General features: G+C 33.5%; 7 protein-coding genes and 1 long non-coding RNA gene across 8 annotated transcripts in view; 3 read left to right on the forward strand and 5 right to left on the reverse strand.

The window, feature by feature from the left end:
* Window positions 1–2,505: 2,505 nt before the first annotated feature.
* LOC123659255 (follicle cell protein 3C-1) lies at window positions 2,506–6,062 on the reverse strand. The gene is made up of 3 exons (XM_045594507.1): window positions 5,919–6,062; window positions 4,570–4,749; window positions 2,506–2,764 (listed from the first exon to the last, which is right to left on the reverse strand). Exons 1-3 carry the CDS (start codon window positions 6,060–6,062, stop codon window positions 2,591–2,593), a joined length of 498 nt encoding a protein of 165 aa, XP_045450463.1. The 3' UTR covers window positions 2,506–2,590.
* A 4,966-nt stretch (window positions 6,063–11,028) lies between these two features.
* On the reverse strand, window positions 11,029–11,496 carry LOC123659263 (hydroxyacyl-thioester dehydratase type 2, mitochondrial-like). The gene has a single exon (XM_045594515.1). It carries the CDS (start codon window positions 11,494–11,496, stop codon window positions 11,029–11,031), a length of 468 nt encoding a protein of 155 aa, XP_045450471.1.
* LOC123660225 (armadillo repeat-containing protein 7-like) lies at window positions 11,433–12,390 on the reverse strand. Its single transcript, XM_045595328.1, has 3 exons — window positions 12,170–12,390; window positions 11,881–12,051; window positions 11,433–11,797 (listed from the first exon to the last, which is right to left on the reverse strand). Exons 1-3 carry the CDS (start codon window positions 12,276–12,278, stop codon window positions 11,541–11,543), a joined length of 537 nt encoding a protein of 178 aa, XP_045451284.1. The 5' UTR covers window positions 12,279–12,390; the 3' UTR covers window positions 11,433–11,540.
* A 1,328-nt stretch (window positions 12,391–13,718) lies between these two features.
* On the forward strand, window positions 13,719–30,009 carry LOC123659273 (eukaryotic translation initiation factor 2A). The gene is made up of 13 exons (XM_045594523.1): window positions 13,719–13,743; window positions 13,821–13,962; window positions 15,039–15,174; window positions 16,245–16,324; window positions 16,591–16,769; window positions 18,436–18,584; window positions 18,849–18,933; window positions 19,205–19,378; window positions 20,003–20,180; window positions 27,008–27,254; window positions 27,331–27,337; window positions 28,355–28,542; window positions 29,732–30,009. The coding sequence occupies exons 1-13, from the start codon at window positions 13,719–13,721 to the stop codon at window positions 29,855–29,857; spliced, it is 1,716 nt and encodes a 571-aa protein (XP_045450479.1). The 3' UTR covers window positions 29,858–30,009.
* An 8,725-nt stretch (window positions 30,010–38,734) lies between these two features.
* LOC123663946 (MFS-type transporter SLC18B1-like) lies at window positions 38,735–53,674 on the forward strand. The gene is made up of 12 exons (XM_045598586.1): window positions 38,735–38,925; window positions 39,888–40,071; window positions 46,007–46,080; window positions 47,029–47,245; window positions 48,397–48,487; window positions 48,846–49,080; window positions 50,729–50,827; window positions 50,918–51,013; window positions 51,091–51,262; window positions 52,298–52,496; window positions 52,574–53,121; window positions 53,572–53,674. The coding sequence occupies exons 1-12, from the start codon at window positions 38,735–38,737 to the stop codon at window positions 53,650–53,652; spliced, it is 2,187 nt and encodes a 728-aa protein (XP_045454542.1). The 3' UTR covers window positions 53,653–53,674.
* On the reverse strand, window positions 42,752–44,119 carry LOC123663954. Its single transcript, XR_006744727.1, has 3 exons — window positions 43,882–44,119; window positions 43,300–43,353; window positions 42,752–43,215 (listed from the first exon to the last, which is right to left on the reverse strand). It is a non-coding gene; the product is annotated as an uncharacterized LOC123663954 (long non-coding RNA).
* A 1,559-nt stretch (window positions 53,675–55,233) lies between the features above and the next one.
* LOC123659282 (ommochrome-binding protein-like) lies at window positions 55,234–56,182 on the forward strand. Its single transcript, XM_045594530.1, has one exon. It carries the CDS (start codon window positions 55,234–55,236, stop codon window positions 56,080–56,082), a length of 849 nt encoding a protein of 282 aa, XP_045450486.1. The 3' UTR covers window positions 56,083–56,182.
* Window positions 56,183–61,453: 5,271 nt separating this feature from the next.
* The window catches only part of LOC123660236, an 11,918-nt gene continuing 1,282 nt past the window's right edge, over window positions 61,454–72,089 (reverse strand). Inside the window, exons 2-3 of the mRNA XM_045595336.1 lie at window positions 62,091–62,259; window positions 61,454–61,846 (exon numbers count right to left, since the gene is read on the reverse strand). Of these exons, the coding sequence (XP_045451292.1) occupies window positions 61,524–61,846; window positions 62,091–62,259 (492 nt within the window). The 3' untranslated portion in view covers window positions 61,454–61,523. The remainder of the gene's footprint in view (window positions 61,847–62,090; window positions 62,260–72,089) is intronic.

Here is a 72,089-nt window from a genome sequence, read left to right on the forward strand (position 1 = left end):
AACAGATACAATCAACAGATTAAGATCAAGCAACGACGTTCATGTAAACTCCACGTGTTGAGGTCAAAAACTTCGAACATACTAAATGAACTTGTTACACAATCCTGTAGTCATTGACTTATTATAAGACGCAGCAAATGCGATTTTAAAAGAGGCGTTGAATTTTATAGTGTAGTTTTAGAGAATCAAAAAGGAAGTAAAAACGATTGTAGCATCCATCGGCTACTGATTACAATGCTGATCTTGATACCATTTTATAGTGATTGCAATGAATGACTTGGTCATACCAGACCTAAGGATTGACTGTTAGTCCTGCCAGGACAATGATGAGATATTAGATTGTAGATGATGAAGTACATGCATAAATAAGCAATTTCAGTACTCATTAATTGAGTAGGTTCGTAAATTTGAGTACAAGCTGTTTAGTCGCACCATGAATAATTGGGAAAAATATATTTTCTACATTGGACCTCTGAAACGACTGAAGGTTATAAAAGGGTTTTTGAGATGTGTTAATTCTAAATGTCACAGATAGTAGAACTAGAGATCCAGCCGTCCACGCAAGGATGCGCAGGCGACGCGTTTCTTTTTAGAAAGTGGCACGTGTCGGGGTTGTTCACCCTACTCGATCCGGGTCAAACCGCGTCCCGCGCGCCTCTCTCTTACGCCGTAAGTACTATACGTACTAGTCCTTGATAAGGAAGCTCCATTGACACCATAATCGAACCGGGTCGACGGATAAGGCACTCCTTGTGAGATATATGGGACGCCTGATATGATAACGTCGAGTCACATGCTATGTTGAGATTTCAATTTGAATCTAATGTCCTACACCTTGTATTCATGTTAATCGTGACTTATAATGGAGACGCAATGTCATTCAGAGATGTCGAGATGTTTGGAGTCTATGTATTGTCATATGCTTAAGTAAGAATAGTGTACGAATTTACGAAAAAGTAGCTCAACCACTTTAAGTAAAATATTTTAGACACGGTCAAATTTAATTCGCAGTTATAATATAAAATAAAAGTGGAACAGTTGTTACCTTAGTTTTTCTAGTTCTATTTTCTCGCAATAACTTACATAGAACCTTTGCATCAAATATCCAAGTAATTAAAATTAAATACTTGTCTAAAATTAATACGAACGTTCAAATAGTAATTATTTTCTATTAGAAGTACGACATAAAATATATACAGCTTCTTAAATATTTTAAATTGGACTAAAATACTTTTCTATTTGCAACCTGATACTCCCTGCATAATGAGTTGTCATGACGAGCGTGTAGCAATTTAAGTAGGTACTTCCAGACCACAACAATGGAGTTTATTTGTAAAATAGGCTTCCCTTTGTTCATAAAGGATCATTGTCTGAAATTCGTCATATAGTTTTACGTGTTGAAACTTGTCATTAAAAAAAAATTTGAAAGTAGAACATTATTTTAGTTCTTTAACCTAACTTTTGTGTTAAAATACGCTGTATTTATCTTAACTACCTTTAAAATTTGCATTAGTTCTTATAACTTATCGTTGGCCATAATTAGTCAGTTGTGCAACTTTACTTTTTATAGAAAAATAAAAAAAAAATCTGAGATCGGCGCTTGTATTTTTGCCAAATAAGTCATATAATTTTGAAACAATAAGTGTAGCTACTACAAATAATTCCTGATTCCGATGTCAGGGATGACACCCGCATAACCACGTTGTCCTAAACTAAAATATACCACTTAAAGACTCAGCTGCTCCCGCAGACAGCGAAACTAGGTCAAAATGATTGACTTATTTCTCTATTTACGACGTTACAGCCCTAAGCGTCTGAGCTTTAGTCCCCTTTACTATTAAATGAGTTTTAAATCACCTTTTTCATGACTATTTTTAGGAGAACTATGTTCTTCCTAAAGACATATTTTACTTACAATATTTATTCACACTTAAAATATCTACGGAATAATCATTATATTTTTGATTACCACGTAGTATTTTGTATGGTTTGGAATTATTATATTCAAAATTCAAATACAGTTGTAAAAATTTATTTAAAATTTATTGAGACAAATAGACATTGCAAATGAATAAAATAATCATATCGTATAATAATTTACACAAAATTGTAATAAATATTTTCTAAAATAAAATATAGCCGTAGATAAATAATATCAATAGAATAAACCCTTTTCAAATTATAAGTACCTATGTGATGTCTGACTTTTTAATTTATTTAGTCTATGTTATGATAGTTCTACAGTACCTAAATTTGTCCATATAAATATATTGCCAAGTGTCTTTATTCTTAATAGGAGTTTCATACAAAAAGTTGCACCTTTAACCCTATTATATAATAATAATATAATATAACTAAGGTTATCCATCCGTCTGTTTCATGACTATAGGTTTTAAACAGTGAAAGTTGTAGAATAAAGATAAAAATAAAGTGGGATTATTCTACACCAAGAAATATTTCAGACCTAATCTTATGGTGGCATGGATTTTTTTGCACAAGAAACAGACCCTTACTTGCTCGGCTTTTTGAGATAAAAACCGTTAAAGTATGAATCTAAGTAATTATAAAAATTATAAATTAATGATTACATCTAGCACTTATGATGTTGTCCATCGGTGCAGCAGAATTCTTTTCCAGCGGAAAAGTTAGTGGGCGTCCACTCTCCTCCACAGTTCTTGATAAAAAGGAACGCCTTCTCTCTGCGTACATCTCGCTCCACTGCGCCGCAGATTACTGGACCGGCGCGCGGCAGGTACTTTAATATCTTAATAAACAGAGAATACTTAAATAAGTTATTTATAACACACGAAATAAAGTAAGAAATTTTAAATAGCATATAAGATTTCAGATTTAAAGTTCTTTATTTACTAAGTCTGATGCTTATTTTTATTGAAGCTATCATTTTAATAAAAACAATTGCATATTAATCTATATATTCATTTTTTACTTAAACGAATAAAACAAATTTTAAATTCAAATTTACTATCTACTTAATATAAGTAAATATCCCTAATACATTGAAATTAAAGATAAGTACACATTTCATTAACGAAACTTATTTTATCAATAAACACGCAACCAATAATCACGTTGTTTATAAATACGTGTTATGTAGTAAATTCTGCAGTTATTGTTAGTAAAGCTGATTAGTGTATTCGTAAATTTTAGGAAAGCCATAATTTCCACCAAAATTGAATTGCCTTAAAACTATACACACGCATTTAGAGAAAAAAATAAATAACCATGTATCTTTACGTTCATTTATACTTCGAAGAAAGTACAGCAATTATTATCTTCTCTCGGTAATGAAAAGCGATGACTAATTAAAATGAAAATCTACGAGGGAAATGATTGCCAACATGTGGCAGATGAACAGTTCGTTTTATTGTCCGTCCGCATATTACTTTCTAAGCACCATGTCATGTTGTAAACTCAGTTGTAAAGGAACAAATGATGAAGATATCAACAAAGAAACGATGTATGAACTTTAAAAATACGACTAGACAAAACCAAGTAAAAAAATTAAGTGAATACATATAAACATAAAGTTTATTCATAATTAGTTGTAGAATTTTCCAGTTCGAATAAACTAATACGAAGATTTATTTCCTTTTGTAGTATTTTGTTTTAGGAAGAGTATTAGAGACATTTTAAATTTTTTAAATAATCACTCATATGCTTGAAGGTGTTTCTACTTATTGTATAAAAGTAGGTAGAGTTCGTATAACCAAAAATATGAGTAATAACTTTTTAGTTTTTGAAAAAAATTAACCCTTAAAAACAAAAAACCCGCCTCTCCTAAAAATTACTGGTCCAATTAGGAAAAATTTTTGATAGATGACGTATGTATAAACATATTTAGCTAAATACCTAACTTTGGTTAAAAGCTATAAAAACGAGGGTTCATAGCAGTCAGAAACTATTCAAAGCGTTAAAAATATCACAAATAACGAAGCGGCACAGTTTTTTGCGTCTACCTTAAAACCTTTGTTAATTATTCCCACTGTCGAAAAATTCTAATTTACAAGCTCGTGAACAGGACATGGATTCAACTCTGTCGAAACGTCGAGCCAAAATAAAAGAAACGTACCTAATACTACCTCGATGAGATCTTAAATACTAACTAATAATAAAACTCGTATTTTAACATTTTTTTTTAATGTAAGCATTGCTTACATGTTTCATGAAGTAGTGTATTTCTTTTGTACAGCGTGTATTTATTCCTCGAGGTTACGAGGAATCGATGAGGTGAGGACGAAACCATCGTTAATCGTATTTTTTTCTCCTAACTGCCAGTTTAATTACTCTATCTCTTCCTTACTAGAGATAGAATTTTAACGTCAATTCCATACAAATTGTCTCAAAAATCTATAGCTAGTAGGCAAAACCAAAGAAAAATAGTTTATTGAAAACGGCCGTTAGTTTCCTTTAGACAAGACAGTAAATAGGCCTATAATTAAAGTCTGAAAATTTTTACCCTACTCTGTGCCACAAATTACCTATCCAACATGGCCAATCTCTTTTAAGATAGGTAATATACATATAAATTAGCACCATAATTCTACAAACCACATCGAGGCATTTGCTGATGCAGTGCTTGAATCCCCCCGAGCCACATGGCAAACTTGGGCTGTCAGTGTCGTACGTGACTACAGGCTCGCCTTGCGGCGGCCCTCGGGGTCGGCTCCGACGACCCTCCTTGATGCCCACTTGCTGCGACATGAACACGCCACATTGACATGGCTCTAGCTGCAAAACAAAACATTTCTCACCTGCACTCAATAAGTATTATTACTAAAGTCATATTTTATATTAGCTGTGCCCACGACTTCATCTGCGTGGAATTAAAAAAGAATATTTTTTAGTTCGGAGAGTTACACAAAATATACAAATGTGAATCTGTTTTCTAGTTAGAACTACACACATCACTCAAGTAATATAAATACAATTGTACATAAAAACTACAGTAATACAGAAAATGTACAAGTAAGTATTTACTCATATAAATCGTATAATATTAGGCATATTAATCATACATTTTTAATATTTTTTATTTCGACGATGCGTTGGCGCAGCGGTCATAGCACTGGCTGTTACGCTAGCGGTCGCGAGTTCGATTCCCGCTCACGACTGACATTTTTATCGATGTGTATTGTGTGTGTTTCCGGACCCCCCAACACAGGAGAAAATCCTACTAGGCGATTCGTTGAGTGTGAAGCATTTATTATTATTATTATTAATATTTATAAAAGTTTGGTCACAATAACTAGATAAATTATATTATAAACTAGCCGTGCCCGCGTGGAATTTAACAAATAATTTATTGTTCAGTTCGCAGACTTATAAAACAAATAAATTTGTAAAATAAAAGTAGCCTAAGTTATTCCTTATTACATCACTTATCCGCCAGCGAAAGTTCCTTCAAAATCGGTCCAACCGTTTCAAAGATTAACCGGAACAAACAGACAGACAAGCAGACAAAAATTGAAAATAATGTTATTTCGGCATATGTACCGTGTATACATCCAAATGCATTTAGTACAAAGCGTTTATTTTAATATTACAAACAGACAATTCAATTTTATTTATTATTATAGATCGATAAGTTGTCAACCAAAAATATACCCGTAAAAACAGGTATAAAGACTAAGAACTCATTTGTTTAATCCACGATATCCGTTCTGCGTTTCCTTCGAGAACATTTTTTTTTTAAATACAAATATTAATGTACGGAGAAACTATGTGTGCTTACTTATACATGTTGACGCGTTTTAATATTTAATCACTACCAATACGATATTTATTTTCTTTATTTTGTTATTAGATACATGTGTTTGTAGTTACATGTGCAAGGTTTATATGTAAAAAAGGGAAATTCGGATAGTGTTTTGTATAAAAATCTATTTTTAAATATTTACCTCGTTAAACTCTTCATCATAATCGCCAGTCTCCATTGATTTTAAGCCTTCCATTTCGTCTCGCTTGAGTTTGCGCCTAGCCTCGGTCGTTATTGCTAACCACAAAAATGCAACCAAGAGCGTCCATCGTCGAATACCAATCATTGTGGAGTCGATAAAATTACCTATTAGAAAAACATCGTTCAGAAACAAACTACAGTTTATGAAGAATTTATATAATGACTGTTTGTGAATTTCTAATGTTGCTAAAGTTTATATTTGAGTACTTTTGGAATGCAAGATATGTTATTTCCTTTTAAAGATTTCACTTCAGCCTATCGCAGTCCACTGCTTGACATAGGCTATCCTTTTTTTCCATCTTTTGTATAATTTACCGAACGGTATGGATATGGTCTACGGTGCTGTAGTCATTTCGAAACCCAGCCTGCTCCAGTGGTTGGAATCCGTCGAGAATTCTGGCGAGACGAATCGTAACGAGCTTCGAAAACAGCCTATAGACGTGGCTCAAAAGTGAGATGTGATCTGTAATTAACAGAGACTTATGGCTTTTTTAAAGAACAGCACCGCCACACACCTGAACCACGCCTCCAGCGGTACCTCGGTGGATGACGGCGCTAAAGAGTCTCGCCAAGACTTTTAGGAAAAGTCGTCTTGCGGCCTTAAGAAGAGCAGTTATAGCTCCGTCATCCCCCGGGGCAATCTCGTTTTTAAGTTACCCGAGTGCCGCACTAATCTCATCTACTCTGTGATAGATGAGATTTAAATATTTAAGGACTGAAAATGTGCTTGACTAACCTACGCGAATAAACGAAATCACAAAAAATACATATTCTTAGATAAATAACGCCACTGATTTTCACAAGAAATTTGTAGTTTGTTTATATTTTTGAGACATACCTATTCTAGTAAGTTCTAGGTATATTTAAGAATTATCTTTATGTAATTTCGTTATAACTTATAAGCCAACAACGCTAACCAAAATTTAAGCCCGAGAGTATCAGCTTAGACCCACATATATATTCTGTTTAGAGTGATTTTAATCTCGCGTTTATGATTTAACCTAAACATTAAAATTTAATGCAGAGCGAGTTTCGCATGAATGGTTATTTCTAAATTATTATATTTGAAAAGTTATTTAAAAGTTGTAATGCGTAATCAGCGGTATAAATTAGAATTTTAGATGGTGATCTTTTTAATTTTATTAATCGTTATTCTTATTGCGTCAAATCTTATAAATATTATTGCCGTTGTAAGCACTACGAACAAATTTATAAATAAAAAACAACTTAACTAACCTAAATCTATAACAAGTATATATCCCGATTACTTTCAAGAGATAACTTATGTTGCACTTTTTTCACTAATTAACAAGAGTAAAATAACCACCTTGACATAGCTGTATAACAAAAACAGTTTAAATGGCCTTATAATACAAAAAATCTCTATTTAAATCCATATCTAAATGAATTTTAGATCATAACGTCATTAAGGAATGCTTACTCAGCTTACTGTTACGTGCAAAATACGTGCATTCAATCTCGGCGGTATCGATGTACGTGTCGCAATTGATCAGAGATGCAACGATGAAAATACCTTCGCATCATAAGATGATAAACGATTTATTGGAATTTTTATATTATAAGATAGGATTATATAAAACATTGATTTATAGATATGAAAAAAGTGATAAATTTTACTTTTCAGTGTTTTAAGTCGAAAACGTGATTACAAACCGACATCAGAGTTTCTCACGATTTTTTCTTAGTTAGGTTTGATTTAAATAAGTCCTCTTATTACTACGTTGCTCATTATCTATATAAATAAATAAAATTGGAGTGTCTGTTTGTAACATTAAAATAACCGCTTTTTACTAAATGTATACACGGTAGATATACCAAAACAACATTTTTTTACAATTTTTGTCTTTCTGATTGTTCCGGCCATTTTTGGAAACGGCTGGACCGATTTTGACGGGACTTTCACTGACCGATAGCTGATGTAACAAGGAGTAACTTAGGTTACTTTTATTTCAGGAATTTATTTATTTTATTACTCTGCGAACTGAACATTAACTTTTTTGTTACATCCCACGCGGACGAGGTCGAGAGCACAGCTAGTTAATAATAAAGCTAAAATTATATGTGTTTGAATCAATTTATTTTTGCTAAATGTGCAGTAATAACAAAGTAGTAAGTAGGTACATAGATTAATGTCTTAAAGATAATTTCTAAGTAATAATTACTATTAAGATATTTATTATAAAAAATATCATCAAATCTTCTAGGTATGAAAAATTATCATCAAATTTTCCAAGTATGAGTTTACTAATTTACAATTATTTAACAGTTAATTATCTACTTAAATTAATTATTACCACCAAGCATTCCTACATTAAATATAAGATTACCTACTAAATGTTACATTTAGATTATATTTTGCAATACTGAATCAGACTTCATGGGAAAGTCTAATTGAGACTACGTAAAGCATACAATATTACTTGAACTTAGATACAGCAATATTCACAAGAGGTCGTAAGTTCAAATTCGGATACGCAATCCTGCGTTTTATGCAGTAGGTATTTGCTATCACCACCGTAATTTGAGCACCTAAGATAAACATTAGGGAAAAAAAATTATATTAAGTAAGGCGTTGTTAACTCGTCTTTATAAGTGTCCATTTGTAAATAAATATTATTTACCTATAACGAAAATAAAAATAATATTGTGCCACGGGATTAAGATGCGTATTTTCTATTTAAAAATACGCAATTGGATAAGCAGTAAATTTCCTGCTCAAAATATGGAGTAGCCCGACGGGGGTTAGTATCTCAACCTTACAGAAAATCAGAGCTAAATAATACTGCTTTCAAGCAGTCTTGTCTTCCTGTTGGCCGTAACTCCTAGGGAGGGTCGAGGATAGGGTCGGCGACGCGCTTGCGATGCTTCTGATGTTGCAGGCGTCTATAAGCTACGGTAATCGCTTACCATCAAGTGAGACGTACACCTGTTTCCCAACGTAGTTATACTTATAATATATATTTTAATACGCTAAGGTTAAGATGTTTGCCTCCCTTTTTAGAAAAAAAAAACTCAAAATTCCTCCACATAAACTATATTTCATTTTATAGATAATTGTTTGATCTACCGGCATCAAAAACTAAAAAAAATTAAACTATTTAAAAAGGAAGGTTAGCTTTAAGAAGGCTATTTTTTTCCTCAAATGAACGCGGGTGAAACCGCGGGGCCCAGCTAGTTGTTTTTATCTGTCCTATCTGGATCTACATAGATCTATCTAGAATAACAATATATAAATGTAGGTATAAAAAACAGATAAAATTGTATGAAAATTTTTGAATCCCTGTTTCAAACATACAATAGTTTACAATAACTTCCCGTTCATCGTTTTTTATTTGGAATTTTCAGCAGGGAGGGGCGGCAAAATTTTTATAGCCTACGTACTGACGTCCAATTTATAAATCCGCTACTGCTCACTACTATTATCAAACTGCGGCTACTGTTCACAAGACTATATTTTTAAAGCACATATGCCCAGACTACACGCGTGATAATAAATATCATCACAAGGTTTAACTGAAGTAGGGCACAGCAGGTAATTTTCTATATTGTAGGTAAATTCCCGACTGGGGTAGGGTACCTCGACCTTATAAAAGGCCATAGCTAAAAGGTTTTCAAGCAGTATTGTGTTCCCGTTGGTGAGTAAGGTGACCAGAGCTCCTGATGAAGTGATTGGGTAGCTTGTCGACTCTGGTGTTGCAAGCGTCTATAAGCTACAGTAATCGCTTACCATCCGTCAGGCGAGCCGTACGCTTGTTTGCCGACCAGTTATATATAAAAAAAAAAACAAGAAAACAACAAATAAGATTTTATTATTTTTATTATTAACAAAACAAGAATAATTAAACACTGCCATAATTCAAACACTTATATTAGTACTTAATTGATATTTTGCGTAATACTACTCAATTATACTTAATTATAGTTAACTTCTACATTTAAAAATGCATTATTATTCAAAATGCGATATTTCATTATCCATGCCACAACAAAACAATTCTTATAGACAACAATTATCAGACCCATATTCTAACAATTTGAAGTAAGAATTTTGTAATATATAGAGAATTCACTATTTAGTGAATTATCGATGTCGCTTAGCTTAGCTACACCTTTTGATCAAATTAATCATAGACATGATGAATGGCTATGCAGACGCATTTACTATTTTCTTAATGCAAACAGACTATAGACTGAAGTAGGTCTATTTTACAAAAGATAATAAGTAAACATAGATATTTCAAAAACTATTTAGCCTACCCTACTTTGTCTTTCAGTATTATTAGAAAAACTTTTAAAAATATTTACGAATTTTTGAATCATAATCCAAAGTTTAGTAATTGCAAGTGTTATTACAGATGATTGCAGAAGATGACAATAAAATATAAAACAAGAGATTTCATTAAAAACTGCTTATAAAAGACAAAATTAAATTACTAAGGTAAATCTTTTTTATTCATAATCACTTGAAGATAGGCAAATACAGTAGTAACTGTAAGCAATATCTTGCATTTTTATTTGAATATAGGGAACATAGTTTATATGTTTTGGAAATACTGACATTCTTGGTATAAATTTATACACGTGCTTGTAAATAGTTAACTCAATTTTTAATTAATAAGTAAAATATATTCTCAAATTTTATACATCCATTAATAATGATGATTACTTAAAATGCAAGCAACATGGACAACATGCAAATACAATTTCATTCATTGCATATAAATATTGATTTTTATAATTTGTGATGGGATAATTTTAAAGATTTCATTTTAAAATATTTGTTTTAATTAATGTTAGCTATTATTTATCAGTCTCAATGAGTTATTGACTAAAATATTGTATATGTTGGACAGTATATTTAGAATTATTTTCAGTTTAGTAGATTCATTTGTGTAGTTTATTATTAAATATACATTTTTCTTTTTAAATTAATTGGCACTTATAAAAACAGGATTTTAGTGAATATACAATTAATTCTTTTAGAATCAAATTTCTTAACATCCAATTATAAATAATTAGGAAACCTAATTCTAAGAATCTTTAGCAAGCATCAGTTTAGCTTCACCTTCAAACACAACCTTTTTCTCCTCCTCTACTATACAGAAAAACTTTACTTTGAGGATTTTCCTCACATCCACTAATTCTACACTTATAGTCAATTTTTCACCGACAAAACATTTATTCGGAAATTTCATTGTTTGTGATACAAGGACTGTACCCGGTCCAGGTAAGTGAGTACCGATCAGACCAGCCACAAGACCATTTAAGAAAGCCCCATGAACAATGGGCCTCTTGTTCCCATTATTTTTATGGAGATAATTGTGATCACTTGTAAGGTTCGAAAAAGTATCCAAGTCCTTTTGGGTTAGTGTCTTTTGTATTCTTATTTTATCGCCAGCTTTAAAAGATGCTCGGCTAAATGAGGATGTATGTATTTTACATATTTTCTGATAATTTTTATTGTTAACAGCAATGTATGGAAATCGATTTGATAGCATCTTATTCATTATATAATTACGACAACCTTATTATTAAGAATGAGCTAATTACTCTTGTTTACATCATCTAAAAATATAGTAGCCAAATTTGAAACTACTTTGTTATTGTTAGTTGAATTCTTCAAGTTTTGCATATCCTGAATGATTTCTGGTGTATTTATGGCTGTTTTTGCATGACTATTAAATAAATATATACAAATAGTCACAGCATCAGCTACAGTTTCATTATGTGTTGATTTGAGTAACTTTGTTATTGGTTTTATAGCAGCATGGTTCAAGAAATACTCAACATTATCTGGATCTGAAATTAAAACATTTTTATATGTATAAAACTTACACAATAAATGATACAAAACAATTTTCTGTTTTATTAAATTAAATTACCTATACATAAATTGCATATTCCAGATGCAGCAAAATTTATTAATTTATCATTTTGTTCATTCTTTAGGACATGAATAAATATATCTAACACCCCAACATCTCGTATGTAGACGTAGTTAAGTGGATCATACGCAAAATTGGCTAAATTTGCCAGTACCTGACATTTAGCATCTGAAAATTATGTAATAAAATAAAATACCTTTTAGTACTGGATATCAAATACACATACTACAGAAAATAGTTAGCTAATGACTATTGAGCCGAAATAAAAACAATGAAAGAAGCATACCAAAGGAATTAGTGTTGATATACTCATCGACTAATAACGATAAATAATTTTCGCGGTCGTTGCCATTTTCAGGAGTTCGTTTCTTTAGTTGAGCTTGACTGCTAAACATGAATGAGTCTGTTTATATCATCGAAATTATAATATACTATAAAAATAATTTTATAAACTATTATGTAGGTACATCGGATTAAAATATAATCACTAACATTTGACACCAATAAATTGACAACCTGTCAGAGCTTTATTCTGAATTCTTTCGCTCTTTGTGATGCAGTCGCGTTCACATTAGTAAATTTTTAACCCTTAATGACTTTTTTATCGCGGAGTTGAATTCTACCCCAGATTATTTTTCTACGCATATGCCACAATCTCATAAAATTTGTACTCTGTAATTTCCCACGGGTTTGAATTAACACCACAAATTTTGTCTCCGTAGTTTACCGAGGGTTTAAATTTAAATCCAGTTGACCAACTCGTTTCGAAACCATATACGACAAAAATAGAGCTTCAAATAGTATACAGTCGTATTTTAATACGTTCAGTACGAAATTAGACACCAATAGAACAAACATTAATTCACTCTCCATAAAAATCTAGCAAGATTCAACCAGACTAATTTTAAGTCTCTCCGTACCCGCCAATTTCTGCGCCGTTATACTTTATGTTTGGATCGAGTTTTACGAGTACCTACGCTAATTGCTTTACAACGTGCTATTGAAATGTCCACCTTTTATATAGACCATCTATTTTCAAATATAAAAAAGAAACTTTTCTGTATCAGAATATATAACTTTTGCTGTTAGAGCTGGGTAAATACTGTTAGGAAACAGAATAAATAGAATCAACGACAAATGTATCACAATAATATATTTTTTCGACATGTTTTTGCACCAAGACTACTTTTTCTCCCTCCCTCTAAAACAAGCGCGATTTTATAATTGATATACGCACATGTACAATACTTTTTATATAGAAAATTAAAGCTTAGTTCATACTCTTCAAAATAATAGCGAATAATAAAAAAATTAAATAATACCCGTTTTTGTTCTAAGTGTAGAAACATGTGAGTTATGAGCAAAAAACTACGTCTCAAGCAGTGCGCGCTTATCGAATCATACTATCAGTGTGGTAGACTGAGTGGTGGGGTTGAATTCAACCCCGCGGAAGACTACAGGAGCTCGCGCTCGATGGAGTCCGGTCTACCAGAGGTTAAAAGAAAATTAGACAAAAATGAAATATTGTTTTATTTTAAAATCACATTATGATATAAAGTTTTTTATATAATTTTTAAACATGTTCTAGCTATTTTATTAGATAAAATATTCCTTGATACAATATATTGCTGAAAATTTTATATTGCTTAAAACTTAAATTCTGTAGTTTATTTACACATTATTGTCAAAATCAGTTGGCTGTCAAAGTAGACATTTTATAAAATTTACTTCAACATATTGCAACGCGTGTTTTTAACGTGTAACTTGTACATTGTGAATAATAAAGACATGTATAAAGTACGATAAATAAAACATAGAAACGTCTTATTTAAATAATGGCTGCAACTCCATCAATCGCCGGTAACCTAAAAGTTTTTATTAATTTTTAATCATATAATGCAGTGTGAGGTTAAACGAAAGTAAATATTTTTTTTCAGGCCTCACTAACCGGAACTTATTCCGCATTAAATTTAAAGACCCGTACGAAGAAGTTCATCTCAGGGATGAAACTACTCAAAATATACGAAGTGTAGTATTTAGCCCAAAGGGCACATACCTGGCTTTCAGAACAGATAAAAAGTATGATTTATTTATTTCACTCACTTCAGCCTATCGCAGTCCACTGCTGGACATAGGCCTCCCCAAGTTCGCGCCACACATCCCGGTCTTCCGCAATCCTCATCCAGCCTACACCGGCAATCTTACGTAGATCGTCGGTCCAACGGGCCGGAGGACGTCCCACACTGCGTTTGCCAAGACGCGGTCTCCACTCTAGGACCCGTCTACTCCAACGGCCATCGGTCCTGCGACACAGATGACCAGCCCACTGCCACTTCAACTTGCTAATTCTGTGGGCTATGTCGGTTACTTTCGTTCTCCCGCGGATAGTCTCATTTCTAATCCTGTCTTTGAGAGAGACCCCAAGCATGGCCCGTTCCATTGCACGTTGAGCGACTTTAAACTTGTGGACCAGTCCCTTGGTCAGTGTCCACGTCTCGGCTCCGTATGTTAACACAGGCAGGACGCATTGCTCGAAAACTTTTGTCTTCAAGCATTGCGGAATCTTCGAAGTGAAGACTCGACGGAGCCTGCCAAACGCCGCCCAGCCCAACCGAATCCTCCTATCGGCCTCCTTCTCGAAGTTGTTGCGGCCTAGTTGGATAGTATGGCCTAGGTAAATATAATCCTGAACAACTTCGAGAAGGGTACCATCGACCGATACCGGTATCGGTATGACTTGGTTGTTAAACATAACTTTCGTCTTATCCAAGTTCATACAGAGACCGACACGTCGGGAGGACTCGTTAAGGCCGGCCAGCATTTGGCCTAACTCATCCAGCGTCTCCGCAAAGATGACAATATCGTCGGCGAAACGAAGGTGAGAGATGAATTCACCGTTGACGTTGATGCCCCGTTCCCCCCAATCCAAGGTCTTAAAAACATCCTCTAGCGCAGTGGTAAACAGTTTCGGTGATATTACATCCCCCTGTCTTACCCCGCGCCGAAAAATACGATTTATTTATTTATACAAACATTATTATATTCATTAAAATTTTGTCTTTTAATCACTATAAAAATATGATTAAAATAGAAAATTATTTATATATATATATAATAATTAGGTTTTGCTAAATTAATAAATAATTTGTTTATAGAGCCGAAATAATAAAATGTGCAGACTGGAGTGTAGCTGCTACAATAGATGGAAATTACAAGGACATGTTTTTTTCACCATTAGATAATTATTTTCTAGTTTGGGAAATGTTTGCTATGACAAAAGACAATCCTCAGGTACATTTTTTATTATTTATTTTTTACTTAAACAAAGAAAAAATCATATAATGTATAAATATGATTCTGATCTGTACTCCATATTCATGCGTTTAACAAACAATGTTGATTAATTTTGTAAAGCTTCTTTCAATAAATGATTTCTATGAAATTATATTATCCAACCACTACATTAAACTGATTCAATCATTTGTTTGAATAGTGATGTTTTATATGTTCCATGTATTTGCTGCTCCATTAAAAAATGTCATATTCACTACATTAAACTTTACTGTACCAATCTTTACAGAAATTGGTAAATATGTACAATCCCGGCGAGAAATTTAAGGGGTTGGGGGAAAAGGGGTGGGAGGGAGTGTGGGTTTTTCCCCCCCCCCCCCCGGACAACTATTTTCGTGTAAACCCCGTTGTTACAGAGATATTGTGGTTGAAGTTTTGAGGTTCCATTTTTAAATCGGAAAAAATTAACCTACCACTTTTAAACTTAGAGTAACGCTTGGCTCCGGCGCTGCGGGAAGTGCAGCCCTTCCGCCCTTACGTGTGAAAGCACGCTTACTCATGGTCCGTTCCACAGCGGAGGCGGGCAAGGGCGGCCTCCCTCCGCGCCTCCAGCTTAAAAAAAACCACTCTAGGGGTAGGGCCAAGTGGACAGTGCGGTGCTCCGATTCGGTTTTGGGTATTTTTCGAATTTCTATACCTATATTCTAGCACGCAATGTTACTAATTTTATTAGAATATTATGTCTGACGCGTTATTTTGTTTAAAAGTGTCTATTTGTCAGTCGTTAAAGGTCAGTTCGTATCGTAATTTTATCTTGCAGTAAAGATCGTTTTTACGTAAATTTGTTCAAAAATAACGCGTGATAGTCGCAGTACAGAGCATGAGTAAACTTACCGCAGCACTGGAATTAAGGTAGAGTTAGAAATAACAAAAATTTAACCTCCAAAAAAAAAATCTACCTGTAATGTACATCATAGCACAGAAATTGACAAACTGAATTAGTTCAATTCAAATTAGTACCATACTCGTTTTGTAAATGTCTCTAACTGAAAATTTATTCCTTTGTCTAGGGCAAACCTAATCTACACATCTTTCAATCATCTAATGGGGAGAAAGTTGGGTCATTTGTGCAAAAGAATCAGGATGGATGGTGAGTATTTATTAATTTTATAAAACAAAGACCTTCACGTTTTATCATTTTTTTAAAAATTTGCATACAATTAATTTCACTGACTAATAAAAAGTAGAAAAGAATAACGCTTCACATATTCACTTTTAAGTTTAAAGTGTGTAAGATGATGTTACTGTTCTAGTTTTTTTTGTAATATCACAAAGAAATGCTAGAAAATGATTTATAAAAGACAACATAATTTTTTTTATTTATGAATAAAAAAGAAACTAAAAATATGTTTTCAGGGAGCCAAAGTGGTCATCAGATGAAAAATTACTAGCAATACTCAGTAATCACAGGGTTTTGATATATGAAGATGTAAAACTTGATCATTATACCCATTATATTCAAGCAGAAAAATTACAATCTTTTAGCATATCACCAAGTCCAGCGCCCGCATATTACTTTTCAATATTTACATTAGGTACGTTTAAACAGTATAAGTATTTAATATTTAAACAATTTTTAATATCTTATCATAAATCGACCGTTCCAGCAGGGATCAAACCTCCATCTCCGACTTACCGTGTCGGTGCTTTAGCCAATTAAGCTATGGAACGATGTAACCGCTAGATCGAAATTTTTGATATGATAATTTTATATTTTGTCTAAGTGACCATGGCACCGTCTATAGTAGTAGTGTTTAATATTTACTTATACAATAAAAATCAATTACTTTTTTCAAATATATATTCTGTTTTTAACCAGAGAGCTCTTAAAAATAGAATTGGTGTTCATTAACAAATTTTAATTATTTTAATTAAAAAATAAATAAATGTTATAAAAATAGAGAAATTATTATGTGCTGATACACCTGACATATATTCTGACAATACCATTTTGCCGTACCCTTAGATGCCTTTAAATGATTGTTTCACCAATAAGGCTTCCCATTGTACCTTATAGTTCTTTGCTGCTCCTTGTTCTTTTTTAGTAAATGATATTTCTGGTTTTTGGTTTTGGTGTAGTTAAAAGTAGAAGTAAAATTTAAAATTGAAGTTTATGAAATTGAAAATCTTTATTTGTATATAAGACTAGCTAACCCCGCAAACGTTGTTTTGCCATAACACAAAATTTCAAATATTTTTCTCAATTTGATCGCAGCACCAACTGTCGGGACAAACTGAAATTAAAATAGAATAATGTTTAATATTTGATCCTGCGATGGTAGCGCAGTCTACCGGATCCAATGTAAAACATTCCAAAATTAACATTTTAACTACTTATAAATGAAAAATTAGTTAAATAAACATTTTCCAGTGGACCAAATCGTGAATCTAAACCATCCTCGAATCCCCTTGAACTCACAGAAAAATTTCATCAAAATCGGTCCAGCTGTCTCTAGGAGTTCAGTGACATACACACGCACACAAATATATATATATAAAGATTTTAAATTAACATTGTTATTTTTATTACTAAAATTATTTAAAACGCAATATTTCCCATGTTTTTATTTTTATTTTGCGGAACTCGATATTTCGACATTATCTACAAATGTCTTGTTCACGAGACTGAAGTTTGTGGTTGACGACGTTAGAAGTGTCCAAACCAGACTACCTCCTTTCTCGTACGTTTTCTGTGTACACACTGGTCACCACTATCATCATCACTTTCACTATTATTGTTTAAAATGTTGTTGGCGCGACAGTTACAGCCATGGATTGTACCTGTTGCGCTGGCGGTTGAGGGTTCGATCCCCACACATGACAAACATTTGTATTGGCCATACAGGTGTTTTCCGTGGTCTGGGTGTTTTTGCAGTCCATGTGGGTCTCCCCACCATGCCTCGGAGAGCACGTTAAGCCGTCGGTCTCGATTGTTATCATGTACACCTGATAGCGATCGTTACTCATAGGAGGGAATATATATGCCAATCCGCATTGGAGCAGCGTGGTAAATTAAGCTCTGATCCTTCTCCTACACGGGGAAAGATGCCTATGCCCAGTTGTGGGATATTACAAGCTGAAGCAAACATGTTTAAAAAACTATTTCTACACATTTTAATGTTGCACTTATTAATCAATGTAGTCAAGTTTATTTCCTTTTTATAATCCTAAGTTAGATATAAGAATGTTTTAAATACACAGGTAAATCTGGCCAGCCATCTTTCTGGCGCGTTTTTAAGTATCCTCAATTTGACCAAGCCGTTGTCAGCCGATCATCGTTCCAAGCCGACAAAGCGACATTTCATTGGAATAGGCGAGGCACTAATGTTTTCGCACTGACTCAGACAGATGTAAGTAAAAATAACTTTATTTTGTTTTTTTTTTGTATTTTTTTTTTTTTTTTTTTTTGAACAATTGAATATAAATATTTGTTACTTGCTGAATGTTGAAAAAGAGTTGACGTGCATACGTGCGTGCGTGTTTACGTACTTTCGTACGTTTGTGCATTTGTGTACCAGAAATACAAACAAATCTTATATTCGAACATATTCAGTAACATGAAATAATATTAATTAACATAATGTTAATAACTTTAATTAAAAATTGACTTCCAGGTAGATAAAACAGGCAGTTCTTACTATGGAAAACAGTCTCTATCATACGGAGACGTAAAAGGCAATGCTGGAAATATGTCATTCAGTAAGTATAGAGAACTATAATTTATCAATACTCATTAATTAAAATGTTTGATTTACAGCCTCTAAATCCAGTAATTCAGAAATCAATTCTTGTTCAATTTCCAGTTGAATTTTTCTAAGAATTTGTTTATTGTAATTTGCTTTACCTTTGTTTGGTTGTTAACTATATTTTTTTTTTAATATTCTTAATATTAAAAACTTTTTAATTTTAGCTATGACAACTGTGCTAATGCATGTTAATTTTGATTTCTAAATTTAAATTACTCTAATAGGTAAGGAAGGTCCGATTCACGCCATAGCTTGGAATCCAGGCAATTGGAACGAATGGGTTGCTGTGTATGGGCATGCTCCAGCTAAAGCTACTCTGTTTAACGCAAAGTGTGACCCTCTCTTTGAATTCGGAACAGGAGCTTGGAACGCTATTTACTTTGCACCCGAGGGAAATTATATCCTTTTATAATATTTCTTTGTTATTCCTTAGTTATTTCAGTGACCTGGTTAGAAGGTCATATTCATACTATCTATAATAATCTGAGAAGGAAGTAAATTTGTTCCAATACTCAACTATAGAAGCATCTAAAAGTTAAAAGCCTTTTGATTTACACTAGGCTCCCTGTAACTGTGTATTATTTCACTTTAAATCATCCCTAAATAATTAAATCTAAGAGTAAGAATAATAACTAAAAATACTTAATTCTTAATGTGGCTTTTCTATACTGATTGATTCAGCCCTGCTGGGCATAGGCCTCTTCCTCCGTGTAGGAGAACAATCGAAGCTTAATCCACAGTGCTGCTCCACTGAGTTTGGCAGATGCATATTTCCTACTAGTAACGATTGCTATCAGGTGTTTATGATTACAACCAAGACCGATAGCTTAACATGCTCAACGAGGCACGGTAGGGAGATCCATAAGAACAAACATCTAGACCAGAGCGGGAATTGAATCCGGAATCGGTGTTTAAGCATACACGGCACATGGACCAACACACCAGACCGATATCCGATGATATAAAATCCTAAATATGGCCTCATCATAATCATAACAATAGTAACCTTAACCGCAATATACGGGTGTTGTTGGGTGGGTTTGGCAATATAGCAACCGGTCACATATCAGTGTGGGATGTGCGAGGGTACAAGCGTGTGGGCGAGTGTACAGCCCCCGACACCACGACCTTGCAGTGGGATCCCAGGGGGGAAGCCTTCATCACCGCTACCACATACCCTAGGCTCACCGTCGGTAATGGGTAATTACTTTGATGATAATTCAGCCTGTAACATCCCACTGCTTATCATAGCAATAAAGAAATATTGACTCCGAGCGGGAACATGCAATCCGCATGGTGTTCAGGCGGCTACACGGGTCACGCACCACCACATTAGCCTAGTCTTCATACTGGAGCCGTCGTAACTATTACTTTACGATTAGTTATTACTATTCTTCTCAGCAGAATATTTCGAATCGGTGGTAGCTTCACGTAAATATAAAAAATTAATTTGTAAAAGATTACATAATGTAAATAGTTTACTTTTAACCGACTTCCAAAAAGGAGGTGGTTCTCAATTCGATTGTTTTTTTATCTATGTTACCTCAGAACTTTTGACCGGGTGGACCGATTTCGATTACTTTTTTAAAACGAAAGGTGTTGCTTATCATGTAGTCCCATTTAAATTTAATAGATATATAACAAGTACTTTACGAGTAGTGTTGCCCAAATTCAGTCTTGGTCTTGCAGTCTTGGTCTTGTTCTTGCGTTTTTGCAAGACCAAGACCAAGAACAAGACCGCGTATTTTTAGCAAGACCAAGACCAAGACTGACCGTGCAAGACTTGAGCAAGAACAAGACATAGCCTGCAAGACTCTTGCGTCTTGCAGCTAGGACTTAGCGCTATTTCACTGAGTAGTTAGGTGTAACAGTTCGGTGTATAGGTAGGTACGCTTAGGAATTCTATGAGACGCAAAAAACTGTATCAAAGAATATGAAAAACTGGACCTATGCCCATTACGACTAATACCATAAACATAGCGAATAAAAAAATATCTATTAAAATCAAACTGAGTGCATGCATAGTTATGTTTTAACCATCGGCACTTTGATAATGCGGCATCAAAGGTTTTGTACTTACTTCTCAAAGAAATTTGCCGCTTTTCGGAAGTAGGTACATGGTTATGATACACGCGCCGGCGGCCTCTTTTGAAATCTAAAACAATCGTTGCCGCCACGCCGAAATCATAACATTTGACACTATTTGATTGCCGCCATAGGGCGTAGGTATACTCATGCAAAATAATTTCGAATTTTAAGAGTACCTACAGGTGTTCCAAAGAATAAATAAGTTTCAGAGTGCTTAGAATGAAAATGAATACATTATACTGATCACGCAAGTAGTATTATGATTAGGATAAAATGGTAAGGATAGGTAGTAGATGTCATATTAATTCATTCTAGTAAGTATATATTATAATATTGATTACTTATATGGTTTTAAACTAATTACTTAGGTACTATTATTGTACATTTAGTCATTATATTTCTTAAGTTTTTACAAGAAAAAATAGCAAAAAGTGTTCAAATATCACCCGTTTAATAAATATTGTAGCCACTTTTAAATATACTTGAAACGTATAAAAAAATTCTACAAAACTAATAAAATAATATAAAAAGCGTAGGTACTTACCTACTAATAAAATAAAAAGCCTGCGATAAGATTTTTGTATTACTTACCAGCCCGAATATCTCTGAGAGAGATGATGAATACTTACTGTATTTACTAGCTGTGCCCGCGACTTCGTCCACGAGGAATAGTAACTTTGGAGGTATAGTGACGTTCAGGACTTATTTATTTATTTTAAAACTTCTGTCATCAAACATACAAACGAATTCTTCAGCTTTATAATATTAGTATAGATGTACGCCAAAACATTCACTTATATGTAAAGAATAGTGATTGGCACTAATTCTTTACATATATTTTATTCACGCGTCGCGTCTGTACAAGTAGGTAATATTTAGTGTGTGTTTGTACGCCGCACGCGGCATTGTTTGATTTGCGGCGGCATCCTTTTCATAGAGCCGGCACGTGGCGAGGCGGCGCGGTAGAAAGCAAGGAAACGTACTATAAATAAAGGAATTATTTTAATTCCAGTCATTTCCAATTGAGCTGTGCTTCGAGTCTAACTTAATAATTGTTTTTACTAATTCTCGTTGTTTTCTAAAAACGTATCACGTGTACAATTTAATATGAGTGACGAAGATTCAAATTATTCTAGTCCGAGTAACGAGAGTTTGAGTCACAGATCTAAAAGACCCAAAAGCAAATTTGAGGAGTTTTTCGAAATAATTCATGCATCCCAAACTGCCTTCTGTAAATTGTGCCAACATAAAAAGATTGAAATAAAAATGAAAAACAGAAACACTTCAGGCTTAAGAGCCATTTCACAAAAATCGGTAACAATCCGCGAAATTGTAATATTTTGACGTCGTTAATCTCAGTGTTGGATGCAATAATGTAATTTATATTCTTGAAATATAATAGAGCAACCTTTGTTGTAGTCCAAAGTCAGATCAGAATTTTGATTTATATTATGTGTATAAAATTATTAACCTTTTCATCAGCCTCCTCCCTGGGTAAACGGTCGCCATGTATACTTTGATGTCCTACTTTTCAATAACTTCTACGTTGAAACCATTTTAAAAAAATATCATAATATGTGGAATATAATTTTGTTGTCCACTATCATAGATTTTTATTCCATTTGTATCTCTATTAAACGATAAAAAAAATTTAAAGTTACGAATATTTTCCAAATAAGTACAATTTTAAAAGCGATATTTCTCTTAGAAAACTAAGAAATTTTAACGAACTATCTTCATCAAAGTAAACTTACATCATTAAGGAATACAAAAAAAATAATTAAAAGATGTAATTATTTTTAATACATTTTATATTAAATAATAAAAAGATAGTATATATTGCCACGCATCAAGCCCGGTAAATCAGTCGAGCGCTAGCGCTCTTAGAGGTAAGGTTCACGCCAAATTCTGCGCAGCCGTCTCTTTCGCTCACACGCGCCAAGCGCGTTGTTATAGCGGATAAAACGCATTTGATACTTTCATAATAAAATATAAATAAAATAAACATATTTCGAAAATGACTGTAAAATAATATAATGATAATTTCTGTAAACAAATGTCTAATTTAATTTTCTTTTCTCACACTATCAATACAAATAGGCATTTCAATCTGTTTGTCTTGTTATTTGTTAATTAATATGTTTGTCGGTGTCGATGTCATTAAATGCTTTTTTATTCATATCGTAAATATTAGATTCATTCGTAAACTGAAAAAACTAAATCAATTTAAAAAAAATTGTTTCATAAAATTGATTTTTTTAATTTTATTTTAAATTTATTGACTGTTGTTATATAACATACTTGAAATTTTTAACAAATTAATTATGTAAAAAACATTTTATACCATAGTTATAATTTTTATTATACATCAGAAAATGATCACGATGGTCTTTTGGTTGTCACACTATACGTACTAGCACAAAGATCGCGCGGCTCGTACGACTCGCGCGATGCGACCAAATTTACCTAAACTTGCAGAGCGTAAAATTGTGAAATGGCTCTTAAGGAAACATCTAATATCTTTCCACAAAAAGGAATCAGAAATATTTCTTCCTGTTAAACCAAAATTAAGTGGAGATATCACAAGCTTTTTAGTAACCGCTGGAAGAAGTGGACAGGTAAGAATATTTTTTTAACAGTTAAAAGAATTTTAACTCTGCGTAGCTATTCATGCGATACTTTCAAAAACGCCATTAACTTACGTAAGTATTTTTGAGTTAGTGGTGTTTTCATCTAGGGGTGCGACATATTAAGTATGTAATTATCGTCTTAAATATTTTTTATAAACACCCATATTTTCATTTAATCGGCCAGTAACAACTAAGTACTTTATTTTGGTAAATTACAGTACAGTGCAACCTTAATATAACAAATATCAATTTAACGATTTTCTCGATTTAACAACAACAAACCTCCTCCTCTTATACGCTCAAACCTAGTATGTTTTAAATAATAACACAAGATTTATTGTTTTGTTTCAGTCGGAAAACAGCAGTGACAACATCACGACAGCTACAGTTGATTGGGTGGTGAAAAAATATCTTCCCTTCTCATTTTTCGATGACGAAGCTACACAAGTATATTTTCGATGTATTTGCCCTAATATGGTGTTTCCTAAAAGGTCTACACTTAGAAGGAAAGTCAAAGAGCGATTTGAAGAGCTCCAATTGAATCTCAAGGAACGACTTCAACAATTATCATTTAAAATGTCTTTTACCATTGATGGGTGGACGTCAGTTGCTGGTAGGAGTTACTACGGGGTTACTATTCATTATATAGACAACGAATGGAAGTATCAATCTGTAGTTCTTGATTTTATACCATCACGCGGTCGACATACTGGGGAAGATATTGCAACGATTTTCCATGAATGTTTATTGGAATATGGCATAATTGATAAAATACAAGGTATCACGGTCGACAACGCAACTGCAAATACCAAATTTATGTATGAACTGGGCAAACAGCTGCCGCCACACTTTGATTCAGACAATCAACATTTCCGGTGCTTTGCTCACATTTTAAACCTTGGTGTACAAGATTTATTAAAGACCTTAGCATTACACTGTGAGTCTGACACTAACGCGCAAGATCAGCAGTACGAAGACTATGCAGACGAAACTGAGGATGAGGAAGATGAAGAATCTGCACCAAATATTGCTGACTCGCGTACATCTGTAACAAAGTTACGCAGTATTTCCAGTAAAATAAAAAGAAGTGAGATAGTGAAGAAGAAGTTTCAGTCTGCTTGTGAAGCAGCTGGCGTGCCATCAAATCTAAATGCCATTCTTGACTGTCCAACGAGATGGAATTCCACACATGATATGATTGGATTTGGTTTAAAAGTGAGAGCGGGCAGTGACATATTGTGCAGTTCTTTCACCGAATTAAATGATTTTCAAATCACAGCTAATGAATGGCAGGTACTCGAAAAATTACATAAATTTCTAATAAACTTTAAACTTTTAAGTACAAAACTTGGTGGAGACAAATATGTTACATTACCGCTAGTCGTTGTATCATTCAATCTCTTGCTAGATAAAATTGAATCCATGGTAAAACACTTAGATGAGAAACCTAATCGATCTGAAGTGGATGAAAGGCTCATTCTAGCTTTCCAAGCAGCTCGAGACAAAATGCTTAAACATTACAAGAAGAGCAACTGGATTTATTGTACTTCTTTAATTTTAGACTCAAGGCATAAGGCTCAGACTTTTGACCTGACAATGTGGGGGAAGCAACTTAAAACAGAAAGTCTGCGCAAGTTCAATGAACTTTATGAAGAATATAAAAGTCTACACTCACTGAACAAATCTCTGGAATTACCAGAAAAAGAAAATAAAGTATGTGATGAAGATGAAGACGTAATAGACTTTGATAAACTCTATGAATGTCCCTCGACGTCATCTGGATCTTGTCTTCAAGGATTAGTGATAGACGAGTTGGAGGAGTACCTGAGAAAACCAAGAACTGCCAGCTCGGAAGACATTTTAGATTGGTGGAGGACGCATGAGACAGAGTATCCGATTTTATCGAAAATGGCCCGTGATTTTCTCTCAATACCTGCAACTTCAGTACCTGCTGAGAGGTTATTTTCTAAAGCATCATTAGTAATTAGAAAACATAGAAATAGGTTAAGTGATGAGTCAGCCAGATGGTTACTTTGTATTAATTCTTGGTCAAAAAAATTGATATAAAGTATCATAACCTAATGATAAAGCTGTTGATTTGTGTTGTATTTTATTTTTTATTCAAATAAATGATAAATCGTAAAACTCTTTTATTAAATTTCTTATAAGTTGAGGGTTCAATCTCTTTCTAGACAGATAAGTATTGTTCTTTAAAATACAGTCAAGTTATTGTAATTAATTTGTTTTTTTACATGTTTTAGCAAATGTAAGCTTATAAATCATAAATGTTTATTAAGAAACAGTTACTTCCATGGAAAACGACATATAGGTCAGTTGATTTTTCGAATTTCTTATCAAATCTTCAGTTATTTATTAATCTGCTTGATTTTTACTATGGCTATGTTAATTCAAGCTCACAATGTTCCAATTCTAATACGTTTTTCTAAGATTTAAAGTAAACTTTAATAAATAGTAATAGACTAATAGGTAATTGCAAGACTTGCAAGACTCTTGCTGCAAGACCAAGACCAAGACCAAGACTGGGAGCGCAAGACCAAGACCAAGACCAAGACCAGGTGTATTGGCGCAAGACCAAGACCAAGACTGGCTAAGTCTCGTCTTGTTCTTGCATTTGGGCAACACTATTTACGAGTTACATCTAATAATGCGTATTTACTTGACTATTTTTTTCGTTGACCCACGTTGTATTACGCCGCATAATTTTTCACTGGGTGTATCGATTTTGATGATCGAAAGCTAATGTTTGTCATGTTGTCTCATTTAAATTTGGTCGAAATCTGATGAGTACTTTTTGAATAATCTTTGACAACGCATATTTACTTGACTAATTTTTCGTGAATCTACGTTGTATTACTTGTGATGTAATTGAAGTCGGTTTTTTAGGTTGCGAGCAAACACAATTATTATACTTTGTAAAATCAAGATTTAAAAGAGATTTTAGAGCGTGAATACATAAATTTTTTATTTAATTTTTTTCTTTCTATATTGACCTCACTGTACAGGTGCTATTGAGCTGTTTTGCAACAACATTATAACCTAACTTGCGGTGGCTAAAATGATGTACAAGTCTTGATATCAATTATTGTCGTTATTAGTATTCAAGTACGAGTCAATAGTAAAAATTACTGTCACTAAATTGGTTGGTCATCTTAATTTTATATGACGCATGTGCGTTTGTGTAATGCTCAAAAAATATTAAGTTTTGATTATATAGTAGTTTAGAATCTTCTTCAATTCTTGTTTATTTCAAAAACGACCAAATTAATAACTTTTATTCCGTAATAACAGGTATAAAATTTGGCACTACAGCGGTGCGCTGATGCACAAACGCACATGCGTCGAAAAGGAAAATTTACTGTCCATAAGTTGGCAGCCCGGTAATTACCCAAAGAGTGATTTGTCAAAGGCTGCTCCAAAGAGTATAGAACAAGTAGCACCGAAGGCAACAGCGGCATACCGACCTCCTGGAGCCAGGAACAGACCTTCGACCTTCGTGATGCATGAACATGAAAAACCACATAAGCCAGGACAAAGTGTGGATGGTAAGAATTTTTATAAAATTATTAAATATGGATATAGCTGGAACACAGAACTTCGCTCAACCATAAGAGCCTGCAAGTTGAAGTCATCAACATTTAATCTGATTTATGTACTTTCACAATAAAAACCACTTTATTTTTTATCCATAGGCAGTTAATGTTAGGCGAGATGACCGTTTTAGTGTAGTAGTGTTTTTTTTTTAAATATCATTATTAGGGATGTGTAGTTGTGTTAAAGTTCCAATAAACGCCGAAGATTCGATCCCGTTCGAGCAAATATTTTTGTCAAAAAAGATATTTGTTTCTGGTCATTTGGTGTTGTCATCATGTCTAGGAAAGCACCTTTAGTCGTCAGTTACCTTAAACATTTGATAACTATTGTTACAATTAATAGAAAAATTTAGCATTTCTCTGTCTTTATCTTATACAAGTAGGTCGGCAAACAAACGTACGATGGTAAGAGATTCCCGTAGCTTATAGACGCCTGCAACACCAGAAGCATCACAAACGCGTTGCCGACCCTATCCCCGACCCTCCCTAAGAACTTTGGCCACCTTACTCACCGCAGGAACACAACGATGCTAGAGAGAGGTTCGTATTATAATCGTGATCTTCTGTAAGGTTGAGGTATATCTCCAGACGAGCTGCTCCAAATTTTGAGTCCTCCAAATAAACTGCTGTGCGCTACCTCAATAAATTTCTACCTTATTGGGTTGTCATTGTGTCTCGGATAGTACCGATATTCGTCAAATTGTTAACAATCGATGGTGCAGGTTGTAATACCCTGCTTTCTGCTCTGCGGGTTGTGGGTTCGATTCCCACCCCGAGTCTGGGTGTAATATAAATATTTATTTATATAATTTATATATGTATTATTTATAAGTATGTTTATCGAAAAAAAAATGTAGCTATATACCAGTCGGCTCTTACCTATAACACAAGCATTAACTTGCTTACTTTAGGAACAGACGACCGTCTGTGTATTGTGTAGATATTTATTTATTATTTATTTATTTTAGTATGAAAATCTACCATCATTCTCTCTTATGCCATATTATCAAAAAAAAAAAAAAAAACTTTTTTTTATAATTCCAAGCCGCGCCATCCAAACAAGCAATCAAGCAGAAAGAAAAACGCGAGGCGCGCAAGGCCCGCAAGGCGGCGGAGCGCGCGGCCGACGCGTCCCCCTCCCCCGCCGCGCCCGCCGCGCCCGCCGCGCCCCGCGCGCCCTTCGTCTCCACCGGCGACCCCGACAAGGATAAGAAGATTAAAAATATCAACAAGGTATAGTAACATACCAGTAATAGAGAAAAATAAATAAAGCCCTATTTATTTATTTATTTATTTATTTACACTTTCGCACACTAATACAAGGTTTTAACAGCATAACAAATGAAATATAAAAATAAAGTGAATGAATGATTGATATTATATGAATTGAATGCATTATTGAATTTATATATTATATAATGTATTATTGAATGAATATATTATTGAATGCATACTAGAGGATTAACCTCCAATCCTATTTCTATATCATCATCGTTCATCATTTACTTCAGTTTACTTAAAATACTATAAGCTATATTGCATTTAGCCTTTAATATCCCACCGTTGGGTATAGACCTCTTTCTCCATCCTACTATGAGTAACGATCGCTATCGGGTATTTATGATAACAATCCGGGACCGACGGCTTAACGTGCTCTTCGAGGCACGATGGGGAGACCCACAAGAACAGACATAAAAAAACAGAAAGAAATATTTATACAAATCAAATATCTCTCCCGACTGGGAATCGAACCACAACACCAGAGCGGTTGTTATAATTATTAGGATGCAGTGCTATATATGTGCCATGGATTGTACCTGTTGCGCTGGCGGTTGCGGGCTCGATCTCCGCACATGCTAAACATTTGTATTGGCCATACAGGTGTTTGCGGTGGTCTGGGTGTTTGTGCAGTCCTTGTGGGTCTCCCCACCTTGCCTCGGAGAGCACGTTAAGCGGTCGGTCCCGGTTGTTATCATGTACACCTGATAGCGATCGTTACTCATAGTGGGGAATATATCCGCTAACCCGCATTGGAGCAGCGTGGTGGATTAAGCTCTGATCCTTCTCCTACATGGGGAAACAGGCCTATGCCCAGTAGTGGGATATTACAGGGTGAAGCGTGCTATATAGTATTAGGATTATTCATAAGCTACCCCAAGACAAACTAAATTCACAATCCAACTTGACTGACATTTATAATTAAGTTCGTAAAGAACCGTAACGGATATTTTAGTTAAGACCCAATGACAGGTGAAGTTCAAGATGTTAATTAATCGCTCATTAAGCCTTATCGATTGTTTATTAATTTGTTCTATGATAAAGTGAATAGGTACTAAACACATTTTGTTCTTTAAATATATAAATTTCTAAATACAAGCAGTGTTAAACAAAACAATCTCATATTAATATTATTATTTAACAGAAACTAAGCGACATTGAAAAGCTGAAGCAACAAAAAGCAGCTGGCAAGACACTTGAACTCAATCAACTCGCCAAGATTAACAACGAAGCAGCATTACAACAAGAACTGGCTCAGCTGAAATTATGATCTACTACTGAATACTAAATAAATATGTATTAATATATTGTATAATTTGTAAATGACAGCTACTTTCATACCCATATTGTTTTGAATATCTTATTATTTTGTATTTTTTTTACATACAATAATTTGCGTCCGACTAAACTAGGTTCTATAAAGAAATTGGTTTATAACCAATAATTTTATTTCACGATTTGACATAGAAAAACTAATATGAGAAAAAAGTTTATATTTATTGTAATTGCAGACTTGAAACATGCGCAGGTTGTTTTTTTTTTTTATGCATGCAATATATTTAAATGCTCGAACTGTATAAATAAAATAATGCAGTTATAATTGAGTTTCAAAATAATTTTATATTGTTGTTCTCATAATAATAATTTATAAATAAAATTCGAAAAGCGAGTGACTCAAATAATACTTTGAAATGATTTTAGGCGGTAAGTTAATTTTTTCTTTTGCTTAAATAGTAATACACCCAAAAACTTTAAATCATTTTGAAGCAATAAGTTTTTTTTTCTAAATTATAACACTTTATATTGTTATATTTATGTGTATTATTTTATATGAAGTTGATTAACAGTTATTTGTTTTTCGCAGACTTACTAAAATTAAAAATATATAAATATTGTACTTGTGTTTTTTACCACGACTTAATACTAAAATGAAATAATTTTAAATACTTATGTATAAGCTGGATTAAAACGTGTACATGATACTATGAACAATGTTGTTATTAGTATGTAAGTGACAGTGGAAGTTATATTGGCTGAATAAAAGTAAAAAAAAATGCTTTTATTTTTTTTCTTATATTTTTATAACTCGTATTTCTATTAAATTCTCTTCTTATGTGTCATAGCGTTACGTATAAGTAGTCATAAAACTGCATTAAAAATTGACTGATATATAAAGATTTTTAGACGATCATATGAATATTATTATAATATGGTCTTGATATTAGCGCAAATAAGTTAACAAGTCTTAGCTTTATTTTTTAAAATACTTTAGAAACTGGAAACTAAGAAGAATGAAATCCTGAATCCCAAAACAATAATAGTATACAAACGCCCAACCCTGAACAAACATCTATGTGGCCTTAGAAACATTTATCATTAGCTGACTCTTCACATAACTATTGTAAGTACCTTCCTCTACATAACTATACTAAGTACCTCAACCTTACAGAAGATCACAACTAAATGATACTTAATTATCTTATCTCAAGCAGAGTTATGGTCCTGTTGGTGACTAAGGTGACCAGAGCTCCTAGGTAGAGTCGAAAACGCTATAATATTTGATAAAGGAAACTTCTATCGCCCCAGAAATTTCGACCAGGATAATATTATAGCAATTATTATTAAAATCCTAATTATAGAATATGTATATAATATAAATATATTCCAGAAAGCTCTCAAAACAGATACAGCTATTTATCAACAGACTAGCCAACCCGTACCCACTTCGTTGGGCGTTAATTATTTGTTTTTGTGATGCTAATATATAGTAAAGTTTTCATCTCGCTTGCATTGCTCCGACTTGATTTACATATACTATTATTTTGCCCTTAATTTTTTGTTCAATAAAATATATACAATAAAATATAGCCTATAGCACTAGCATAGCACTTAGGTAGTGAAAGAATTTTTATGATCGGATCAGTATTTGCGAAGATTACCCCCTACAAACAAACAAAGTTAGAAACTATACCTCTTTATAATATTATATATATTATATTAAGTAGTATAGATTGATAACACTATAGGTACCTAGATCGATTTTTATTTTTAATTCGACCGTTCTAGATTTCCGGTTCAAAATATAATGTATGTAATAATCGATCATTACTTATTTGTTATCTGAGTAGTTTTATTACATATATTTTCCTAATCGATTTGTAATATTTTTAAATAAAAATGAATCGCTAAATCAGTTGCTAAACGGAAAACTCGAGAACGGCCGTTCAGCTAATTTTTGCCAACTTCAAAAAAAAGAAGGAGGTTCTCAATTTAATTGTATTTGTTTAGTGTAGCCTATAAATACCTGCGACACTTGGAATACCTACAGCAAACGCGCGTTGATGACCCTACCCCAACCAAAATAATTACATCGCCAGGAGCTCTGGCTAGCACCACAGGGAAACAACACTACTTGAAAGCAGACTATGATATCACATTCGTCTATGATATTCTGTAATTATACTTCTTCAGTCGGGCTGTTCCAGAATTTGAGCAAGACGTTTGCTACTGTGCCTACTTTAATTAAAACAAATAGTATTTAAATGAAACGTGAACATAACAACGTTGCGTGATAGTATTCCTATAAACGCACTTACTTGTAATAGGACACGGACTAACGCATTACGAACTAAATAGTCCCTTATCGGTTTAATGTTTGTTTTTTATTCCACACAATCCGTTTATACCAGACTTTATTTATGGTTTGTGATATGATAAGTTATTTACACTAATGATCAAATAAAAACAATATTTGTAGGTGTACTTATAATATGTCTGCATTATACCTACAAGAAAAAAGACAAAAGAAATGTCGTTTATCATGTAAGGTACCTGGGTCGAATATGGCCACCTTAAGGTTTGTTATCCTTTTTTTTATAATAACAAAGCTAAAAAAAGCCAGTTTTAGCATTTGTTCATAATAATTAATATAATAATAAATATAATTAAGGCAAAAAAATACAAAGATTATAAAACGATAAATAGTATTTTAAACAGTTTAAAAAAAATAGATATTGGCCATATTTCCGACGGGGTAGGTCAATATGCCCACATATGTGAAAATATTTGTTGTGTGTATTTACTTGTTTAAAAACCACTATTCACTACTAAAATTGGATATTATATTTTAATTGTGTTTATTTAAAAGGTATTCTTTGGACGACATTCATTACAAAGAAAGAACTATTTAAATATTTAACTAGTAATGTAAATTTGAAAATTTCAACAATGATATTCAAACAATAAGATAGAAAATCAACAAAAAATTAAAAAAGAAAACGTAACATTTGAGATCCTTCATAGATAAACGAGTTCATACAAATTTGTCAGTATGTGCTTTTGTTAACCCAAAGCAGTCTTCGTGGACATACGTTTTTAACCGATTTCCAAAAAAGGATGAGGATCTCAATTCGACTGTATTTTTTTTTAATGTTTGTTACTTTTTTAATCGAACAATTTTTTTTTAATCGAAAGGTGGTATGTGTTATTTGGTCCCATTTAAATTTATTTGAGATCTAACAAGTACTTTTCGAGTTATATCTAATAATGCGTTTTTACTTGACGCTTTTTTCGTCGACCTACGTTGTATTATACCGCATAACTTTCTACTGGATGTACCGATTTTGATAATTCTTTTTTGTTGGAAAGTAGATATCCCATATAGTTAGATAGTTTGGTACCATGATAAGGAAACCAGGATCTGATGATGGAATCCTAAAGAAATCGAGGGAAACTGTCGAAAATCTGCAATAACTTTTGATTGATTGTACCGATTTTGATACTTTTTAATTTAATCGAAAGCTGCTGTTTATCATGTGGTCACATATAAATTTTATTGAGATCTGATAACTACTTTTTGAGTAATTTTTTCGTCGATCTACGTTGTATTACTCGTCAATGTTTTTGAAGTCGGTTTTTTTTTTCGTTTGCGAGCAAACACAATTATTATTCTCTGTAAACATCGATTTTGTTATCTCCTGTTTCAGTGTAGTTTTTAGTCTTAACATTTTCTCCGGAGTTTTTAAAATTTCACAAAAATATGAATATGACTCATTAAATGTTGTGGAACAAACGTTTCTGTAAATATGGCCAAACCCTGGCCATATGAAATCATCATTACAGCCTATACAGTCCACTGCTCGACATAGGCCTCCACAAGTTTACGTCAAAAATAACGTGAACTCATGTGTTTTGCCCATAGTCACCACGCTGGGCAGGCGGGTTGATGACCGCAGTACTGGCTTTGTCGCACCAAAGACGCTGCTGCCCGTCTTCGGCCTGTGTATTCCAAAGCCAGCAGTTGGATGGCTATTCCGCCATCGGTCGGCTTCTTAAGTTCCAAGATGGTTGTGGAACCTTGTTATCCCTTAGTCGCCTCTTACGACACCTACGGGAAGAGAGGGGGTGGCTAAATTCTTTAGTGCCGTAGCCACACAGCACCATGGCCATATGAAATGAAAGTCATGAATTTTTTTTGCTTTTATATTATTAAATAAAAAACACGGAATGTTTTGATAAAAATTATGTGGTGTCATGGGACACCAGGTAGGAACGAAGTTCCTTCGGATAGTATAGAAGCAACAGAATTTGAAAAAAAAATGTTGAATTTTATATATATTTTCTAGTTCTTGATTTTTTTTTTTTAATTTTGTTGTTTGGTTTTTAATTAAGTACATAAAAGTATCTAAGATTTTTATTTTTGTGTTACCCACATTAGGAATTCTAAACATTTTTGAATATCATATCAAAAATTGACCGCTCCAGCGGGGTTTGAACCCGCGTCTCCGACTTGCCGTGTCGGCGCTCTAGCCAATTAAGCTATGGAACGATGCACCCGCTCGAGCGAAATTTTCGATATGATAATTTTTAATTTTCGGTTTAAGCGAACCGTGGCGCCGTCTATAGTGAGCTCTTTACTGAAACCCGTAACTATTCAAAGTTTCATATTACAATGAAAATCTTTGACAGGAGACGACACCGTGCTATTTTTAATATCTAAGATTTTTATTTTTGTGTTACCCACATTAGGAATTCTAAACATTTTTGAATATCATATCAAAAATTGACCGCTCCAGCGGGGTTCGAACCCGCGTCTCCGACTTGCCGTGTCGGCGCTCTAGCCAATTAAGCTATGGAACGATGCACCCGCTCGAGCGAAATTTTCGATATGATAATTTTTAATTTTCGGTTTAAGCGAACCGTGGCGCCGTCTATAGTGAGCTCTTTACAGAAACCCGTAACTATTCAAAAATGTTTACATAAAAGTATTTAGGAAATTTAGTATTTTAGAAAATAACAATTACCGTAAAATAAAATAAATCAAACAAAATAATAATAATAATAATTCAAACTATTAAGTGAAATAAAAAACATATGGCTTTATTTATTTTTGTCTACAGTATAAAATTACATAGATAATTAAAAAAAATTTAACTAGTAATATTTTAGTTTTACAAACGTCATATTATACAGTCGTGTGACTGATATTACGTCACTTCCGTTATATATTTTTCTTACGGTTTTAGTATCACATTTTTTTCAGTTCGCTCGCCCAGCCAAATGTCAAGCCTGCCGTAAGGAACTTCGTTCCAATAAACAAAGAAATATTAAATTACAATCGTCACACAATATTTTAATGTGAGTAGCAACGATTTTTATCAGAAAAGTAACGAAATACAAGACAATATTTACTTCATGTTTTTATAACTACAACAGTATGTTTCACAATAATGGACGCTGGGCGACCAGCGAGTGCGCGAGAGGGGTGACAAATACGCTGTTCTGATACATTCGGAATTAGCGTTAAGTTATGATCACTTTGAAGTTATTACAAAGTTTAGTTTTTTAAATAATGGCATGTGGCCATAATTTCCGGCTGGCCATATTCGACCCAGGTACCTTAGGTAAAACCTTCACAGGATTGTATGGTAGATATAGAAATAAAAAATCTACAAATATATATTTCTTTTACAATCGTCTTCCTAGTATTTTAATGGTGTAATTAACTAGGCGGTAGTGACTACACGAATTTACTTTATTAAACTCTTACCAGATTGATAGCCTTTCATGGTTATTGGTCTTTGCTCTTGTGAGACGCAACATAATTTATAGCTTTCGTCAACAAACAAAATTTACCTAAAATATGGCTATATGCATTTTTCAATTTGACCAGGCAGTTGCAAAGGTAATTATTACTAACGCGAACTCTTTAAAATATTAGTAGATCGGTAATCGGTTTTCTTACGTGGTTACGGCAGTAAGAATATAGCCACCCGCTCTCTTCCCGTGGGTGTCATAAGAGGTGACTAAGAGATAAGACAGTTAACCACCTTGGAACTTAAAATGCCGACCGATGGCGGGATAACCATCCAACTGCTGGCTTTGAAATACACAAGCCGAAGACGGGCAGCAACGTCTTCAGTGCGACAAAGCCAGCCCTGCGGTCACCAACCCGCCTGCCCAGCGTGGTGACTATAGGCAACACACACGAGTTCACGCCATTTTTGGCGCGAACTTGTGGAGGCCTATATCCAGCAGTGGACTGTGTTAGGCTGAAGTGGAATCGTTTTTCCCCGAGACGGATTGAGAAGTCTGAGACCGAGGGCAATGAAAGAATAAAATATTCAGTGAAGTATTTGATAAAGTTATTACAAAAAATAAATAAATTAACAAGTTATGTACTCATAAATAAAGTCATTGATATGTTCGATCAAAAAATTAATAAGAAATAAATGGGAACTTGAAATGAGGAAATTTTGATGTAGGGTAGACTGGGTACGGTTGTGCCAGGGTACGGTAGTGACCTCAGGCCCTTGGGGCCTAGGCCCAGACTTAGGTCTTGGACTTAGGCCCCAAGGGCGTGAGTTGCCGTATCTCCTACTGGATGCGTCCCCCTTAGGTGGCGGATGGGGGAACGGCACTCGCCTGGTTCCAGCGAGTGGTAGGGGTCTTAGGTCCTGAACCCCCGTGGACTAAAACCGGCGGACGGACGAGGCGGGTGGTTCGGTCGCCCGCCCTGTAGCGCGAAAGCGCGGTGTGCCGGCCGGGTAGTACTGGCTCCCTGGAGCTATGCTCGGTTGCTGGTGCAATCCGGCAGACCTGATGTGTGAGTGCCAGGCTGTGCTCACTCCCTGGAGTTTTTAGCTTGGTTGTCGGTGCAGTCCGGTGGACCCGTGGGGTGGTTGCTGGGTCGCGCTGGGCTCCCTAGAGCTTGCTCAGTTGCTCGATATGATCCGGCGTTGGAGGTGTGGCATTTACCTAGCCAGGAGAGACAGGATGGGTGGGTCCGGGGGGTTTGGCTTGCCCGCCCTGCGCTAAGGCGCGGTGTGCTGGCCGGGTTGTACTGGCTCCCTGGAGCTTGCTCGGTTGCTGGTGCAATCCGGCAGACCAGTCGCGTGAGAGCCGGGCTGTGCTGGCTCCCTTGTCCCTTTAGCTCGGTTGTCGGTGCAGTCCGGTGGACGCTCCTGGACATGTGTCCCCATTCTGCAGATGGTAGACTGATCCGGTTGAGCGTCCCTTCCCTCCCGAACGGCTGGCTTGAGATCCCACGCGTCGTCAGGAGGGGTGGTCTTGTGGGTGCCGCCCCTCTCTGGGTGCCGGGGCCCGGATGTTTTAATTCGGGCCGGCCCGGGCAAGGTGGTGCATGCTAACGCGACCCCATCTCGCCTCACATAGGCGGAGGTCTGCTCACACGTGGATGGTTTTTATTCAGTAAGAGTCTGACTCCCCTCCGGTGCCCCCTCGCCGGAGGGTGTCCATGAAGGATTTTCCCCACGTTAAAAAAAGGGTGCGGTAGTGACAGTCGTTATAACCGCGAAACCATATGGAATGCGGGGAAGAGTGTAAGAGAAAAAAGAAGCGCTATGCATTTCTACATATGTTTCCCAGTATTGCGTTAGCCAGTGCCCGTGCTTTTCAACAACCCAAAGTAAGTTTTTTTGTTCAGACTCTTTTAATATTTATTTTTATTGGTATACATATATATTATAGCAAAAATTTTTTTGTTCTAAATTGAATATTAGTAGTTAATTACAAATGATTACTTTTTACGTAGATAATTTAGGTTACTCATGGTGTTTTATTGTTTTCAGAAGTATGCGTTGGGTACGGTTGTGACAAATGTAGTAGGTACGGTTGTGACATATATTTTTTTATGTTTTTGCTTTTAGATGCCCAGAAAACGCTTGCGGAAGATCGAAAGAACACGGTCTGATATTCGTAGGATGCTTATATTATTATTGAGTGTGAAGTGTTCATTATAGACATACTCGTACAAGAACAACTGAAAGAAATGGTTGTATGAGCAAGTATTATTAAAATCTCGAAATAGATCTGTATAGATCAAAAAAAATTGTGGCAGTCACAATTTGATATATTTTTTAATTTCTATGCAAGAAACCTTTAATTGACAAGCCACCCTTAAATCTACCTCTGGATTATCTAACAAAGTGTCTGTAACATTCCATGTCTGCGCGAGAAGTAAAAATGAGTCATGCGATGGAATTTTTTTATTTAATGATAAGTATGAACAATTTAGAGCTTACGGTACGAACAACAACACTACAAAAACTACAATAGTTTGCCCGTCATGCAAAGAAAAACATATTGTTGTCAGGTGTTAAGGTGAAAACTAGAACCGTTTTCTATAAATATTCTCTTAGAAACGTGAAATCTTCAGGGACAACTTAATAAAGATACAAATATTATTGAAATGATTAAATAATAAAATTGCATGCCATAGAAGATTTGTTTCTATATGTAAATGGGTAATATTACCATACCGAGAAATATAATTTATAGATCTTAGATCTAAGCTTCCATTAAGTTATCAAAAATAGATATAATATTATGTTATAATGAACTTAAAAATCAAGTGACCCTTTCCTTTCGGAAGTTTTTATTTACATAGCGTAGATAACGTACTGATAAATTATTGATATGCGAGGTAGGTGCACAATCATTGCAGTCGCCGCTCGGTACGTGCTGTATTGACACGCCGATAACGACAATTTATTTAAGAACTTTAGGACCATAGAAACCTATTTGTGTTAAAATGGACAGAGACAGTGAAAACAAGGACAAAAGTGCGTACCTTTTGCGTGGTTCCGTTGGTATTTGTAGCAAGAGTGAAGGAAATCTTAATGAAGCGATGGCGTCTTCATCGGAAACGATAGTATTTGATAGTAAAATGATCAAAACATCGACTGTAACAGATGAATTGGCGGCCACGTGGGGTGGTCGTTGTTCGCTACCAGAATCTAGAAGATTAAGAAGGATACATTCGTGGTCAGGTGGCCCGCCTCACGATCTTCCCTCCGAAATCCGAATATTAAGAGAAAGGTACAGTCTGTAGCAACTTATTAATGGAGCTGAATAAAATTTTAACCATTTGTAACAATAATGTATGAATAACTTAATCCTTTATAACTTAATTTCGAATTAACTAAAACGACAAAATTTTAATGATTTGAAACTAGGTACATACCTATTTTGATAACATTAAATGATTTATAAAATCTTTAACCACGTGGTTAAACGTACGTATATACCTATAATAGGTATTGTTAACTGGAAAATTATCAATATATAATTGATAATAGATAAGATGTCAAATTTCACTTGTAAACTATTCAATGGTACCTAATAATGTAAACAGCATAATAAATATTCAAAACAATCAAAAACATTTAAAAAAGTATTTTATTACAATAAAACACTTGTTTCCATTCACTCATTAGTTATTATTTAGTTACACCTTGTTGAAGTAACACTACTTTACGCACGCTTGACTTTGAGAGTAAGCTGGAAAATGAGTGACGACAGCGTTACGATAAGTGTGATTGGGTGAGGTGGACGGAAGCTGAGAGGGATTTTTAATTAATTTTTTTATAATTTTTATGAATTTTGACGTTTACTTGTACATCAACAAATTAAAAAAAAAATACACAAATTATTAAGAAAAAAATCTTCAAGAAGTAAAATTTAAATACTATACCGACATCCAAATACATCAGAAAATATGATTCCTTCATTTGATGCAGTCAAATTATTTCAGTCAGTTAATATACGTGTCATAGTGCGAATTTAAAAAAAAAAGTTGATAAAACGGTTTCATTTCAATTTTACAAATCAATGTTTATTGAAGAAAAACTAAAATCAGTTAACTTACTTATTTTTGACCAAATTTCTGAAACGTAGTTATTGTCTACCACGTTAATACAAATCGGTCAACACTCATCTGTCTATTCAATTGTCTATTAACGACAGTTTAACCAGACCTAAAAATATATGTTTTATTTCAGATTAGTGCGCACACAAGCTAAATTACGTCCGGGAGCGGTTCGACATCTCTCTCGTCATCAACGACTGACACTGGCTTCTCTTGCATTGGTCGACTTCATGAGCTTCTGTTCTATGAGTATCATGGCTCCATTTTTCCCCCGGGAGGCTGCAGAGAAGGGTCTGTCCGAAACAATGTGTGGTATCGTCTTTAGCTTCTATGCTATTGTCATGTTTTTGACTTCACCGTTTTTTGGTAAATATGTAAGTATTTAGAAAAGTTACTTTATTTATCGTAACGGTTAAATGACTATGAACCTCCAAGAATATGTTTACAAAGTTTCAAGGTGATCGGTTAAGTAGTTTTCGCTCGAAAGCGTAACAAACAAACTTACATTCACATCTATACTAATATTGTAAAGCTAAAGAGTTTGTTCCTTTGTTTGTTTGTTTGAACGCGCTAATCTCAAGAGTTACCGGTCCGATTTGAAAAATTCTTTCATTTTTAGATAGCTCATTTATCAAGGAAGGCTATAGGCTATATATCATTACGCTGAGACCATTAGGAACGGAGCACCAATGAATAATGTTTCGAAATCGGTTTTTTTTTTTTTGCTTTTGAGAACTTCCGCTGCGTGCGCTGCGTAAACTGTTAAACTTTCGCAAAAATCATATAGGTATGACAGAATTGTTCCCCTTTAAAAGTTACACGCGGACGAAGTCGTGTGCAGAAGCTAGTACTAAATTACACAAAAAAAGTTTGGAAAATCTACGAGGTAACTCATACGTAGTAATGATGCCTTTAAATATTCCACAATGTATATTTAGAAAACTTTTTTACTGGTAAATTACTAGGTAGAAATTATATGAGACTTGCTGGCTCATTGAGTCTCGTTGAATGTTAAATGGTGTTAAAGATATTTATAAACTGGTCAATTCAAAAAGTGTTGAGAAAAGGACAATGTTCCACTTCCAAAAGTTTATTCATGTTATTATCACTCTATGAATTTAGGATGTCTTTTTTGTCTATGGCAGTTTTGTAATAATAATAGTAAAGGTAAGATTTGTAAGTGGTAAATATGTAAATGAAGAATATAAAAATAAAGAAAAAGTGTTTAAAAGATAAAAGCTTTATTACTATTCCTCGTTCCTGTCAAAATAACCAACAGTGGTAGCAGAGCGTGGTTCTCTGCAGTTTCCGGCAATCTATAAAAAGAAAAATATCGTCGAACACAACGTGAAAGAACAAAATGGCGTCAGGACAATATGAGTTTAACATGAAACAATTTGAAGGAGAAAATTTCGATACGTGGAAATACAGATTGAAAACTATATTAAGAGAGCAGGAATGCTTAGATGCTATAGAAAGTGAGAATTTTGCGATCAAAACAGAAAACATAAAAAAGGAAACAAGAGCAGTAAGCATTTTAGTAAGCTCCATCGCAGACAGTCATATTGAATATATAAAAGACGAGAAAACGGCATATGGGATGCTTAAGATATTAGAAGAAAACTTCATGAAGAAAAATACCAGAAGTAAAATTTTTATAAGAAGACAATTAATGGAAATTAAGTTTAATGAAAATGAAAAATTGCAATCACACTTTACACAAATGGAGGAATTGTTTACACAACTCAAAAACGGAGGATCCACCCTGTCAGAGGAAGAAAAGGTGAATTACATCTTACTTAGTATGCCGAAATCTTATGAAGTAATAATAACAACTTTGGAAACTATGACTGATCTTAGTGTCAACTTTGTCAAAGAGAGATTGCTGGGGGAAGAGGAGAAAAGAAAGAAAACAAAATCAGAGGCGACAACAGATGTCAACAATGCTTTCCTGTGCTACAACTGTGGTTTGCCGGGTCATAAGAAGTTTCAATGCCATAATAGAGGAAGAGGACGTTACGGACCAGCCCCAGGAGGTAATGCAGGATGCGGACAAAAAGGTCAAGAAGGACAATACTTGAATGCAGGCAGAGGACGTGGATATGGCAGAGGACGTGGACATGGCAGAGGACGAGGACAATATAGGGGACACTACCATGAAAAGAACCATCACACATTCCTGTCAACATTTGAAGAAGAGGAGGCACCGCTGTGTATTAGTGAGGTGAATGTAAATGAAAGTAACTACACTACATGGTGTGTAGACTCAGGTTGCTCTGATCACTTAACTAATAATAAAAGTTTCTTTATAGATTACATACAATTAAGTAAACCAAAAATAATTGCAGCAGCTAAAAATGGTATCATGTTACAAGCAATTGGCATAGGTAATATTAATGTAAAATGTTTTGTTGGTAGAAAAGAGTCTTATTTTACTATTAAAAATGTTTATTATGTCCCTGATTTAAGAAAGAACCTATTGTCAGTATCTAAAATAGAAAACCATGGCTTTAGAGTAGAATTTTACAAAGGTAAGATTAGAGTATACAACTATAATGATCTTACCATGATAGGAAATCAAGAAGGTTCACTTTATACAGTCAAATTGTTAATAGATAAACTAGAATGTGACTACACTAATATTGATGATGTTAACTTGTGGCATAGGCGCTTTGGACATTTAGGAATTAAAAATTTAAGTTTATTAAAACAAAATAACATGGTAAATGGATTAGGAGACTTAAAAACAAATAATTATGATACATTGTGTGAACAGTGTGTGACAGGTAAAATGACAAGACAACCATTTAATAGAGAGGGTCATAGGGCATCCAGGCCTTTAGAATTAGTGCATACAGATGTGTGTGGGCCAATTAACCCACCAACAAGAAATGGATATCGCTATTTTATAACCTTTATTGATGATTATACTCATTTTGTAATGATATACCTATTAAATAATAAAAGTGAAGTTTTTAGTAAATTCAAACAATATTATTATTATGTTACAAACCATTTTAATAGGAACATCTTAAAACTTAGATCAGATAACGGTAAGGAATATGTAAATAAAGAATTTCAAGATTTTTGTTATTACAAAGGAATTAAATTGGAGTACACGGTCCCATATAATCCAGAAATGAATGGGGTAGCAGAGAGAATGAATAGAACGTTGTTGGAAAAGACCAGAACAATTTTATTAGATTCAACTTTAGGAAAAGAGTTTTGGGGAGATGCTGTATTGTACTCAGCATATGTTAGTAACCGAAGTCCATCAGCAGACAGGTACCATACTGCAAGTGAACTCTGGGAAGGAAGAAAACCGAATGTGTCAAACATGAGAGTATTTGGAAGTTTAGCATATAATTATGTACCAAAAGAGTGCAGACAGAAGCTTGATAACACTGGACGTAAGATGATTATGATTGGATATGCTCCAGCAGGTTACATACTCTTCGATCCTGAAACACAAAAGGAAGTACATGCAAGAAATGTGATATTCGATGAAAAACCTAAAGAAAAATACGTACCAAGAATTTACTTACCTTACCAAGATGTAGAAGAAAAAGATGAAGCACCCGAAGAAAGAAAAAAATCACCTGAAAAGAAAAAAGAAGAAGGTAAGAGAATAACAGAGAAGAATACAGAAGATAACACACAAGAGAAACAGAATAAAGAGTCATGTAGTGAAGAAAACACAGAAGTTTATGAAGATGCTGTGCAAAAATTAGAAAACCGACAGGTTGAAAAGGAGCTAGCAAGCAGGGAGAGACCTAGAAGAAATATTAGAAAACCTAAATGGCAAACAGATTACCAGTTAGATGATAATGAAGATACAGGAGATATATTATATGCTTTACTTACGATTCATTCTGACGCACCACAACATTTTGAAGAGATACAGAACAGAGAAGATAAACAGCAATGGGAAAATGCTATATCAGAAGAAATGAAAGTCCTACAAGAGAGTGAAACATGGAAGATAGTACCTAAACCAGAGAATAATAAGTTAATAGATACCAAGTGGATATTTACTAGAAAAGATATTGGAGACAAGGAAATATGTAAAGCAAGGTTGGTAGTAAGAGGATTCCAGCAAAAAGAAAATTTAGAAAACATTTACTCACCGGTTTTGAAACTGCAAACATTGAGAGTGTTGTTGTCAGTAGCAGCACACAGAGACTATAATATTCATCAAATGGATGTCAAAGGAGCTTTTCTTTATGGTAGGATAGATGAAGATGTATACTTAAAGCCCCCTCAGGGATTAAATATACCAGATGGTCATGTATTAAAACTAAATAAGTCACTATACGGATTAAAGAAATCTCCTAAATATTGGTATGAGAAATTTAACGAAGTTATAACTACTTATGGTTTTGAAAGATCTAATAATGATTATTGTTTATATTATAAGAAAGATATATACTTATTAATATATGTTGATGATTTGTTAATTTTTGGACCTAACAATAAAGAAATCGAAAAAATAAAAAGATATTTGTCAGAAAAATTTAGAATGAAAGATATGGGAAGTAATAATTTAACTTATTTGGGAATTTCTATATTAAAACAAAATGGACAGATCTATCTGAATCAAACTAAGTATTTACAAAATGTTTTAAAGAAATATGGTATGCAAGATTGTAAGGGCATGGATACACCTATGGATCCTAATTTACAACTAGACATAAACACTGACCTAGACATGACGTTAGAAAACTATTGTAGATCACTCATAGGATCTTTAATGTATTGTATGGTTAGCACTAGACCTGATTTAGCTACAGCTGTTTCATACTTAAGCAGATTTCAAGGAAAACCTAGTGTAAAACTTGTAAAAGCTTTAAAGCGAGTTCTTAGATACATAAAACAAACAGTTAATTATCAGTTAACTTATACCAATTGTAATGTTAATAATAATAATACTCTAGTAGGATATGCTGATTCTGATTTTGCTAGAAGCATGGACAGAAAGTCTACTAGTGGTTATGTTTTTAAACTTTATGGTAATACTATTTCTTGGAAGTCTAAAAAACAAAATATTGTGACATTAAGTACTACTGAGGCTGAGTTAGTTGCTTTGTGTGAAAGTTGTGTAGAGTCTTGCTGGTTAATGAAATTACTTAAAGATGTAGATGTTAACTTGAAACATGTAACTATTTTTGAAGATAATCAGAGCACTATAAAGACTGTTAATAATCCTGATCAGAAACGTCTCAAACATATTGATATAAAATACAATTTTATTAAGGAAAAGGTAGAACAGGGACTCATTAAGGTAATTTATATTTCTACAAATAATCAGTTAGCAGATTTAATGACAAAGCCTCTAACCACTCATCATTTTAGAAAGTTTGTTACTTTGTTGGGTTTGGAAGATTGTAACATTGAGGGAGAGTGTTGAGAAAAGGACAATGTTCCACTTCCAAAAGTTTATTCATGTTATTATCACTCTATGAATTTAGGATGTCTTTTTTGTCTATGGCAGTTTTGTAATAATAATAGTAAAGGTAAGATTTGTAAGTGGTAAATATGTAAATGAAGAATATAAAAATAAAGAAAAAGTGTTTAAAAGATAAAAGCTTTATTACTATTCCTCGTTCCTGTCAAAATAACCAACAAAAAGTAATATTTTTAATCGTCATTTAGAAATGACTCAGTCTAGATTATTAAAATATAGCTATTTATATTTATTAAAATTGTGTAGTCCTTGTGGGTCTCCCCACCGTGCCTCAGAGAGAACGTTAAGCCGTCGGTCCCGGTTGTTATCATGTACACCTGATAGCGATCGTTACTCATAGTGGGGAATATATCCGCCGACCCGCATTGGAGCAGCGTGGTGGATTAAACTCTGATCCTTCTCCTACACAGGGAATGAGGACTATGCCCAGCAGTGGTATATTTCAGGCTGAAGCGATATTTATTAAAATATATCACAATTTTTTACTTCGTGTTGTTTTTGTGCTCCGTTTTCTCGAATTAAGAGCCCATATCATTCTTAGTTTTAACGTAGTATTCAACTGGTCAAAGAATTTTCAAAATTGGTCCATTACAGATAAACAAAAAATCAATTCTTTCCTATTTTATTTAAATATTAATATCGAAACTATGTTAGTACAAAAAATGAGATATCATTTATCAAATATTGTATGTTATCTAACCTAATTAAAACAAAATTTTAATTAATTAATTAATCGAAACTAAAAAATAAAATAAAAAAACATTATTAATAATAATATTTATTTACAGCTTCCAAAAATAGGAGCAAAGTTTATGTTTATAGCTGGTATGTTTATCGCGGGCTCTTGTAATGTTCTATTTGGGTGAGTTAACTATTAGATTATAATATGAATTACGGAAGTCCTCGTCGGACGACTTAGAATTAAAATAAAATTAAAATAGTTTTAAAGTTTTATAGAAACTAAACGTAAACTAAATTCTACAACTAATCTAAGTGATGTCTACCTTTGTTCGATACAGAGAGAAGAATGGTCCCTTATTTTTAAAATGCTCACTAAATTATAGCGTAAACAATAATTTACGTCTTCTTCTTCTTGGGCTTAATGGCTTTCAGTTGTGCCAGGGGGCACTGTCGATTTCGCCAATGTCACGTGGGATAGAAAAGACACGAAGGAGAAATGTCACTGGTTTGAGATTAAAATGTCACTGTGAATGTCTTTACACCATGGATAAAAAATAACCCTATGCCAATCAATACTTTTTGGGGGTACTTGATTACGCTGACGGTGCCGCTAAGGATGCGAATCTCAAACCATAACATACCTAAGCTTATCTGTCACTAAGTTTTAAATAAAGTTTTGGTATATATTTGCCGTGGTCTGGGTGTTTGTGCAGTCCTTGTGGATCACCTCACCGTGCCTCAGAGAGCACGCTAAACCGTCGGTCCCGGTTATTATCATGCACACCTGATAACGATCGTTACTCATAATAGGGATATATACGCTAACCGCCATTGGAACGGCGTGATGGATTAAGCTCTGATCCTTCTCCTACATGGGGAAAAAGGCCTATGCCCAGTAGTGGGATATTACAGGCTGAAGCAGAAGCATATTATACTAAAACACATACTCATTACAATTTTGGGTACAGAAGTATTGCACTTGAATAATTTTACAAGTATTCTCTTAAAATAATAAACGTTATTAATAAGCTATGTAAATATAATTAATATCAAGTTTTATGAAATTACGGTTATAAAATGCTTTATTTAATTGTTTATCACTATAATAGACGTAGTTATTTAATTGTAGAACATTGGTGTTAATAGAAGATTCATCTACTTTCGCCGTGATGTGCTTCGTGGTGCGAGGTATGGAAGCGTTGGGCGCTAGCGCCTATTCGACTGCCAGTTATGTTTTCGTAGTGAATGCTTTTCCAGACACCATTGGATCAGTTTTAGGAATCCTGGAAACTTTTGTCGGCCTCGGTATGTCCGTGGGTCCAGCGATCGGAGGATTATTGTATTCGGTATGGATTGTACTAAATGTTTTGTCTTGCTTGAACTAAATTCTTTGCATTTTTATGTGTATATTATATGGTATTGTAATCTTTTTTGGAATGTAATTATATAGATATTCAAGGTAAGATTTAACAAAGTTTATTTACATTAAATAAAATATATATGTACCATTTGTTTGATAGCTTGCCGCCATTTTGTAGGTACCACACCTTTTCTCTTGATCAATCCTGGTAGCTTATTCTCAATTTCTTGATTATTTCTCATCAGCTGATTGTTTTGCCCGGCGGTAAAAGCGCGTAATGAATGATGCCTTTCCAATCCAACCATACACTCAACATCACCTTATTGCGATTCAACCTGGGTTTCGTGATAGTCTGTGTAGCTTGACTGACTCTTGACTACGATCCCTTTCGCACATTCTCATCGTAGGTGATCCACTTTTCGTCACCAGTGATCAATCTCTTTAAAAATAGTTTGACATCATTACGTCTTAAGAGAGAATCACAAATGAGTACAGGATACTTATATATCAGGGAGCTTTTTTGTATGACCAGCCTTTTTCAAATGGTCCAAACTGTTTTATGGTATATTCTCAAAAATTTAGCTATATCTAACAACTCAAATGTCGATTTAACTCCTCTTTTTCAAAAACGTCATCACGTTTATCTGTAAGCTAGCTGCTGGGTGCTAGCGCTCCTGTGCGACCAGAGCGATATACATCTTTGACAAAAAAAATCCTGACTGAAAACGCTTAAACCAATTTCGTGCTACTCTTACCAACACTGCACTATCTTCATATTCGTCACAATTTATTTTCGCACTTGAATCGCATTTTTCTCTTTTTTAAGTAAAACTTTAAAATGTACAGAATTTCTTCGTTGGATTAACCCATTTTGACGGTCAGATAAACAAATGAAAAGTGGCGGGAAACTATTTTTTACTTTTTAATTTCATTTTCAAAATGTCACTTTCTAATGGTATCAAAACCAGCCAGTTACAAACATTACGACCAGAACATTTTATTGCAACTTTTTTTTAGAAATTACGAACAGACTTTTTCCCCGACCTATAATTATTTATAAATCATAGTAAAAAGCAAAAATGTAATTTTTACCACTTCCAAAGTTACCGTAATTTCGGATATTATTGTTTCAGATAGATCGGAGGATTTGGTCTACCATTTTATAGCCTGGGTATTGTAATGGTATTGACAGTGCCCATTAATCTTATTCTACTTACTGACTGTGATGGTAAGTTTACCATATTTGTATATTTTGTTACACTTAAAAATACATAGAAATATTGGTTATTGTAAGGATGCAAGAGAGAGACATTGTCATGTAGCCAGATAGGTACTGCAAGAAGTACTAAATAAAACAAGCGGGTGCCGTTTTTTCTATAAAGGATTATCCATAATTATTAATATGTACGCAATTTTTAATCACGAAATCATTTATAGGAGAAGGTTCTTGCTCTTGTGATATAATATTTGTTAGGGAGAACTAAAAATGTAACCTAGGGTGACAAAGAAAGGAGAGGGGTCGAAAAAGGTAAAACTCCGCATGACCTATTTTATGTACGGCACCTAATATAAATTAATATTTTCAGAATACGTGTCTGGTTCAAAAACTGCGTCAATTCTACAATTATTAAAGATTCCTTCAATCATCATCACTGGTTTGGTAATTGTTATCGTCTCAAATACGTGGGCTTTCCTTGATCCGACACTTGAGCCTCATTTAAGACAATTTGAATTATCAACGAAACAAATTGGATTTATATTTCTTCTGTTTTCCAGTTTATACGGAATCTTTAGTCCGATTTGGGGATGGGTCGCAGACAGGTAAATGGACCTAAAGAGTTTTATTTAAAACATCACTAGTGTAATAACTATATTGTAAAATCATTATTTTAATTGTAACGACTATGATTTTATATGTATATGTACCTACCCAATTTTGCTCGTCGATACATGAACATGAATTTATTTTTGAAACAAAGTTATTTTTATAGTTAAGATAGTAGTTTAAGTGTGTAGTTGGTTAAATTTTGTTCTTACTTAGTAATACATGAGCAAGAATTGTTAACAACACTGGATAAATTCCATCCATGTTAATTTGTAACGCTTCGCTTCAGCCTGTAATATCCCACTGCTGGTCATAGGCCTCTTTCCCTATGTAGAAGAAGAATCGGAGCTTAATCCACCACGCTGCTCCAATGCGGGTTGGGGGATATATTCCCTATTATGAGTAATGATCGCTATCAGGTGTACATGATAACAACTGGGACCGACGGTTTAACGTGCTCTCCAAAGCACGGTGGAGAGACCCACAAGGACTGCATAAGCACCGAGACCATAGCAAACATCTATATGGCTAATACGAATGTTTCCCATGTGCGGGGATCGAACCTGCAACCGCCAGCGCAACAGCCACAAACCAGTGCTGTGACTGTTGCACCAACGCGCCAATTAGTTTTTAAAAACATACTTAATTACAAAATAATAATTGTGTTTGCTCGTAAACGAAAAAAAACCAACTTCAATTACATCTTCGAGTAATACAACGTAGATCGACGAAAAAATAGTCAAGTAACTACGCGTTATCAAAGATTACTCAAAAAGTAGTGACCAGATCTCAATAAAATTTATATGTGACCACATGACAAACAGACAAACATCAGCTTTCGATTAAATTAAAAATTATCAAAATCGGTACACCTAGTAAAAAGTTATTGCAGATTTTCAAGAGTTTCCCTCGATTTCTGTGGGATCCCATCATCAGATCCTGGTTTCCTTATCATGGTACTAAACTAGGGATATCTTCTTTCCAACAAAAAAAGAATTATCAAAAGCGGTACACCCAATAAAAAGTTATTGCGGATTTTCAAGAGTTTCTCTCGATTTCTCTGGGATCCCATCATCAGATCCTGGTTTCCTTATCAAGGTACTAAACTAGGGATATCTCCTTTCCAACAAAACAAGAATTATTAAAATCGGTACATCCAGTAGAAAGTTATGCAGTATAATACAACGTAGGTCGACGAAAAAAGCGTCAAGTAAAAACGCATTATTATATATAACTCGAAAAGTAGTAGTTAGATCTCAAATAAATTTAAATGGGACCAATTGGCACACACCACCTTTCGATTAAAAAAACATTTGTCGAAATCGGTCCACACGGTCAAAAGTTCTGATGTAACATACATAAAAAAAATACAGTCGAATTGAGAACCTCCTCCTTTTTTGGAAGTCGGTTAATAAAACACATACTTGTTCCATCAATGACAAATTTAGTACCTATAATATAAGGTATAATAGTAAAGTTAAACTGATTATGTTATTTTAATAATACAACCTCATTTTTGTTCACACTACGTTAATGACCTAAATTGAAAGCAATTACGTGAATAATATAATACATGAAAAAAATGAACTGTTTGTTCAAGCAGCCATCATTAACCAATACAGTTTTTAAATGTTTATTTTTCAGAGTGCATAATCATTGGTGCATGATGGTATGGGGTTTGTTTCTTTCTTCCATCGGATTACTACTTCTCGGTCCATGTCCATTTATTCCTGGCCTTCCACAGTTAGTAACATTGGTCACATTTTATGTATAATATTTGAAAATGTAGTAACTAGCATATATATAATATTAATAAATATTTTACTTTTACAGGGACTTATGGTTAGATCTATTAGCGTTATCTATTATAGGAATGTCGGTGGCTTTAACATTGTTGCCAACTTTTCAAGGAGTATTGACAAGTTCTATGTTAGTAAAAATATTTAAATATTTCTTAATATTAATATTATTTTTTTATATGTGAATCAATTATTTTCATCTTATAGCTACGAAGGCGGCTGTCCTGAAGCTCTTGCTACCTACAGTGCTGTAGCTGGTGTGTGGTCTTGTTGCTACTCCTTAGGGGAAGTTCTAGGTCCTGCACTAGGTGGAGCGCTAGCACAACAGTATGGTTTCCCGCTCTGTGCCACTATTTGCGCTGCTGCTTGCTTCACGATGGTATTGTAAAATTTTTGAATAAATAGAATCACGATCACAAGGGGTTAATAAATTTAAAAAAAAAGACATTGAATGTCGATATAATTTATAAATTGCAAAAATGACTGAAATCAAAGTTCTTTAGTTTAATCAGATTTTTTTTTTTTTGTTTTAGCCCAATATTACTAGTATGCTAATAAAATCGACCAAGTGTAATACAGCCTATGCGTATTATAGAGTTTCATACTTCACAATGTGTCGATTTAGAAGATTTCAATTTTATATTTTTAAAACTTATAGCTGTAATAATAAGTTTTCGTTTTTACTTCCCTAAATACATTACATCGCACGTTAAAATAATTCCACATTTACTCGATAATAATGCTAATGTAGTTATGATATTTTTTCTATAATTTTCCTGTATTGTAAACTCCTATTCAGGAGCTAACTTTTTTTGCAAACAACATAACTTAAACAAAAAAAAAATCGTGTATAGGAATATACGTAAAGAAAAGAAAATATTATTTTGCCAAATTATAGTTTTTTATATTAATAAATCGTTAAGACGGACGCATATATGCACCAACTATAAGAAACACCTGTGAACCATTTGTAATTTCTGTCCAAACAAGAGTATGTATTGATTTGCACTGGGGCGCAGCTAGTCTTTAGATTTTGTTTTTACGTTCAATTAATCCTTACCAAAGGGTAAGTAATGAGCTACTTGGGGAGGCCTATGTCCAGCAGTGGACTGCGATAGGCTGAAGTGAAGTGAAGTAATGAATTAAATATATTGGAAAATACAGGGTCGTCTGAACCTTAACGCTTTCGATGTATGATACCCTAGTAAACTCTACGCAGGGTGAAAGTAAATTCTACAATTGAGTGTTACTCGTAGCAGAGTAGTTAGTATTTTTTTTTTACAAAACCCAACATTTAACAATTTACATACCCAAAAACCCTTAATATATTGGAAAATACAGGGTCCTCTAGATCATGAGGTATAAATTTACTTATAAAAGTATATCTTTGAGAGAATATTTGTTTTAATTTCAGGCGATTGTGACGCTCACATTTTTTTCTTTGCAAGAGTCATCGAAGTGGATAGATGCTATTGATTCAGAATCGACCACAATTCCATACACAGATTCAACATGGAATAGTAATCACTTTTGTCAAACGCAAAGTGCAACAGAAAGCCGACTATCAGAAAACTCACGACTTATCTCCCCGTGCATATGTGCATCCAACACGGGTATACATTTAAAATTTTGATGGCTTTTTGATGTTCATCTGAATGATAAAATAATGCACTGTTTGTTTCCTTTACAGCATACTATGTGGTTCAGACTTCACCATATAAGAAAGTTTGTCTGAAACATAATAGAAATAGAAAAAGTGGTTCAGCCAGTGTCGCTGATATGGTTGCATATTTTTTAAAGTTCCAATATTTGACAGATATGTATGTAACTATAAGAAAATCAATGGCAAAGAAATGTAAATCTAACTCGTTAACTGATACTGAAGAATTATATCAGAATTATCTCGATAATGATAATGAAGTGAACTGTGATGTACATACAAATATTAAATTAAATGAAAATGAAAATGGTGCCGTAAACAATGTCATAGAAGACTGTCAATTTCAAAACAAAGAAGATAGTTATTGTTCTTATTTAGAAAAAACAATTTTCGGCCCTGTGGCAATGCAGATGAAGAAAGAAAATATTATTATTAAAAGAAATAACAAGGGTCTCGTAGCTAAATTAGTTTCATTAGACGAGAAGAAACAGACTTCGGATGAAATCATAGAACATAATTTACAAAAACTTCATTTTTATGAACAAGATCCTGAGTGCGCGACACTTAATGATATTTTTGTAAGTTGAATGAAACTTTTAATTATTAGACAATCTTGTATCCACCACCACCACTTCAGCCTATCACAGTCACAGCTGGACATAGGTTTTGACCATAGTCACCACGCTTGGCAAGTGGGTTGGTGACCGCAGGGCTAGCTTCGTCGAACCGAAGAAGACAATCTTGTATATGTATATGTAATCTAATCTCTTCGATTTTTTTTTATTACGTGCTAAATTATACAAATTTATAGAATTGTTTTAAATCGAAATAAATCTAATGTTAGTTTTAAAAAGTGTGTGTGTACTTATGTACGCACGTAAGAAGTTTTGCTAGCTAACATCACGTTGCTAACTTCTTCTTCGTTGACTAGCTAACTTCAGGGTATCGGGTTCTTCATGACGGTGTGCGCGCCGAACACGCCGAAATAAGTATAATTTCAAAAATATTTGCTGTTTTGTTTGTTTTAGGATGCTTGTGATTGTAGAGACGAAGTAACATACGTAAGAGGGACCGTTACTCTTTCATCATCAGGAGCTTGTGAAGTCTAGAAATTATATTATAATAATGAAATCGTCTGTTATTAATTTTATAAGCAGGAACAGATTTTTAGACTATAAGTATTTTAATTTAGGAAATGATTTTAATTTTAATTATTGATTAAAAGAATAATTTCAATTTACAAATTCATTTTTCTTCATCGAAACAATTCCGAAGACTCGTGGTATCAAAAAATATTTTTCTAATATCATCGAGCATTAGGATAGTAGAAGTTGCAAGCAGTAAACACTTCAAACGCTCACACATAAAGGAACATACAGAGTTAACTAGTGCCCCTTTTCGTGTACGTAATTTTCCCCCAAGGAAGACACTCTATGTCAGTCATGCTACCCTAGTGGATTCGACCTCTGTTGACGATTTCTTGACGTCGTCTTGTCTACTGCTTGACCATTGTCCAAAACTTTGGTGTCAAAGAAAACATTTTTTCTGTAACGTGTCATGAAAATTATAAGTGAAAAATTCAAGTACGATGGAAAGCTACGAGGCTATGACCTATTGAAGACTTATGTACTAGGAAATCAACAACTATAAAACAACTAAGCTAAACCATTATGATTTCCTGGTACAATTGTTTTTAAAATATTCAGACCCTTAAAATAGTTGGAATCGCACAGCTCAGGCATTAGTGAAACAGGTTTCCAGTTTTTGCATTTTGCAATGTGTATATACTTTTTTAATTACTTTCTTTATATAAAAATAAATAAATATAATGTATATGTATTTATATAATGAATAAACGCAAAAAAAATCGCTTATAAAATTAAGTCGTAATTTCAGTATATTGTTGATAGTATTAAAAAAGTACATCAATAAATATATCTTTAATATTAAAGTCTCTGTCTTTAATAAAATCGAATTATCTTTAAATAAAACACTTATTGCAATCTACCCACACTTACAAATACCTCTTTACCGGAGGGGTGGATTTTGAGGGTGAATAGGGCGTGGCTGTGGGGAAACTCGAAATGGGAGGGCTCTTTTGATATCGAAAGAAATCGATAGTGCTTCCTATCCTTTTCTGGCAACGAAATAGCTCTTTCGATCTATGCCACCCTGGTACGCTCTACGTAGGGTGAAAGAAAATTTTACAATTGGTTGTCAAACTCGTAGCAGGGTCTACCTTTAATTATTTTAGTCTCTACGAAACAAAAATGTGATAATTTTTTCAAATGTTGGCACGGTATTTCTTAAATTTTAACAATTGAACTTAAGTACTTTATAAATTACTTAAGTTGATGAATATAGAGCATTCATTTAGTTAAAATACCTATCTAACTTGGTAGGCGTTGAAAAAAAATTAGTTACACAAAAATAAGTCGCAAATACGAAACAACAAAAATTATCCAACGTATGACGTGTACATTTAATCTAACAATTATGCAATAACAGACGCCCATTGAATCGATCTCAATTAATTGATCCATGCTCTCATTTATGTTCATGTATCACATTGTGATATATCGTGGAACTGAAAACAACGTTAGCAAATCTCGTAAACAAATTTTGCAAAAAAGGTCGAATCAAAAATTTAAAGGTTCAAGTAACAGCCGAGAATATATTAAATAATAATAATGAAGAATATTATAATCTTGTGCTTCGTTTGTCTAGTTACTATAAGTGATACCAATTCTTCCTCCGATGGTAAGGAAAAATGTGAAGGGATATATGTACGCGATAAATTTCACAAAAAAGTCGTTATAGGAATGGGATTGAATAGGCCTTATCAATTGGCTTATGATCATCATAATCATAAAATTTTCTTCAGCTATAACATCGGTAAAGATGATGAAGATTCATTTCAAATTGGATTCCTAGAAAAAGGTCACATAAAACATAAAGTTTTAAAAGAAGTAGAAAACGGATTTGCGATTGCGATCAATAACAATGATAACGTTGTTTATTTCGGCGGTAGTGATGGAATATACAAACAACATCTTAAAAGTAATGATAGTGTCATAGAAAAAATCTTAAGCCATCAAAACATTTGGGATATGTTCTTCAAACATCATCTATATTTTATCGCATATCCCTCGCAGAAATTATATAAGTACGAACACCGTCAAAACAAAACAATACCTGAACATCAAAAAATCATTCATGAAAAAATATTTCAATTTGCAATTGATGGAGATGAAGATAAGTTTTTTACAAATGAAACCGGCTTGTACAGGATTAAAAACAGTACCGATCATCGAATTTTTTACGAAGGACCTAAAGTATATCGAGCTATCGAAATAGATAACAAAGGTGTACCCCATTTTAGTGGTCAGAATGGAATTTTCGTCGTGAATAAAAAAAATGATACACTGGAAAAAATTGCACATGTTAAAAATATATTTGGTTTAGCGTTCGATAATGATAACAATATTGTTTACTCGGACCCACATGAAATAGTTAAATTATTGCCAGAGGATTGTTAAGCTACGCTGTTTTAAATAAAATCAGTTATTAATTCTGTGTAACAAAAGATGTTAACAAATCAATTAATATTTTTAAAATTAATCAGTAAATGACATTTAACAATATTTATGTAGTGCTATGTTAATCAATTATCCCACTTTGTAATTTTGATTTTGTAAAATAGAAAATAGTTGTATTAACATTTGATAACATATGAATCAGAATTTTTTTTAAATGTAAATATTAAATTTTTCAAATTAGATTATATTATTAGTTGTAACATAATAAAAATATAAATAAAAAATTACATCTTTACTAAGTACCCGTTGATGTCATTGTAGCCCTATTCCAAATACTACCTTTCTGTCTAATAGATTAAAAATAAATAAGCATTATCTTGACCGTCAAATATTTTATTACAATTCGAAAAACGCTTCGCAAATCAATATTTTAGATGTTTAAAAATTTTACAAATAATAAAAAAAATCGTATTTAATACAAACCTGGTTCAGTATTAACACAATATCAGGTACCTACCTTATAAAGCGGTATACAGTGTTTTTTTATCAATTTGTATCGTACATTTATACGTATTTCGTCTTACTTCTCTAATTTATTAGTCATTTCAATAATCCCTCCGTAAATAATAATTTGATTTTTTTTTGCGGCTTGTGAAGCGGCTGAAAAAACAAAAGTAGACAAATACAGGGGTCTAGGCTCCGAATATGATTTTGTCCCATTCGGTGTCGAGACCCTTGGTCCGTGGGGTCCTAGTGCTAAAACACTATTTAAGGAAATAGCAAAAAGGTTAGTCGACGTCACAGGAGACCGAAGAGCTGGCAGCTACTTCGGACAAAGAATTAGTCTAGCTATTCAAAGGGGGAACGCTGCCAGTATCTTCGGAACCTTGCCTAAAGGGACTCCTTTTAATAATATTTTTTAGTTATTATATTATGTGTATATATATACTTAAGGTTTTCTTTTTTTTTTTTTTTTTAGTTTAATGTAATTTATCTGTTAAATATAGCTTAACTATTTATTTTTATAATTTATAATATTATATTTATTAGAATTGTACTTCCAAATTTGAGCAAAGTTAAATTTATGTATTTATATTAATAATATAATTTATATATATATATATACAAGTAATTTGATATTGTTCAAACGACAAATTGGTAAAATTAATCATAAGATTTAGAATTTTATTTGTTAGTTTATAATATTTATTATTAATTTGAACAATGTAAAAAAATCTCATGTCTCTATATTTGGGGCCGCACTTCTCTGAAACGATTAGACCGATTTTTATAACATTACTAGAGATGTACAAACAACGATTGTCGGCAAACAAGCGTACGGCTCACCTGATGGTAAGCGATTACCGTTGCTTATAGACGCCTGCAACACCAGAAGCATCGAAAGCGCGTTGCCGATCCTATCGATAATCCCCCCAGCCCCCGGAGCTCTGGTCACCTTTCTTACCAACAGGTACACAATACTGCTTGAAAACAGTATAATTTAGCTGTGGTTTTCAGTAAGGTCTAGGTACTACCCCAGTCTCTATCTTAATTATTTAAAATTTAATTTAATAATATGGAATATCAGTTTAAAAAGAAAATTTATTATTCGTTCCAGCTATATCTATTTTAATACTAGCTGTGTCTGCGACTTTGTGCGCGTGGAATTTTGGAACAAAAAAATTATTGTTCAGTTCGCAGAGATATAAAATAAATAAAAGTCTAAAATAAAAGTAGCCTATGTTACTTCTTATTGCATCAGCTATCTGGCAGTGAAAGTGCCGTCAAAATCGATCCAGCCGTTTCAAAGATAAGCCGGAACAAATAGACAGACAGACAGACAAACGACAACAGAAGAAGAGAGATACAATTTTTTTTTTTTTTTTTTTAAATATGCATTTAGTAAAAAGCGATTATTTTAATACTACAAACAGACACTCCGATTTTATTTATTTCTATAGATATATTTAATTTCTCTAGACCAATTGTAGTCTAGTTGTTGTTAAACATGCTTCTCTATTAACTAATCAGACAAATGTTTGCTATATAGAACAACTGTTCGTAGTTATCTATTTAACTTAATAAGTTCATAAAGTAATTTTAAATCTTATGTCATACCAAAAAAGTCGATATTCTAATGTCGAGTCAAGGCTAAATGTCAGAGTGGCTTTGGTACAATGACGTCATACCTCCCCATGAAAATAGGCGGGGGGTGGAAATGTAACGAACGATAAGGTATTCTTTGAGCTCTCTGCTTTTAACGAGCAAATGGAATTAAAGCACAAGATACGTTTCAATGTGTAGGAAAAAAGGTCATGCTGTTTATCTATTACGCAATCTCTCTTTGGAAACAATTATTTTTCACTAAATTATCCTAAGAAAAACGAAAAATGAGTATCTCATTATTTTTATGTTGCGTTGAAATTTGCGGTTTTTTTTTTTTTTTGGAACATGTAAGAGAATTAAAAGTTTAAAAATAGAATATTAATCTATTCAATATATTGTCTTGTTAGCTTTGTATTTTGCTAGGATAACTTAGTAGATATTTTGAGTTGACGTGGGTGTATCACAAAGCGTTCCTATTTCCGACCTAACTTGGCCAACTTGGTGGCAAGTCGAAGCATACAAAGTAAGTTAATTTAGTTGGTAATGTCGGTTATCTACTGTCAAAGCATTATATTAGCTATTATTATTTAATAAAATAAAAACTATTTTGATTAAGTTATTATTATGTTGTTTTTTTTACGAGTGATATATTGTACTTAGTGTAAAAAACATGTAATTTATTATCCCTTATAATGATAAATCTGAATTAAATTACTAAAAAATTAATAAATATCCACCCAAAGTATGTATTTTTTGAGTTTAAATAACTTTTATATACAACTTTACCAACTAATTTTAATCCATAACAGTTAATGGCCGTTTGGAAAATATCGTAATATGAAGATTTTGCTGATAGCTTAGTGGCTTGACATTTTAAGGTTAATAACCTATGGAATGGGGAGCTTTGTCGCCTTGGCGTAACTACACGAAGAATAGCGCACGAAAGGGTAACGTTTAAAAAAAACAGGAAACTGATGTATTTAATATTTAAATAAACTAGGAATATTATATATTTATATTATATTTTAATGGGATAAAATAATTTTTGGAATTCCAAAGAAAAAATGTCGTTTATTTGTCTATTTGTCAAACATCTTTTGTGTTTGATATTGAAACGCTTTCAAAGTTACCGTATAGTAGGCGTGTCTTTTTTGTCGTAAGTAATTATAATATTACAATATGAAACCGTTTGTGGCTGTGTGTGGCTGGTTTTTATATAAGTAATCATTATTTACGTCAAATTTCATTAGTTTTTTTTAATCCGTACCTAAATATATTTTCACGTGTTTTTGGCACAGATATTACAACCTGATAACTTTCTTCGTCTTTAAAAAATTACAAGCACACATACACATACCTCTATTTTAAAATAATATAATATATCTCAATATGATAGTACTCAGAAAAAACAATTAATGAGAATGAGATCAAGAAAAAAAGAAGTACATCTAGACTATTTCTTTTTTGTAGTAAGTACGTATAGCCACGTACCTGACGCCGCGGTGGCGCAACGGTCACAGCCATGGATTGTACCTGTTGCGCTGGCGGTTGCGGGTTCGATCCCCGCACATGACAAACATTTGTATTGGCCATACAGGTGTTTTCCGTGGTCTGGGTGTTTGTACAGTCCTTCTGCGTCTTTCCACCGTGCCTCGGAGAGCACGTTAAGCCGTCGGTCCCGGTTGTTATCATGTACACCTAATAGCGATCGTTACTCATAGTAGGAAATATAGGTATCCGCCAACTCACATTCGAACGGTGTGGTGGATTAAGCTCTGATCTTTCTCCTGCATGGAGAAAGAGTACTATGCTAAGCAGTGGTATATTACAGGCTAAAGCAGCAGCAGTAAGTACGTATAGATAAACACAAATAATTAAATATCTTACATTTAATTACACGTTAAGGTTAAAAAATAAATAAAAAAGGATCGAAAATGTTCATTTAATATATGTAAAATTATATCTTATAAATAATAAAGTACTTAATATAATTACTTCCAAACATGAAAACTATTTAGATAATAATTTTATTTTTAAAAATAAAACAATCATAATAATTATCTTTGGTTTTTTTCGTATCATATAAGTATAACTATTCAAATAGCTATTAATAATTAAAGACTGTAAAGGGTTTCCCAGGAGACTAGAAATCCATGGGACGGAAATAAAATATTAATTTTTTAGATAATATTATTATATGATTTTGTCGAGACCCTTGGTCCGACACCGAATTTGGTCCTAGTGCTATAACACTATTTAAGGAAATAGCAAAAAGGTTAGTCGACGTCACAGGAGACCGAAGAGCTGGCAGCTACTTCGGACAAAGAATTAGTCTAGCTATTCAAAGGGGGAACGCTGCCAGTATCTTCGGAACCTTGCCTAAAGGGACTCCTTTTAATAATATATTTTAGTTATTATATTATGTATATATATATATATATATATATATACTTAAGGTTTTTTTTTAGTTTAATGTAATTTATCTGTTAAATATAGCTTAACTATTTATATTTATACTAATTTTGTGTGACACATTATATAAATTAACTGCAATAACTGGTGGAGTGCAATATTCGATATTTTGGGCAAATATTTGTATACAACAAATAAATTAAATTAGCAAAATGTAACAGATATCAAACATAAATTGTCATGTATAGAATATCATTGATTTACTATTAAAAGCAATATTAATTTATAATAAATATATATGTATACAATAATATTAACGCAGGACGACCGCTCTGGTGTAATGGTGCGTGTGTGTTAGCGGCGCCTAAGCACCGACGACCGTGGGTTCAATTCCCGCTCGGAGTGGATATTTGTGTTTATACAAATATTTATTTCCGGTCTGGTTGTTAGTCCCTGTGGGTCTCCCCACCGTGCCTCGGAGAGCACTAACGTGCTGCTTTCGGTCTCGGTTGTTATCATGTACACCTGATAGCGATCGTTACTTGTAGTAGGCAATATATCCGCCAACCCACAGTAAAAAGGTGTGGTGGATTAAGCTCTGATCTTTCTCCTGCGTGGAGAAAGAGACCTATGCTAAACAGTAGTATATTAGAGGCTAAAACTGACATAATAACGCAAAAAAATTAAGACATTGATTTTCGTTGTACCTAATAATAGATTTCAGTAATTATTTTACAACAAACTTTTATACATATTTCTGTTCTGTATTCTAATATGAATAATTCGTTTTCTTATATTTCACGTAGTTTAATAAATATAAGTATAAAGTGATTCAAGAAATAAATACAAAAAATATTCGTATAAAGATAATTTTTTAGTCTTGTCGCTTTGTATTAAGTTTATTCATTTAAGTGATGCTATTCTTATGATGAACGAATGATATATACCATTAAACATGAAATAAAAGTGTAAAATAGGCTTATAGTTAGTTTTCCAGCACTGTTGCCACATACCATCCGCCTGGAAGCAACCGACAGATTTTTATTTTGTAGCATGGCATGCACAGCTTCGATCTCCCATCTGGCCATTGAACCTGGCTCCCTTGAAAATAATACAGTATACAACTGCGCCGGTACACCGTTGGACGCCTTTTGGCAGAAATTAAGAACCAAATGGTCGTTTACAGCCTTCAAAACCTGAACCGCTCCATTGAAATGCATATATGATGGTCGGGACGCTAACGTTCCTGGAACAAACAGTTTTTTTTTTGTTTTTTTTCTCGAGAAAATCACTGAATAAAAACAACAATTGAATAACAAACATCATTTTTCATGAGTAGGAATCGAACCCGCGACTGTTTCCGCAACAGTTTGTTACTGTAACTACTATACTAACCTATCGTCGAATATTAAAAAACACAAGATTTTAAGCTGAATGAATGTCTATAGAAATGTACTATTATCAAGTATATTAACTTTATGAATGTTTACCATTTTGTTCGTCATAAACTTGCCAATAGCCGGCAGAGTCGTTACGGAAGAACAGTGAGTACTCAATAGTCTGCCCGGCTTCGTCCCACAACAACCGCAAGTGACGGTTTTCCCGCAGAAACTTCTCCTTGAGATGTTGCACGTGGTACAGCTGATTCTCCGTAGAGGGCTAAAATTATCATAATGTAAAAAACTCAAAACTTATATTTGAAACTATATTTTGAAACTCTTTATTTGTATAATATTTCTAGGACGATGCAATACGAATATGGAATTAAGAATCTTTATTTAACAGTCTTTGGACCTTATCGTTACAAATTTACGACTGATAAAAATGTATCAAATTTCTTACAGTACTTAAACCGTAATTGTTTTTATATACACATGGAACATTATTGCAGAAAATTTTCAAATATGTACGTATACGTTCATATGTATGTACTAGTTATGCAACGAATTTATCACATTCGCGAATGCTAATGCGATAAAATTACTTTGACATTCGTAAATGTAAATGCGAATATTGACTTTTGAAATAAAGTGCGGTTAAAATGCATGAAATTTTGAGTCTGTCAAGTTTGAACCAAACATATTCGAGCCAAGACAGGTTTAATGACCCATTTTTTTATATTGAGTGTACCCCATCAATATAAAAAAACGTGCGGCCAGACTTGATGTAAATGGATTTCTGAAAAGTTAGAGGGGATGAGTCATCGGCCTTTAGCTTTATATATGTGTCCCTGAAGTCCTCAGGAGGAAGTTGACTCTACAGTTAGTTCTTACGCAAAAAAAAATAACGAGATGCTCATCTTTTTGGACGCAAATCAAGTATCCAATTGGTGTGCGTGATATTTAGTCCTATGGCGAAAATTGGGATAATAGCAATGTGATGATAATTCCATATTAAAGTTCCTCAACACAATCACTATACAGCCGGTAAAAAGCATACAGAGAGACAACGTCTCTGCAACGCTTAAAGATTCACCGTCTATAACTTTGGGATCGTTGACAATAGGAACTACCTGACATTGACATTGGGAAACACCTGACAAAAGAGGCGAAAAGTGAAGAGGAACCGATCTAAGCTTGTTATAACAGAAGTCGATGTTCTGATGTGAATTCCCGTTCAGAAGTTTTTGGAGCGAAGTTCCTTACGGCAGGCTTGACATTTGGCTGGGCGACCGAAATGAAAAAAAATGTGATACTAAAACCGTAATAAAAATATATAACTGAAGTGACGTAATATCAGCCACACGACTGTATAATATGACGTTTGTAAAACTAAAATATTACTAGTAAACTTTTTTAAAAATTATTTATGTAACTTTATACTGTCGACAAAAATAAATAAAGACATGTTTTTTATTTCACTTAATAGTTTGAATTATTATTATTATTTTGTTTGATTTATTTTATTTTACGGTATTTGTTATTTTCTAAAATACTAAATTTCCTGGTGTCCCATAACACCACATAATTAATTTTTGCAGCCACTTTGGCTATGCTCTTCAAGTGACTCCAGAATTGTACCTCGTACGTTGTCTACCCAAAGGATCCCAATACATTAATGATTAATAAAGCATTCTGAAAACTTACCACTACAATACAGGAGGTCTCCTTAAAGAGAAACGTGCAAACTGGACGCATCGAAAGATAAATTTTACGAAGCTATGTCTGTTCCATACTGAAACCTGCTCCTAGGTCTAGATTGTAATCTGTCCCTCACTCTCGACTGAGAGCTGGTAGTTTAAAAGACGTATTAATATTACTAGCTTCTACCATTTTTTTATTCGAATAGTCCAGGTTACAAGCATACGGCTCACCTGATGGTAAGCTTACTCAAAACAGAAACATAGCACTACTTGATAACTATAGTATTTAGCTGCGACCTTTTGTAAGGTTGAGCTACTTCCCTAGAGAGGATATGACCTACCTAAATATTACACCACACACAAGTGCACATTAATCCCTTGAGGAGACCTTAAGATGGTAACTTCGCAAAGAGAGCTTTGTGCCTGATGCGATCAAAAGGTTCGCCATGTCTATAATAGGCTTACTGCCATAGCTTCCCCCTTACTTTCTGTGGTTCCCCACAGAGAACGCAAAAGTCAAGTCTGTGGTAGCTCGTACCATACCACAGCTGACCAAAGTCCTCTTTCTCCATGTAGGAAAAGGATTAGAGTTTAATCTATCACGCTGCTCCACTGCGGGTTTGCGGATTTATTCCCTACTTAAAGGTAATTATAGCTTTCAGGTGTCTATAATAACAACAGAGACCAAGATGTTAAGGCGCTCTCCGTGGCTCTAAGGGGAGATCAATAAATACAATCATCCAGACTGGAAACAAATAATTGTGCGCATAAAATTATTCATCCCGAGTGAGAATCGATCCCACGAGGGCTGGTATCTTACTCGCACTACTTCACCAAAAAGGTTATTTTATTAGAGTATAAATAACAAATGTCAATGTTATCAGCGGGAATATGATTCCATACCCGCACATCCAAGTAATATATACACAATACAATACAATAATATAAAATAAAACGTTCAACAAATATTCGCAACGAATCAGAAAATCACGAATATTTGCGATTGCGAATGTGCGAAAGCGAATATTCGTTACTTCACTAATATGTACATAATGACAGATCTATAGAAACACCCATATGTATCAATTAAACTCTGGAAAATAAAAAGTTATTAGTGTGGGGTACAGGTTTGGTCAAAAAATTATCACGGCCAAAGATAATATTAATAACATTTACGTTATAAGCCGTAACACCAACGCCGTATTACTCAATGCAATGTGTAAAATAAAAGTATTTAATGCCCGATCTTGAACATCAAAGCTAGAACAAATTACATTATTCTTTTGTTTACTGAAAGCGATTACATGCTGTTTAGGTAAAGGCAGCTGGTTCAATTCATCGTATTGAACGCTCGTCAATCATGTTTATACGAGACTAGTAGACGTTTGGAGGTCAACTTTAATTTTAAACGTTTCATTTAAATACTTATAGCTTGTTGAGTGATAGAGATACAGAATTTCCAAAAACGATAAATGAAAATTATGAAAAACTGAATTGTAAAATTTCGAAATAATAATTGTGTTTGCTAGCAAACGAAAAAAACCGACTTCAATTACGTAGACAAGTATACAACGTAAGCAGGCGAAAAAGCACTAGTCACCTATACAATTTTCGAATGTTCCCCTCGATTTCTCTAGCATGCCATCATCAGACCCTGGTTTTCTTATCATGGTACCACCCTTGGCAGATCTTCTTTCTAACAAAAAAAGAATCATCAAAATCGGTCTATAAACGAAATGAGTAACCTCCTCCTGTTTTGAAATCGGTTAAAAAGATGTTTTTATAATTTTAAAAGATCACAGAGCCATACTTTTAAAGTACTGAACGGAAATACGATTTAAATAAGTTTTAAAATATATTTACAAATGTTTGAAGCGCAAAAATAACAACGAGAAAGTGCTAAATTGTTTATTTGCTTTAGACCATTAATTTTCAGATTAAATAAATGTTATTTTTATGACATTGTAAAATACCAAATTACTAGGTTCCTAGACAAAAGATATGTGACCAATTCATTAAAATACTAGCATCTCATACATACAAAACATGTTTCATAAAGAGAACGTTTTAATTCGACTACAAGATTAAATGGGTCATTCAAATTGACCTACCCAATGGATGACTCAAGTATAATTTACGTGGGCGACAAGGTTAGACCACAGGTCGTGTCCAATAGTATCTAGAAATTGGATAAGAAGGATCTAAGAGATGCATATTACGTCTTTTTAATAGAACACTAATTAGGTAATAACATGATTCATGGTAGAATTGATGTGTCGTTTTAATTTTTGGATTCAGCGAAGCAGAAATACCATTGTTGTAGAATATGATACTTTTAATGTTTTCTTTGTCGAGGTCAACTGTACGAGGTCACCTTTATACTTCAATTCCTATTTCTCAATTTGAAACTTTATGACAATATCTGTCTACTTTTAATATTGAAAGTTCGATGTAAATAGTCATGATTTGAATTTAGTTGCACGTAGTCGACATATTTATTTACTTTTTGAATTAGAAATACCGTATGATTTTTTTTTAAAGAACTATCGCAACATTTACGCAAATTCAGTGAAATATATGACACTTTATTTAATTTAAAAGAACAGACTATAATATTGTCTTTATTTCTATTAAGCGATTCGAAATATCACAGTAGAAGGACCACGTAAACCTCAACAAACTGACGTTTGTTATTTTACTAACTGTCTCCGACTCCGCCTATTTTTGCAGAGTTTTTTAGTATTATATCATAATAATTCATCACTTAAAAGTGAGGGAAAATGTCATGAAGAAAAATGCATGTCCCGGAAAAAATTCCTAGACGGAGGCATGTACACCCGTTAACCCGCACATGCTTTATAACCTTTCTCTTTAATATAAGAGTAGCTGAAGAGTGTTTAAATTGCGATGTTATACATGTCTCTTAGTGGTGGTGCATATACCAGTGCTTACATTGACGTTATCTAATATTTAAATGTATCATCGTGTGTGTTATGCTGTTCATGTGTCAAACTAAAAAAATATATAACATCCGACACATTTTTAGGCTACAGTTATTATAAATAAAATTAAGTATTTTATATTTGATATACCCATCAATTATTAAAACATTCATGCGAATTTGGTACGTGAGTGCAGTTCAGAGGAAATGAGAACCGGGAAGGGACATGCCGGATAGTGCAAATCAAAATAACAAATACGCTGGGAAACTGGGAATCCTACAGAAGATAATGTGATGTACTCCGACCTTATTCATTTAAATGTAAATCTAGCATGTAAATAGGTTATGATACATAACGAAACATTTAGTAATTTATACATTTGTCTAATTAATACATACATATATTCATGTGTGTGTGTGTGTGTGTCTGTGTGTGTATTTTTTTTTATTATATATAAAATAGATTAAAAACATTTATTATTATATGAAAAAACGAAAATGTTTTTATTATTTATTAGTAACAGTAACGATTGAATCTCACGCAACTAACAAGTTTTAACGAGTGCCTTTTTAGAAATTAATAAATAAACTAAGTAATATAAATAATATTTTTAGTCACGACATTGAACAATCGCTGTGATAGTTTGTTTAAATTGTACATTATGTCTACTGAATAATTTATATGTTTAGCTTTAACTCGCTTTGAAGGTAGCATTTTATTAATTTTATTCTTCCACTGGCATCATTCATCTCTTATTTACTTTTATATTTAAAGTTTATTTTACTCGAACTTACGGTAGTGAAGAAATTAATACGATAATAAAATAATTTTCTACTAGTCGTCTTTGTACAAAATTTTATGTAAAATTGTACGATTAAATATCGGAGCTCAAAACGTTAGGCTATGTATGTGCTAAATATATTATTTATAAACTTAATTTGTACCGTATATTTATTCTAATATTAAATGAAATATATCAGGCGAATATCGCACAATAACTACAACAATGTGTTTATCAGTAATACTGTACTTTTATTATTTACCTAAATGCATAAAATAAACATCAAAATTTGATCTAACTTATAAAATGCACATTTTTAACACATAAAGTTTGGCCGTCTTACTGTTTGAATTATTATTGTTAGGCACAAAATATAAGTCTGGTTTAATTTTGGTTTGTTGTTGTTTACATGAATAGAAAACGTACCCCAAAGGTTGAGCGGGGAATTTCATATGTCTCCCATATCGTTATCTTGGGACATGTTTGATACATTTTCACACCTTCCTTAGTCAAGTGTGTGTACAACTCTACCACCCCCCACTTCCCCATCACACTCCTGACGTCCAAATTATCATATTCGTGTTCTACAGTGCACGTAACCGTATTATTTCCTTCAGTTGAATTAGTAATTTCGTCCGCTAAAACAACTAAAAACGTAAAGAGTATCCAAGATAATTTTAATAAAGCGCTGCCTTGAACATCCATCTCAGCTTACTAAGCGCGGTTTATTTTTATATATTAAACACACATCATCGAGGCGAACTAGTATATCTTTGAAATCTTCGATTTCTCCGGGTATACAAGCACGCGCGTCAAATATTGCGCGGATAACCGATACAATGCAACTGACAGTAGAGGCGGTGTTGCGCGAGCGCTCCTGACTCACATTGTCGATGCTATCGTATTTGACCCTTAGCCTTATGATCACACAGATGTATCATTTATTTAAAAAATGTTTGGTATGAGACCGCTGAGTTCACTAATTCTACCTACTCCTACCACTATGCTCTATTACTCCTACTACTACCACCTACGTTCCTGACTTTATCGTAATCATATAAAATGTCTGTAACTAAACGTTTTCATTATTTCATCAGGTATATATTTGCAAATTGGCGAATGAAAACATTACTAGATTTATCATTTCTTATATTCTTAAATATAAAGTATGTGTTATCTAATTGCGTGTTGATAATACATAATATTTTGTTATTTTCAAATTAAAAATACGTAGCAGACAATGCAGATTACAAAATATAATCTTGTTTTATTTTTTATTATAGTAAAGCAATATCGTATTTGTTTATTTTTCAACTCGGATTTCCAACAGTTATAAGTACATAAGTACCTACTCACAAACTAGAACTTGACATATTATAACTATTCAACCTAACTGTGTACTACAAATAACAGGAGAACACATAATTCTTAACAAAAGCCTGCACTAAGAACCAGCAATCAGAATGAAAAACATACATACCTAGTACATATGGGGACGACTCAAAAATTTTGACTTAAGAATGAGTAAACAAAATCAGCTATAATAATAATAAGTTGTCCTAAACAAAACGTAAGAGATATTATTCAGATCAGCTCGTATTGCCAAGTGTAAGCAACTAATAAGTCTGTGGCAGAATCGAAGCTAGTGGTATTCGCCCCAATAATCGAGTTGTGAACGAAGACAACTAATTGTCATTGTTAGACCATTTGCCAGTAAGAATTGTCAATTATTAGACTGCAAACGTAAAGATGAATAAAGCAACTATTATTTATAAAAAAACGCAACTATGCGCACAAAACGTAGTTTTTTGCAGGATTAAGAAATCATGAAAGCATTTTCCGAAAAAGAAAATTGATTTAGTGTGAATATTTTTAATTGAATAGTTAAAAATAAAGGTCATTGTAATTCATTTTATTTGTTCCTTTGTATTATTTTTTTCATATGTTTAATTCGTAGTTTGACTTTGTAAAATACTAGGAGTGAAGTGTTAGGTTAGTGAAGCCGAAATAGAGCAATGGTTTGTGTTATAATTAATCATAATAAATTCGGTGTACATAGAAACTCTATGTATGCCTTTACCAATCCCAGAATAGCATCGTAGTGAATTAATTCTCAATCCTGCACTTTAGCAGAACGGGAAGGAAGCATTTGCTTTAGAAGAAACGTTTTAAGGTTGTTACAGTTAGTTTTATAATGGAGTTTAAAAGTGAAAAGAGATCAAAAAATCCTTGTTTGACCTCGATAAAAATAAATAAAAACGGAAATGGAACAAATAATAAACAATGTTTTTTTTATTATCATAAACTCAGCATTATAGTGATCAAACTGGCATAGTTTACATTGACCCTACTTTCTGTTCCGGTGGTCGCGGGTTCGATTCCAGCACCGAACATTATAGTTGTTATTTATGTATGTTCTACTCGCATGCGTTCCTGACTGTCACCTCCAAAACAGGCAATAACATACGAGTATTTATATTCATTAAGGAGAAATGGTCATCAAGGTTCCGACTGAGGAAATACCTTAACATTACTGAAGATCACAGCCAAGTAATACTGCCTTCTAATAGGTACCTCGTGCTCTGGTAGTATAAAAATATATTTACCAAATATTCGCTCATCGTCTACATAATAGTGAACACTACGCTTCAGCGCGTAACATCCCACTGCTGGGCATATTCCTTTTTCTATAAGTAGGAGATAGATCGGACCTTAATCCACTACGCTGCTCCACTGGGAATAGGGTGATAAATTTCCTACTATGAGTAACGGCCGCTATCAGGTATTTATGATAACGACAAGTACATACTACGGCTTGACGTGCTCTCCAAGACACGGTGAGGAGGCTCTCAAGGATCTGTCCTTCAAAACGGGAAAAGAAAATTTGTACAAAATACAAATACACATCCCGCTCGGGGATCGAACCAGCAAACCCTCGGTGTTTTAAGCTCCTACATGCATCAAAATCAATACACCAGAGCGGTTGAGCGGTGTACATTAAATTCTCCACAATTACGTCAAAAGACTACTTAACCATTAATTGTCTTATGTGAACTAATACGATTAATCCTATTGCATTAGATACTACATTTATCGAGAATATCAAGGTTTAATGACGTTATGTAAGATATAAAACATCATGTTGTATCTCATAGAGTAGAAGTGCGTAACCAAATATTAACCACCCTGATAGGAGCAAAAACTACAAATAATATACCTACCTAATCAATTTCGATACTAGCTTACAGTGGCTTGCAGTGGCTTCGAGAAGTTTCATTAAAGTTGTTAATTAAGTTATAGCAAACTCCTTAATTATCAATGGTGCATCTATGTAATGAAACCGACTAGTTTTTTGAGTTGTACTTCCAGGATTATAGCTACGACAATTGCATCCAATGTGCAGTGAATTTTACGCAATACCAAAGAAAGATAAAAATAATTTCTAAACAAAATTGCCCTGACTTATCTTTCGTAAAGACCCCGCTAAGTTTCCCAGTAAAAAAACGTAATTACATTATTGAACAATGTATTTACATTATTATACAATGACACAATGACTTCAAGCAATTTGTTTGTTTGTATTAAAGCTCATCAGTAAGTACTAAGTGAATGTTAAATCAAGAAAACATACTCATTATTTCATTAAATATAATAAAATTATTATCAAAAGTTATTTTAATTTAAACGACGGGGTGATTTAACTAAGAATAGTACATTATGGATTCTAAACTACTAAGAGCGGGAATAATATGATGTAATTTTTTTTCAATAATAATAATAATAAATATTATAACATCAGAGACTACCATTGAAGTACAAATATCTCCTAATAGATAGCGCTACATAGCGCAGTTACTGTAGCTTTTTTATACTATCCTAACTTTTCAGCTTTATAAATTATTTATTATATAATATTAGTAAGGATGCTCGCAATTTTTTTATTGAATAGAAAACATTTGGTTATTTCTATATTTTTTTCCATTTTGGAAAATGGTCACTAGCTCTTTAATTTGGTATCTTAAACAATCAATTATAAATAAATATTAAGACAATTTACCTATTCACATAGGTATATTAAATTAATACGATCTATTTCTATTGTTCTAAGATATTTATTCTATTCCCACTCGTACGTGTACCTATTCCCACCAGAAACTATAATTACAATTTTAATACAAGTGCTTATAACGTAATAAATACATTTTGTCATAAATGTTGCCGTAGCAATTTCTTAATGTATTACTACCCCGAGTTAAAATCGAGCCCGCAAACGTTAGAGTAACAGTCAGTACTGTAACCACTGTGCCAACGCGTCGCCGGAATCGAATATAGGGGAGACCTAAAAAAGTGACAGAGGAGAGTTGTGACAAAAACGATTTCTTCCTACTGGCCTACTTATAATAGTTAGCGTGATAGCATCAACCCTCGTTTGTGGCTTTAGAATTGCACTACTTGACTCAGTAGTCGCCACCACTAGCGATCACCAGCAAGTCGGTTTCAAAAAACCAACTTCAATTACATTGACAAGTAATAAAACGATTAAAACAAGAATCATAAAAATTATTTATAAAGAATTAGCTGCTACTGTCCTCTAGTGGATAATATAATTTACTACGTTATAGTAGATCTGGCCTTGTAATATCATTTGATCGATAGTCCGAATCGACGGAGTTTTATTGGTTTC

Source organism: Melitaea cinxia, chromosome 2 (genome assembly GCF_905220565.1).
Source record: "Melitaea cinxia chromosome 2, ilMelCinx1.1, whole genome shotgun sequence".
Taxonomy (NCBI): Eukaryota; Metazoa; Arthropoda; class Insecta; order Lepidoptera; family Nymphalidae; genus Melitaea; species Melitaea cinxia.

Coding starts and splice junctions, on each gene's coding strand:
- LOC123659255 (XM_045594507.1), bottom strand. CDS start 6,062: ATGATTGGTATTCGACGATGGACGCTCTTGGTTGCATTTTTGTGGTTA. Junction 4,750..5,918: donor ATGATGAAGAGTTTAACGAG/GTAAATATTTAA, acceptor TTTGTTTTGCAG/CTAGAGCCATGTCAATGTGG. Junction 2,765..4,569: donor TCAGCAAATGCCTCGATGTG/GTTTGTAGAATT, acceptor CTGTTTATTAAG/ATATTAAAGTACCTGCCGCG.
- LOC123659263 (XM_045594515.1), bottom strand. CDS start 11,496: ATGCTATCAAATCGATTTCCATACATTGCTGTTAACAATAAAAATTAT.
- LOC123660225 (XM_045595328.1), bottom strand. CDS start 12,278: ATGTTTAGCAGTCAAGCTCAACTAAAGAAACGAACTCCTGAAAATGGC. Junction 12,052..12,169: donor TATCAACACTAATTCCTTTG/GTATGCTTCTTT, acceptor CATAATTTTCAG/ATGCTAAATGTCAGGTACTG. Junction 11,798..11,880: donor AATATGCAATTTATGTATAG/GTAATTTAATTT, acceptor TTTTAATTTCAG/ATCCAGATAATGTTGAGTAT.
- LOC123659273 (XM_045594523.1), top strand. CDS start 13,719: ATGGCTGCAACTCCATCAATCGCCG. Junction 16,770..18,435: donor CTTTTCAATATTTACATTAG/GTACGTTTAAAC, acceptor TTAAATACACAG/GTAAATCTGGCCAGCCATCT. Junction 18,934..19,204: donor TGCTGGAAATATGTCATTCA/GTAAGTATAGAG, acceptor TTACTCTAATAG/GTAAGGAAGGTCCGATTCAC.
- LOC123663946 (XM_045598586.1), top strand. CDS start 38,735: ATGGCGTCTTCATCGGAAACGATAGTATTTGATAGTAAAATGATCAAA. Junction 38,926..39,887: donor ATCCGAATATTAAGAGAAAG/GTACAGTCTGTA, acceptor GTTTTATTTCAG/ATTAGTGCGCACACAAGCTA. Junction 51,263..52,297: donor CTGCTGCTTGCTTCACGATG/GTATTGTAAAAT, acceptor TTTTAATTTCAG/GCGATTGTGACGCTCACATT.
- LOC123659282 (XM_045594530.1), top strand. CDS start 55,234: ATGAAGAATATTATAATCTTGTGCTTCGTTTGTCTAGTTACTATAAGT.